Genomic DNA, 72,089 nt, shown 5'->3' on the forward strand with positions numbered 1-72,089 from the left:
AAACCAACACATACCATATCAAGACAATATATATACAAATACGACAGTCGCAAGCGTTATACGCATGAAATGTGTAGTCCACCTGAAAGGGAAGGAAAACAGGCAGTGCGATAATGCTTTAGACTCAGTTCGCCTTCAGCGGCACCTAACTAGATGGAAGTCCGAGCCCTGCGAAGAGTGGAGCCTTGTGCTCAAAGTACCTGCACGCGCTGGTGCCAACGGGCAAAAGGGGAAGCTCTTCGAAGGAAGTCAGGCAGTTCAGATTAGTGCACTAAAGAAGAAGAACAGGTTCCGCGACTCAAGCGCAGCCTCCACAGTGGGCAGAAGCAGAGCGCGAGTACGGACAAAAGGGTGCTGTTTTACACAGCGGGGAAAAGCAATGGGCTACTGCAGGAGGGCGACCAGATCCTAGCTATGCTACTCACCGGTCCCCGATGCAAGCAGACCCAGGCTTCTCCACGTCAGTTTCAGCAGCTGGCAGGTTCAGAAGAGCCGGGAATGCCTCGTCGTCGTGTAGAGCAAAAAGACGTCCCAATCGAAGAAACCTGCACAGTTTGTTGCCGCAGCAGGACAACGGAGCGGCCGTGTGTATCTGAGCCAAATGTACACTCCTCCCTTCCGACCTGGGAACGCCAAGTGTACGAAGCGTGGGAGAGTGACAAGGACTCGAGATACTACACAACCTGGCGGCGGTTACAGAGCAGGACTCCCGTGTAAGCTGGTCAGTCAACTGGATGGCCCAGAGACGCTTCCGAAGGCTTACTGGCAGGAGATGATGAAGTTGCCGAGAATAGCTGTTCCTGCTATTCCAAAGGTCGAAGCACCAGTACAGGCCTTCTGGTTCGATCAAAGGAGGAAAGGGTTTCACAGGACGACAGCAGTGCAAAGGAGGAGTCCTTCAGCGGGTCACCAGCGATTCCTCGGTCCAGCCTCTTGGTTGCAGGATACTTGGCTCCTGTATTCCTTCGTTCGTGAGAACTCAGGAGATCGACATGGTAGTGGTGTTTCCAGCCCCCTCTTATCCACGGTTCCCTTCGCGCCAAAACGGAGGGGACCCAATGGGAGATCCGCACATCAAACACGCACACCATTCGTGGACCAATCACGGACCACGGTGGTCCCAGGCATTCACACCACCCTAGACTCTCTGGCACCCAGGATGTGTATTGGGACCAGACATCCCAGCCCACACCCTGGAGGCACACATACGACATGTAGAAGCCCGCGAAAGCATCCGTGTTTCGCGGGAAAGTACATGACCAAAAAAAGGAAGGCCCCGGGTCGGCTCGACCTGGGGAAGGTGAAGGGAGCAAGACGGTCAGTGGACAAGACAAAGGAGCCTCGTGGTCTGGCCATTTTGGGAGCCAGGCCACCATTTTGGGTTCAGCGCGAAAAACGCACTTAGAACGCCAAAAGGAGCTCAAAATACACAAAACGATCGCTGCCACCATTCCAGTCCCTGAATGACTTGCACCGATCAAATACCATCCTAAATGAGTATCTAGGGCCTGTAGAAGGCTAGAGACCCAAGAGAGCTGTAACTTAGCTTACAGTGCCCTCTTGTGTCATGTTGCACTAAAGCCGCAACATGGTAAAAGAAACTACGGGAAACAGCGTTCCCCGGTACTGACTGTCTTAAGGGCATGTCAGTTTCCCCGTAAGAAAGGAGCGAAAGCAAAGAGGAGTGCGGCAGAAGGCTGCACTTCTCTGGCAAAGTCAAGAACAAGGTGAAAAACAACAGCAAAAAGTTTAGGGGTTGCCACATGGAAGGAAAATTACCTACAATTTACGAAATCTTTCCTAACACATTCCAATCCTGAGACCCTTCTGATAGCATGAGATGTGATATCTCAATGCCTCTAATACCAAACCTGAGATCCTACCTCTAACATGAAATGTGATATCCAACTCCTTCCCCTTCCAAACCTGAGAGCCTTCCTATAGCATGAAATGTGATATCCAAGTCCTTCCCATTCCAATCCTGAGACCCTTCCTATAACATGAGATGTGATATCCAACTCCTTCCCATTCCAACCTGAGACCCTTCCTATAGCATGACATGGGATATCCAACTCCTTCCAAATCCAATCCTGATACCCTTCCGATAGCATGAGATGTGATATCACAATGCTTCTACAAAACCTGAGACCCATACAAGGCATGAGATGTGATATCAAACTCCTTCCCATTCCAATCCTGAGACACTTCCTATAGCATCAGATGTGATATCTCAATGCTTCTAATACCAAACCTGAGACTCTTCCTATAACATGAGATGGGATATCCAACTCCTTCCCATTCCAATCCTGAGACCCTTCCGATAGCAGAGATGTGATATCTCAATGCTTATACCAAACCTGAGACCCTTCCTATGGCATGAGTTGTCATATACAACTCCTTCCCATTCCAATCCTGAGACCCTTCCTATAGCATGAGATGTGATATCTCAATGCTTCTAATACCAAACCTGAGATCCTTCCTATAACATGAGATGTGATATCCAACTCCTTCCCATTCCAATCCTGAGGCCCTTCCTATAGCATGAGATGTGACATCTCAATGTTTATACCAAACCTGAGAACCTTCCTATAGCATGAGATGTGATATCCAACTCCTTCCCATTCCAATCCTGAGACCCTTCCTATAGCATGAGATGTGCTATCTCAATGCCTCTAATACCAAACCTGAGATCCTTCCTCTAACATGAAATGTGATATCCAACTCCTTCCCTTTCCAAACCTGAGAGCCTACCTATAGCATGAGATGTGATATTCAAGTCCTTCCCATTCCAATCCTTAGACCCTTCCTACAGCATGCAATATGATATCTCAATGATTCTAATAACAAACCTGAGACCCGTCCTATAAAATGAGATGGGTATCCAACTCCTTCCCATTCCAATCCTGAGACACTTTCGATAGCAGAGATGTGATACCTCAATGCTTATACCAAACCTGAGAACCTTCCTATAGCATGAGATGTAATATCCAACTCCTTCCCATTCCAATCCTGAGACCCTTCCTACAGCATGCGATGTGATATCTCAATGCTTCTAATACCAAACCTGAGACCCATCCTATAACATGAGATGGGATATCCAACTCCTTCCCGTTCCAAACCTGAGACCCTTCCTATAGCATGAGATGTGATATCCAACTCCTTCCCATCCCAATCCTGAGACACTTCCGATTGCAGAGATGTGATATCTCAATGCTTATACCAAACCTGAGACTCTTCCTATAACATGAGATGTGATATCCAACTCCTTCCCGTTCCAAACCTGAGACCCTTCCTATAGCATGAGATGTGATATCCAACTCCTTCCCATTCCAATCCTGAGACCCTTCCGATAGCATGAGATGTGATAGCTCAATGCTTCTAATACCAAACCTGAGATCCTTCTTATAACATGTGATGTGATATCCAAATCCTTCCCCTTCCAAACCTGAGACCCTCCCTTTAGCATGAGAAGTGATATCCAACTCCTTCCCATTCCAATCCTGAGACCCTTATGATAGCATGAGATGTGATATCTCAATGCCTCTAATACCAAACCTGAGATACTTCCGATAGCATGAGATGTGATATGTCAATGATTCTAATACCAAACCTGAGATCCTTCCTATAACACGCGATGTGATATCCAAATCCTTCCCCTTCCAAACCTGAGACCCTCCCTTTAGCATGAGATGTGATATCCAACTCCTTCCCATTCCAATCCTGAGACCCTTCTGATAGCATGAGATGTGATACCTCAATGCCTCTAATACCAAACCTGAGATCCTACCTCTAACATGAAATGTGATATCCAACTCCTTCCCTTACCAAACCTGAGATCCTTCCTATAACATGCGATGTGATATCCAAATCCTTCCCCTTCCAAACCTGAGACCCTCCCTATAGCATGAGATGTGATATCCAAGTCCGTCCCATTCCAATCCTGAGACCCTTCCTATAGCATGAGATGTGATATCTCAATGCTTATTCCAAACCTGAGACCCTTCCTATGGCATGAGATGTCATATACAACTCCTTCCCATTCCAATCCTGAGACCCTTCCTATAGCATGAGATGTGATATCTTAATGCTTATACCAAACCTGAGACCCTTCCTATAGCATGAGATGTGATAGCCAACTTCTTCCCATTCCAATCCTGAGACCCTTCCTATAACATGAGATGTGATGTTGCAATGCTTCTAATACCAAACCTGAGATCTTTCCTATAACATGAGATGTGATATCCAACACCTTCCCATTCCAATCCTGAGACCCTTCCTATAGCATGAGATGTGATATCTCAATGCTTATACCAAACGTGAGACCCTTCCTATAGCTTGAGATGTGATATACAACTCCTTCCCATTCCAATCCTGAGACCCTTCCTATAGCATGAGATGTGATATCTCAATGCTTGTACCAAACGTGAGACCCTTCCTATAACAAGAGGTGATATCTCAATGCCTCTAATACCAAACCTGAGATCCTTCCTCTAACATGAAATGTGATATCCAACTCCTTCCCCTTCCAAACCTGAGAGCCTTCCTATAGCATGAGATATGATATCCAAGTCCTTCCCATTCCAATCCTGGGACCCTTCCTATAACATGAGATGTGATATCCAACTCCTTCCCATTCCAACCTGAGACCCTTCCTATAGCATGAGATGGGATATCCAACTCCTTCCAAATCAAATCCTGATACCCTTCCGATAGCATGAGATGTGATATCCCAATGTTTCTACCAAACCTGAGACCCATACTATGGCATGAGTTGTGCTATCAAACCCCTTCCCATTCCAAACCTGAGACCCTTCCTATAGCTTGAGATATCCAACTCCTTCCCATTCCAATTCTGAGACCCTTCCTATACCATGAGACTTGATATCTCAATGCTTCTAATACCAAACCTGAGACCCTTCCTATAGCATGAGATGTGATATCTCAATGCTTCTAATACCAAACCTGAAATCCTTCCGATAACATGAGATGTGATATCCAAATCCTACCCCTTCCAAACCTGAGACCCTCCCTTTAGCATGGGATGTGATATCCAACTCCTTCCCATTCCCATCCTGAGACCCTTCTGATAGCATGAGATGTGATATCTCAATGCCTCCAATACCAAACCTGAGATCCTACCTCTAACATGAAATGTGATATCCACATCCTTCCCCTTCCAAACCTGAGACCCTCCCTTTAGCATGAGATGTGATATCCAACTCCGTCCCATTCCAATCCTGAGACCCTTCCGATAGCATGAGATGTGATATCTCAATGCTTCTAATACCAAACCTGTGATCCTTCCTATAACAAGAGATGTGATATCCAAATCCTTCCCCTTACAAACCTGAGACCCTCCCTTTAGCATGAGATGTGATATCTCAATGCCTCTAATACCAAACCTGAGATCCTTCCGATAGCATGAGATGTGATATCTCAATGCTTCTAATACCAAACCTGAGATCCTTCCTATAACATGAGACGTGATATCCAAATCCTTCCCCTTCCAAACCTGAGACCCTCCCTTTAGCATGAGATGTGATATCCAACTCCTTCCCATTCTAATCCTGAGACCCTTCTGATAGCATGAGATGTGATATCTCAATGCCTCTAATACCAAACCTGAGATCCTACCTCTAACATGAAATGTGATATCCAACTCTTTCCCCTTCCAAACCTGAGAGCCTTCCTATAGCATGAGATGTGATATCCGACTCCTTCCCATTCCAATCCTGAGACCCTTCCGATAGCATGAGATGTGATATCCCAATGCTTCTAATACCAAACCTGACATCCTTCTTATAACATGTGATGTGATATCCAAATCCTTCCCCTTCCAAACCTGAGACCCTCCCTTTAGCATGAGATGTGATATCCAACTCCTTCCCATTCCAATCCTGAGACCCTTATGATAGATAGCATGAGATGTGATATCTCAATGCCTCTAATACCAAACCTGAGATACTTCCGATAGCATGAGATGTGATATCTCAATGCTTCTAATACCAAACCTGAGATCCTTCCTGTAACATGAGATGTGATATCCAAATCCTTCCCCTTCCAAACCTGAGACCCTCCCTTTAGCATGAGATGTGTTATCCAACTCCTTCCCATTCCAATCCTGAGACCCTTCCGATAGCATGAGATGTGATATCTCAATGCTTCTAATACCAAACCTGTGATCCTTCCTATAACAAGAGATGTGATATCCAAATCCTTCCCCTTCCAAACCTGAGACCCTCCCTTTAGCATGAGATGTGATATCTCAATGCCTCTAATACCAAACCTGAGATCCTTCCGATAGCATGAGATGTGATATCTCAATGCTTCTAATACCAAACCTGAGATCCTTCCTATAACATGAGACGTGATATCCAAATCCTTACCCTTCCAAACCTGAGACCCTCCCTTTAGCATGAGATGTGATATCCAACTCCTTCCCATTCCAATCCTGAGACCCTTCTGATAGCATGAGATGTGATATCTCAATGCCTCTAATACCAAACCTGAGATCCTACCTCTAACATGAAATGTGATATCCAACTCTTTCCCCTTCCAAACCTGAGGGCCTTCCTATAGCATGAGATGTGATATCCGACTCCTTCCCATTCCAATCCTGAGACCCTTCCGATAGCATGAGATGTGATATCTCAATGCTTCTAATACCAAACCTGAAATCCTTCTTATAACATGTGATGTGATATCCAAATCCTTCCCCTTCCAAACCTGAGACCCTCCCTTTAGCATGAGATGTGATATCCAACTCCTTCCCATTCCAATCCTGAGACCCTTATGATAGATAGCATGAGATGTGATATCTCAATGCCTCTAATACCAAACCTGAGATACTTCCGATAGCATGAGATGTGATATCTCAATGCTTCTAATACCAAACCTGAGATCCTTCCTATAACATGAGATGTGATATCCAAATCCTTCCCCTTCCAAACCTGAGACCCTCCCTTTAGCATGAGATGTGATATCCAACTCCTTCCCATTCCAATTCTGAGCCCCTTCCTATACCATGAGACTTGATATCCAACTCCTTCCCATTCCAATTCTGAGCCCCTTCCTATACCATGAGACTTGATATCTCAATGCTTCTAATTCCAAACCTGAGACCCGTCCTATAACATGAGATGTGATATCCAAATCCTTCCCCTTCCAAACCTTAGACCCTTCCTTTATCATGAGATGTGATATCCAACTCCTTCCCATTCCAATCCTGAGACCCTTCCGATATCATGAGATGTGATATCTCAATGCTTCTAATATCAAACTTGAGACCCTCCCTATAGCATGAGATGTGATATCCAAGTCCTTCCCATTCCAATCCTGAGACCCTTCCTATAGCTTGAGTTGTGACATCCAACTCCTTCCCATTCCAATTCTGATCCCCTTTCTATACCATGAGACTTGATATCTCAATGCTTCTAATACCAAACCTGAGACCCGTCCTATAACATGAGATGTGATATCCAAATCCTTCCCCTTCCAAACCTTAGACCCTTCCTTTATCATGAGATGTGATATCCAACTCCTTCCCATTCCAATCCTGAGACCCTTCCGATATCATGAGATGTAATATCTCAATGCTTCTAATATCAAACTTGAGACCCTCCCTATAGCATGAGATGTGATATCCAAGTCCTTCCCATTCCAATCCTGAGACCCTTCCTATAGCATGAGATGTGATATCTCAATGCTTCTAATACCAAACCTGAGACCCTTCCTATAACATGAGATTGGAATATCCAACTCCTTCCCATTCCAATCCTGAGACCCTTCCGATAGCAGAGATGTGATATCTCAATTCTTATACCAAACCTGAGATCCTTCCTATAACATGAGATGTGATATCCAACTCCTTCCCATTCCAATCCTGAGACACTTCCTATAGCATGAGATGTGATATCTCACTGCTTATACCAAACCTGAGACCCTTCCAATAGCATGAGATGTGATATCCAACTCCTTCCCATTCCAATCCTGGTCCCTTCCTATAGCATGAGATGTGATATCTCAATGCTTCTAATATCAAACTTGAGAGCCTCCCTATAGCATGAGATGTGATATCCAAGTCCTTCCCATTCCAATCCTGAGACACTTCCTATAGCATGAGATGTGATATCTCAATGCTTCTAATACCAAACCTGAGACTCTTCCTATAACATGAGATGGGATATCCAACTCCTTCCCATTCCAATCCTGAGACCCTTCCGATAGCAGAGATGTGATATCTCAATGCTTATACCAAGCCTGAGACCCTTCCTACGGCATGAGATGTCATATACAACTCCTTCCCATTCCAATCCTGACACCCTTCCTATAGCATGAGATGTGATATCTCAATGCTTATACCAAACCTGAGACCCTTCCTATAGCATGAGATGGGATATCCAACTCCTTCCCATTCCAATCCTGAGACCCTTCCTATAGCATGAGATGTGATATCTCAATGCTTATACCAAACCTGAGACCCTTCCTACGGCATGAGATGTCATATACAACTCCTTCCCATTCCAATCCTGAGACCCTTCCTATAGCATGAGATGTGATATCTCAATGCTTATACCAAACCTGAGACCCTTCCTATAGCATGAGATGTGATATCCAACTCCTTCCCATTCCAATCCTGAGACCCTTCCTATAGCATGATGTTAAGACGGATTTCTGAACTCTGTCCTGGTGGCGCAGAGGTTCAGAAGGCCAACCTAATTACTTGGAACAGGGTAACCTCTGGACAAGCCAGACCAATCAAGGTAGCGATCGCGGCGGTCAAGACTAGGTCTCAAGAGGGGTGAGGGTGACTGAAAGCCCGCAATGAGCACACAAAGCAAGAGCGCTTACAAACTACTCCAAACAGTTGTTTATATCAAAAATAGATACACATTTATTATAAGGCCTTGAAACTAATAACTACAGTAAAAGCAGCAATATACAACGATATTAAACCAACACATACACTATCCACCCAATATATATACAGAATACACAGTTTCACAGCATTAGCAGCACGAAATATGTTATCCACCTGCAGGGGAAGGAAAACAGGCAGTGCGAACCAATGCGAGTGATATGTCCGCCTTCTGAGGCCCCTAACTGGATGGTAGTCCAATCCCTACGAAGAGTGGAGCCTAGCGCTCAAAAGTACCTGCACACGCCGGTGCCAATGGGCAGAAGGTGAAGCTCTTCGGAGGACGTTGAACAGCTCTGTAGGGAGCTCTAATGAAGGAGAACACGGTCCGCGACTCTAGCGCAGCCTCCACTGTGAGGCAGAAGCAGGGCGCGAGTACGGACAAGGGGTGCTGTATTCACAGCGGGGAAAAGCAAGGGGCACTGCAGGAGGGCGACCAGATCCTAGCTAATCTACTCACCGGTCCCCGAAGCAAGCAGGCCCGAGCTTCTCCTCGATAGATGCAGCTTCTGGCAGGTTCTGAAGAGCAGGGAACGTCTCGTCGTCGTGCAGAGTAAAAAGACGTCCCGATCGAAGAAACAAGCACAGTTTTGTCGCCACAGCAGGGCAACGGAACGGCCGGGTGTATTCAAGCCAAACGAGCACTGCTCACCTCTAGCTTAGGGTTGCTAAGCAAACGAAGCGTGTGAGCGTGCCCCGGACTCAGAATACCACCCAACCTGTCGGCGATTACAGAGCAGGCCTCCTTAGTAAGCTGGTCAGTCAACTGGATGGCCCAGAGACACTTCCGAAGGCTTACAGCAGGAGTTGATGAAGGTGCCGGGAATAGCTGGTCCTGCTATTCCAATAGGTCGAAGCGCCAGTACAGGCCTTCTTGTTCGATCTTAGGTGGAAAGGGCTTCACCGGACGACAGCAATGAGGAGCAGAAGTTCTTCAGGGGGTCACCAGCGATTCCTCGGTCCAGCCTCGTGTTCGCAGGATACTTGGCTCCTGTATCCCTGGGTTCGTAAGAACTCAGGAGATCGACATGGTAGTGGTGTTTCCAGCCCCCTCTTATCCACGGTTCCCTTCGCGCCAAAACGGAGGGGAGCCAATGGGAGATCCGCTCATCAACACACATACCATACGTGGACCAATCACGGACCACAGTGGTCCCAGGCATTCACACCACCCTAGACTCTCTGGCACCCAGGATGTGTATTGGGACCAGACAGCCCAGCCCACATCCTGGGGGCACTCAAACGACATGTAGAAGCCCGCGAAAGCAACCGTGTTTCGCGGGAAACTACATGCCCAAATAAGGAAGGCCCCGGGTCGCCTGACCCGGGGGAAGGTAAAGGGAGCAAGACGGACAGTGGACGAGACAAAGGAGCCTCGTGGTCCGGCCATTTTGGGTAGCCGGGCCACCCTTTTGTGTTCGCGGCAAAAAGGTGCTCAGAACGGCAAAAGGAGCTCAAAATAAACCAAATGATCGCTGCCACCAGCCCAGTCCCTGAATGACTTGCACCGATCCAAAAACCATCCTATAAGAGTGTCTAGGGTCTGTAGAAGGCTAGAGACCCAAGAGAGCTGTAACTTAGCTTACAGTGCCCTCTTGTGTCGTGTTGCACTAAAATGGCGACACGATAAAAGAAACTACGGGAAACAGCGTTCCCCGGTACTGACTGTCTTAAGGGCATGTCAGTTTCCCCGTAAGAAAGGAGCGAAAGCCCAGAGGAGTACAGCAGAAGGCTGCACTTCTCTGGCAAAGTCAAGAAAACAGGTTGAAAACAATAGCAAAAAGTTTAGGGGTTGCCACATGGAAGGAAAGTTCCCTACAATAACGAAATCTTTCCTAACACTCGCCCCTCCCAGACTATGGACAGGGGGAACTAATCCACCCCTGGATGAGTCTCTTGTTCAGGTCGGTAAAACATTCTGGACAACCCATCAGCATTGCTATGTTGGACACCTGGCCTATGCTCAATAGTGAAGTCGAAGCCTTGTAGACTTATGGACCACCTAAGCAACTTTGGATTCTCCCCCTTCATGTTCATTAGCCACTTTAACGGCTTATGGTCAGTCTGCACAGTGAAGTGGGTCCCATAGAGGTAGGGCCGCAGCTTCCTTAGGGCCCACACAACAGAGAAACATTCTTTCTCTACCGTGGACCATCTGAGCTCTCTGTCCTTAAGCTGGCGACTAATAAAACCGATAGGGTGTTCCTTACCCTTCTCATCTACTTGTGATAGTACAGCTCCTATCCCAGTGTCAGAGGCATCCGTCTGCACGATAAAAGGTCTTTGATAATCAGGGGCCCTGAGCACAGGGGCCTGGCACAAGGAGTCTTTCAAGCCATTGAAGGCCTTCTCACACTCGTCAGTCCAAGTTACCTTCTTGGGTTTCTTCGGAGTTGTGAGGGCAGTCAGAGGAGCAGCTATGGTGCCATAGTCTGCCATAAAATTGCGGTAATAACCCGTGAGTCCTAAGAAGGCTCTCACTTGGGTTTGTGTAGTGGGGGTAGGCCAGTCTTGTACTGCTTGTACTTTACTGGGGAGAGGCTGTATCCTTCCTCCACCTACTTCATGCCCAAGGTAAACCACTGAGCCTTGTCCAATCTGGCATTTACTCGCCTTTATGGTCAAGTGGGCTTTCTGAAGAGCCTGGAGCACAATCCCGAGGTGTTTCACATGGTCTTCCCAGGTGGCACTGAAAACTGCTATATCGTCCAGATATGCAAGACAGAATTCGTCCAACCCATTCAACACATGATTCACAAGCCTCTGGAAAGTGGCAGGTGCATTCTTCAATCCGAACGGCATTACCCGGAATTGGTAAAGCCCGTCGGGAGTTGAAAATGCTGTCTTCTCCTTGGCATGTTCTGCTAAAGCTATTTGCCAATAGCCCGCAGTCAGGTCAAACGTGCTGAGGTACTTGGAGGCACCCAAGGTATCCACCAGCTCGTCAGTTCGAGGCAAGGGGTGAGCGTCTGTCTTGGTGACAGCATTCAGAGCCCTGTAATCCACGCAGAACCTCAATTCAGAAGTGCCTGCTTTTGGAACCAGAACCACAGGACTGGACCAAGGACTACTAGAGGGTTCAATCACCCCAAGGTCTAACATCTTGTTGACCTCGGTCTTAATATAAGACCGTACTTTATCCGACATCCTGTATCCCCTACTTTTGGTAGGTACACTGTCTCCTGTGTCAATGTTATGTTTGCACCAAGGTGTCAAACCAGGCGACTGTGAAAACAGGGGGGAAAACTGCCTAAGCAAACTTTTCACCTCAGCCTGCTGATCAGAAGTCAGGTGAGGGGCCACTCGGACACCCTCAACGGAGCTATCTGAAGGACCGCTTTGGAACAGGTCGGGAAGAGGTTCTGACTCCTCTTCCTCAACGTCTGACGCCAGTAGCAGTGCTGCGATTTCGACTCTTGGGACGAAAGCCTTCAGCCTATTTACGTGGAACACTTTTGGAGCCTGTCCAGGCCTTCCAAGGTCCACTAAATAGTTCACCTCACCCAGGGGCTCCACCACTGTGTAAGGGCCTGACCATTTGTCCTGTAAAGCGCGAGGCCTTATGGGGTTCATGATCAGGACTTGCTGACCAGGTGTAAAGTGAATTAAGGAAGCTTTCTGGTCGTACCAATGTTTCACCAGCGCTTGTCCTGCTTTCAACTTTTCACTAGCCAAGCCCATCAGGAGTACCATCCGTTTTCTGAGCCCTAGCACATAGTCAACTACATTGGTAGTAACAGGGGGAGTGGGCATCTCCCATCCCTCTTTGACGATGGCTAAGGGTCCCCGTACGGGATGACCGAACAGAAGTTCGAAGGGGCTGAAGCCAACACCCTCCTGTGGTACCTCTCTGTAGGCAAACAACAAGCATGGTAAAAGAAGGTCCCATTTCCTCCTCTGGGGCTCCTCCAGAGCCCCAATCATGCTCTTTAGCGTTCTGTTGAAACGCTCCACCAGACCATTGGTCTGGGGGTGGTATGCAGAAGAGAACTTGTAGGTGACCCCACATTCTTTCCACATAGCCTGCATATACTTCGACATAAAGTTGCTGCCACGATCTGACACAACTTCTTTAGGGAAGCCAACCCTAGTAAATATGCCGAGTAACGCTTTTGCAACTGACTTGGCAGTTACAGTCTTTAATGGGATGGCCTCAGGATACCTGGTTGCATGGTCGACCAGCACCAGGATAAACCTATTGCCTGAGGATGTTTGCGGGTCAAGGGGACCAACGATGTCGATCCCTACCCTTTCAAATGGTACCCCCACAACTGGGAGCGGTACCAACGGAGCTTGGATTGTCGCGCCAACCTTACCAGACAACTGGCAGGAGGCACAACTCCTGCAGTGACTTTCTACTTGCACCCCCATCTTGGGCCAGTAGAAGTGCATAGATAACCTCTGCTTGGTCCTCTTCATTCCAAGGTGACCAGCAAGGGGAACTTCATGCGCCAACTGCAGGAGGAAGGGTCTAACAGAAAGGGGAACCACCAACCTCCTATGGTCTCCTTCTGTAGACTCTGTGGGCTCACTGTACAGGAGTCCACCTTCCCAATAAATCCGATGCTTCCCAGGAGGTTCACCCTCAAGCTGGGAGCAGGCCTGTCTCCTTAGGCCTTCCAGAGATGGGCACTCACGTTGGCCCTTACTGAAGTCGTCCCTATCAGGACCTCCTTCAACTAACAAGTCTTTTAGTTCAGGATGGTCGTTGGGGTCGAACACTTCAGGCATCGCCACCTCCTCGTCAGGCTCGGGCGATTGACCAACTCCCTCCACCGCAGTGGTAGGCGAGTTCGGGGGAATATTCTCTTTCCCCCGTCGGGACTTGTTGACTCCTTTCGCCTTGGGTTTCCCCTTCGGCTGGGGCGGCGTATTGGACTTGGCCAATGCTGCCCGTGCTTGAGACCGTGTGTAGGGTCTTTCGGCAGTGTCTCCTACGAGCCCTAGAGCTCTGAGATCATTGCCCAACAAGACCTTTCCCGGGACGTTTCTCTGAATGCTCACTGGAATCCTAACTGCTGTACCATTTAAAGTTAGATTAACAGGGATCACGGGAAACATACGGAGGGGGCCGTCAGCCAACTTAGTGGGCATCAGAGTAGCTCTGGCAACTTCCTCTGAGTCTACCAAGGTAGAATCCACTACAGTTCGACTGCACCCACTATCCCTAAGAGCTGGAGTATCCACTCCATTGATCAGCACACTGTCTTTAAAGTAGTGCTTGGTATTATCCGGAATCCTAGCATACGCCTCTGCGACTTTAGGCTCCCAGGAACCCAGGGACACTAAAACTACCTCAGCCTCTATTCCGCTGGGAAATGAGTCTGAGGAGAAGGATGCTCCTGTAATCTCTTCTTCCTCGTAGGAGGAGAAGGCCAGATTAGCGGAGTGGACCCCCAAAGGTCTAACCTTACAACGGGGATCCCCCTTCACATGGTCAGTTGCTCCACAAGAAAAACAAGCCCCATTGGGTCTGTTTACGTAGGGAGGCTTATTATAACCAGAGTTCTGTTTCGGAGGCGAACCTCCACTACCCTGTGAGTTCTCGGATGGCTTACCCTTATTTTTCTTTTTGTGGCCCTTATGGGAAGAAGATTTAGCAGATTCCCCACCCTCCACATCTTTGGACTTTTTCCCTTCCTCCTGCTTACCAGGATGAGTTTTGTCCTTATGGGACACTCGATGTGACACCCATAAATCTGCTGCAATGGCCAGCTTCTTAGGATCTATCTCCTTCGAATCGGCCAAATGCTGCTTAAGCTCCGGGGAAGAAGAAGCAAAAATGTGTTCCAGCATGACCAGATTGATCATGCCTTCGAAGGTAGAAACCTTATAACCTTCAACCCAGCCAGTCAAGTTTTTCAGGGACTCAGCTACATACGACACCCAAGTACCACCTTCCTTTTTCTTATACTCTCTAAACCTTTTCAAATATTGGGTCGGAGTCTTCCCAAACTTTAAAATGAGAGTCTGCTTCAACATTGCAAAATCAGCGCGCTCAGCCTTCGACATTTCCATAATGGCACTGCAACCAGAATGGGGCAGTCTGCTGAGTAACCATGCAATCTTATCCGCATTATCAACCTCTTGAACCTCGCATGCATACTCAAACGCATTTAACCAGTCCATAATGTCATTTCGTTCCTCATACACACTGAGCAGATCTTTTGGAAACCGTGGATGAGAGGAAGCCCCAGAACCATGTCCAGGACCCTTGGACCCATTTGCGAACCGAAGCTTGGCCAGTTCCAACTGGTGATCCCTGTCTTTTTGTTTTTCTGCCTGGTCGATTTTCAGTTTGGCTATGCTGAATTCAAGCTCCTGCTGCCTAAACCGCAGCTCTTGCTTCTTGAATTCAAGCATAGCCTCCCCATCAACACTGGCAGAGGAAACGTTAGACATTACATCCTCCCTGTCCTCGTGGTCGTGATGGATCAGTGCAGCGGCAGAACCGTCGGTTCTGCCAGTGAGAGCAGCCCCACCACCTTCTGCACTGTCCTCGGAAGTTATAGCGTCAAGCTGCGCTTCTTGCCACGCCACGATTCTCTGGATCATTTCCAATTTAGTGCCTTGAGAGGAAACCCCTCTCTCCGCACACATCTTCTTCAATGTTTCAGATTTCGAAGCATTTAAGGTTAATAAAGTATTCGTTTCCATACTGTTGATAGGACTATGGCCTTTTTAACGTTATATTCAATACTTTACTGCGTGTCCTGGTTGGAATAACCTGAAAACGCCTTAGCTCGTGCGCAACACTGGATACCTTCAGTCGTATCCCACCGCTGTACACCAATTTGTTAAGACGGATTTCTGAACTCTGTCCTGGTGGCGCAGTGGTTCAGAAGGCCAACCTAATTACTTGGAACAGGGTAACCTCTGGACAAGCCAGACCAATCAAGGTAGCGATCGCGGCGGTCAAGACTAGGTCTCAAGAGGGGTGAGGGTGACTGAAAGCCCGCAATGAGCACACAAAGCAAGAGCGCTTACAAACTACTCCAAACAGTTGTTTATATCAAAAATAGATACACATTTATTATAAGGCCTTGAAACTAATAACTACAGTAAAAGCAGCAATATACAACGATATTAAACCAACACATACACTATCCACCCAATATATATACAGAATACACAGTTTCACAGCATTAGCAGCACGAAATATGTTATCCACCTGCAGGGGAAGGAAAACAGGCAGTGCGAACCAATGCGAGTGATATGTCCGCCTTCTGAGGCCCCTAACTGGATGGTAGTCCAATCCCTACGAAGAGTGGAGCCTAGCGCTCAAAAGTACCTGCACACGCCGGTGCCAATGGGCAGAAGGTGAAGCTCTTCGGAGGACGTTGAACAGCTCTGTAGGGAGCTCTAATGAAGGAGAACACGGTCCGCGACTCTAGCGCAGCCTCCACTGTGAGGCAGAAGCAGGGCGCGAGTACGGACAAGGGGTGCTGTATTCACAGCGGGGAAAAGCAAGGGGCACTGCAGGAGGGCGACCAGATCCTAGCTAATCTACTCACCGGTCCCCGAAGCAAGCAGGCCCGAGCTTCTCCTCGATAGATGCAGCTTCTGGCAGGTTCTGAAGAGCAGGGAACGTCTCGTCGTCGTGCAGAGTAAAAAGACGTCCCGATCGAAGAAACAAGCACAGTTTTGTCGCCACAGCAGGGCAACGGAACGGCCGGGTGTATTCAAGCCAAACGAGCACTGCTCACCTCTAGCTTAGGGTTGCTAAGCAAACGAAGCGTGTGAGCGTGCCCCGGACTCAGAATACCACCCAACCTGTCGGCGATTACAGAGCAGGCCTCCTTAGTAAGCTGGTCAGTCAACTGGATGGCCCAGAGACACTTCCGAAGGCTTACAGCAGGAGTTGATGAAGGTGCCGGGAATAGCTGGTCCTGCTATTCCAATAGGTCGAAGCGCCAGTACAGGCCTTCTTGTTCGATCTTAGGTGGAAAGGGCTTCACCGGACGACAGCAATGAGGAGCAGAAGTTCTTCAGGGGGTCACCAGCGATTCCTCGGTCCAGCCTCGTGTTCGCAGGATACTTGGCTCCTGTATCCCTGGGTTCGTAAGAACTCAGGAGATCGACATGGTAGTGGTGTTTCCAGCCCCCTCTTATCCACGGTTCCCTTCGCGCCAAAACGGAGGGGAGCCAATGGGAGATCCGCTCATCAACACACATACCATACGTGGACCAATCACGGACCACAGTGGTCCCAGGCATTCACACCACCCTAGACTCTCTGGCACCCAGGATGTGTATTGGGACCAGACAGCCCAGCCCACATCCTGGGGGCACTCAAACGACATGTAGAAGCCCGCGAAAGCAACCGTGTTTCGCGGGAAACTACATGCCCAAATAAGGAAGGCCCCGGGTCGCCTGACCCGGGGGAAGGTAAAGGGAGCAAGACGGACAGTGGACGAGACAAAGGAGCCTCGTGGTCCGGCCATTTTGGGTAGCCGGGCCACCCTTTTGTGTTCGCGGCAAAAAGGTGCTCAGAACGGCAAAAGGAGCTCAAAATAAACCAAATGATCGCTGCCACCAGCCCAGTCCCTGAATGACTTGCACCGATCCAAAAACCATCCTATAAGAGTGTCTAGGGTCTGTAGAAGGCTAGAGACCCAAGAGAGCTGTAACTTAGCTTACAGTGCCCTCTTGTGTCGTGTTGCACTAAAATGGCGACACGATAAAAGAAACTACGGGAAACAGCGTTCCCCGGTACTGACTGTCTTAAGGGCATGTCAGTTTCCCCGTAAGAAAGGAGCGAAAGCCCAGAGGAGTACAGCAGAAGGCTGCACTTCTCTGGCAAAGTCAAGAAAACAGGTTGAAAACAATAGCAAAAAGTTTAGGGGTTGCCACATGGAAGGAAAGTTCCCTACAATAACGAAATCTTTCCTAACACATGAGATGTGATATCTCAATGCTTATACCAAACCTGAGACCCTTCCTATAACATGAGATGGGATATCCAACTCCTTCCCATTCCAATCCTGAGACACTTCCGATAGCAGAGATGTGATATCTCAATGCTTATACCAGACCTTAGACCCTTCCTATAACATGAGATCGGATATCCAACTCCTTCCCGTTCCAAACCTGAGACCCTTCCTTTAGCATGAGATGTGATATCCAGCTCCTTCCCATTCCAATCCTGAGACACTTCCGATAGCATGAGATGTGATATCTCAATGCTTCTAATATCAAAACGGAAACCCTCCCTATAGCATGATATGTGATATCTAAGTCCTTCCCATTCCAATCCTGAGACCCTTCCTATAGCATGAGATGTGATATCTCAATGCTTCTACCAAACCTGAGACCCTTCCTTTAGCATGAGATGTGATATCCAACTCCTTCCCATTCCAATCCTGAGACCCTTCCTATAGCATGAGATGTGATATCTCAATACTTCTAATACCAAACCTGAGATCCTTCCGATAACATGAGATGTGATATCCAAATCCTTCCCCTTCCAAACCTGAGACCCTCCCTTTAGCATGAGATGTGATATCCATCTCCTTCCCATTCCAATCCTGAGACCCTTCTGATAGCATGAGATGTGATATCTCAATGCTTCTAATACCAAACCTGAGATCCTTCCGATAGCATGAGATGTGATATCTCAATGCTTCTAATACCAAACCTGAGACCCGTCCTATAACATGAGATGTGATATCCAAATCCTTCCCCTTCCAAACCTTAGACCCTTCCTTTATCATGAGATGTGATATCCAACTCCTTCCCATTCCAATCCTGAGACCCTTCCGATATCATGAGATGTAATATCTCAATGCTTCTAATATCAAACTTGAGACCCTCCCTATAGCATGAGATGTGATATCCAAGTCCTTCCCATTCCAATCCTGAGACCCTTCCTATAGCATGAGATGTGATATCTCAATGCTTCTAATACCAAACCTGAGACCCTTCCTATAACATGAGATTGGAATATCCAACTCCTTCCCATTCCAATCCTGAGACCCTTCCGATAGCAGAGATGTGATATCTCAATTCTTATACCAAACCTGAGATCCTTCCTATAACATGAGATGTGATATCCAACTCCTTCCCATTCCAATCCTGAGACACTTCCTATAGCATGAGATGTGATATCTCACTGCTTATACCAAACCTGAGACCCTTCCAATAGCATGAGATGTGATATCCAACTCCTTCCCATTCCAATCCTGAGACCCTTCCTATAGCATGAGATGTGATATCTCAATGCTTCTAATATCAAACTTGAGAGCCTCCCTATAGCATGAGATGTGATATCCAAGTCCTTCCCATTCCAATCCTGAGACACTTCCTATAGCATGAGATGTGATATCTCAATGCTTCTAATACCAAACCTGAGACTCTTCCTATAACATGAGATGGGATATCCAACTCCTTCCCATTCCAATCCTGAGACCCTTCCGATAGCAGAGATGTGATATCTCAATGCTTATACCAAGCCTGAGACCCTTCCTACGGCATGAGATGTCATATACAACTCCTTCCCATTCCAATCCTGACACCCTTCCTATAGCATGAGATGTGATATCTCAATGCTTATACCAAACCTGAGACCCTTCCTATAGCCTGAGATGGGATATCCAACTCCTTCCCATTCCAATCCTGAGACCCTTCCTATAGCATGAGATGTGATATCTCAAAGCTTATACCAAACCTGAGACCCTTCCTACGGCATGAGATGTCATATACAACTCCTTCCCATTCCAATCCTGAGACCCTTCCTATAGCATGAGATGTGATATCTCAATGCTTATACCAAACCTGAGACCCTTCCTATAGCATGAGATGTGATATCCAACTCCTTCCCATTCCAATCCTGAGACCCTTCCTATAGCATGAGATGTGATATCTCAATGCTTATACCAAACCTGAGACCCTTCCTATAACATGAGATGGGATATCCAACTCCTTCCCATTCCAATCCTGAGACACTTCCGATAGCAGAGATGTGATATCTCAATGCTTATACCAGACCTTAGACCCTTCCTATAACATGAGATCGGATATCCAACTCCTTCCCGTTCCAAACCTGAGACCCTTCCTTTAGCATGAGATGTGATATCCAGCTCCTTCCCATTCCAATCCTGAGACACTTCCGATAGCATGAGATGTGATATCTCAATGCTTCTAATATCAAAACGGAAACCCTCCCTATAGCATGATATGTGATATCTAAGTCCTTCCCATTCCAATCCTGAGACCCTTCCTATAGCATGAGATGTGATATCTCAATGCTTCTACCAAACCTGAGACCCTTCCTTTAGCATGAGATGTGATATCCAACTCCTTCCCATTCCAATCCTGAGACCCTTCCTATAGCATGAGATGTGATATCTCAATACTTCTAATACCAAACCTGAGATCCTTCCGATAACATGAGATGTGATATCCAAATCCTTCCCCTTCCAAACCTGAGACCCTCCCTTTAGCATGAGATGTGATATCCATCTCCTTCCCATTCCAATCCTGAGACCCTTCTGATAGCATGAGATGTGATATCTCAATGCTTCTAATACCAAACCTGAGATCCTTCCGATAGCATGAGATGTGATATCTCAATGCTTCTAATACCAAACCTGAGACCCTTCCTATAACATGAGATTGGAATATCCAACTCCTTCCCATTCCAATCCTGAGACCCTTCCGATAGCAGAGATGTGATATCTCAATTCTTATACCAAACCTGAGATCCTTCCTATAACATGAGATGTGATATCCAACTCCTTCCCATTCCAATCCTGAGACACTTCCTATAGCATGAGATGTGATATCTCACTGCTTATACCAAACCTGAGACCCTTCCTATAGCATGAGATGTGATATCTAACTCCTTCCCATTCCAATCCTGAGACCCTTCCTATAGCATGAGATGTGATATCTCAATGCTTCTAATACCAAACCTGAGACTCTTCCTATAACATGAGATGGGATATCCAACTCCTTCCCATTCCAATCCTGAGACCCTTCCGATAGCAGAGATGTGATATCTCAATGCTTATACCAAACCTGAGACCCTTCCTATAGCATGAGATGTGATATCCAACTCCTTCCCATTCCAATCCTGAGACCCTTCCTATAGCATGAGATGTGATATCTCAATGCTTATACCAAACCTGAGACCCTTCCTACGGCATGAGATGTCATATACAACTCCTTCCCATTCCAATCCTGAGACCCTTCCTATAGCATGAGATGTGATATCTCAATGCTTATACCAAACCTGAGACCCTTCCTATAGCATGAGATGTGATATCCAACTCCTTCCCATTCCAATCCTGAGACCCTTCCTATAGCATGAGATGTGATATCTCAATACTTCTAATACCAAACCTGAGATCCTTCCGATAACATGAGATGTGATATCCAAATCCTTCCCCTTCCAATCCTGAGACCCTTCCTATAGCATGAGATGTGATATCTCAATGCTTATACCAAACCTGAGACCCTTCCTACGGCATGAGATGTCATATACAACTCCTTCCCATTCCAATCCTGAGACCCTTCCTATAGCATGAGATGTGATATCTCAATGCTTATACCAAACCTGAGACCCTCCCTTTAGCATGAGATGTGATATCCATCTCCTTCCCATTCCAATCCTGAGACCCTTCTGATAGCATGAGATGTGATATCTCAATGCTTCTAATACCAAACCTGAGATCCTTCCGATAGCATGAGATGTGATATCTCAATGCTTCTAATACCAAACCTGAGACCCTTCCTATAACATGAGATTGGAATATCCAACTCCTTCCCATTCCAATCCTGAGACCCTTCCGATAGCAGAGATGTGATATCTCAATTCTTATACCAAACCTGAGATCCTTCCTATAACATGAGATGTGATATCCAACTCCTTCCCATTCCAATCCTGAGACACTTCCTATAGCATGAGATGTGATATCTTACTGCTTATACCAAACCTGAGACCCTTCCTATAGCATGAGATGTGATATCTAACTCCTTCCCATTCCAATCCTGAGACCCTTCCTATAGCATGAGATGTGATATCTCAATGCTTCTAATATCAAACTTGAGAGCCTCCCTATAGCATGAGATGTGATATCCAAGTCCTTCCCATTCCAATCCTGAGACACTTCCTATAGCATGAGATGTGATATCTCAATGCTTCTAATACCAAACCTGAGACTCTTCCTATAGCATGAGATGTGATATCCAACTCCTTCCCATTCCAATCCTGAGACCCTTAGTATAGCATGAGATGTGATATCTCAATGCTTATACCAAACCTGAGACCCTTCCTACGGCATGAGATGTCATATACAACTCCTTCCCATTCCAATCCTGAGACCCTTCCTATAGCATGAGATGTGATATCTCAATGCTTATACCAAACCTGAGACCCTTCCTATAGCATGAGATGTGATATCCAACTCCTTCCCATTCCAATCCTGAGACCCTTCCTATAGCATGAGATGTGATATCTCAATGCTTATACCAAACCTGAGACCCTTCCTATAACATGAGATGGGATATCCAACTCCTTCCCATTCCAATCCTGAGACACTTCCGATAGCAGAGATGTGATATCTCAATGCTTATACCAGACCTTAGACCCTTCCTATAACATGAGATCGGATATCCAACTCCTTCCCGTTCCAAACCTGAGACCCTTCCTTTAGCATGAGATGTGATATCCAGCTCCTTCCCATTCCAATCCTGAGACACTTCCGATAGCATGAGATGTGATATCTCAATGCTTCTAATATCAAAACGGAAACCCTCCCTATCGCATGATATGTGATATCTAAGTCCTTCCCATTCCAATCCTGAGACCCTTCCTATAGCATGAGATGTGATATCTCAATGCTTCTAATACCAAACCTGAGATCCTTCCGATAGCATGAGATCGGATATCCAACTCCTTCCCATTCCAATCCTGAGACACTTCCGATAGCAGAGATGTGATATCTCAATGCTTATACCAGACCTTAGACCCTTCCTATAACATGAGATCGGATATCCAACTCCTTCCCGTTCCAAACCTGAGACCCTTCCTTTAGCATGAGATGTGATATCCAGCTCCTTCCCATTCCAATCCTGAGACACTTCCTATAGCATGAGATGTGATATCTCAATGCTTCTACCAAACCTGAGACCCTTCCTTTAGCATGAGATGTGATATCCAAATCCTTCCCATTCCAATCCTGAGACCCTTCCTATAGCATGAGATGTGATATCTCAATACTTCTAATACCAAACCTGAGATCCTTTCCGATAACATGAGATGTGATATCCAAATCCTTCCCCTTCCAAACCTGAGACCCTCCCTTTAGCATGAGATGTGATATCCATCTCCTTCCCATTCCAATCCTGAGACCCTTCTGATAGCATGAGATGTGATATCTCAATGCTTCTAATACCAAACCTGAGATCCTTCCGATAGCATGAGATGTGATATCTCAATGCTTCTAATACCAAACCTGAGATCCTTCCTATAACATGAGATGTGATATCCAAATCCTTCCCCTTCCAATTCTGAGACCCTCCCTTTAACATGAGATGTGATATCCAAGTCCTTCCCATTCCAATCCTTAGACCCTTCCTACAGCATGCAATATGATATCTCAATGCCTCTAATACCAAACCTGAGATCCTTCCTCTAACATGAAATGTGATATCCAACTCCTTCCCTTTCCAAACCTGAGAGCCTATCTATAGCATGAGATGTGATATCCAAGTCCTTTCCATTCCAATCCTTAGACCCTTCCTACAGCATGCAATATGATATCTCAATGATTCTAATAACAAACCTGAGACCCGTCCTATAACATGAGATGGGATATCCAACTCCTTCCATTTCCAATCCTGAGACACTTCCGATAGCAGAGATGTGATATCTCAATGCTTATACCAAACCTGAGACCCTTCCTATAACATGAGATGTGATATCCAACTCCTTCCCGTTCCAATCCTGAGACTCTTCCTTTAGCATGAGATGTGATATCCAGCTCCTTCCCATTCCAATCGTGAGACACTTCCGATAGCATGAGATGTGATATCTCAATGCTTCTAATATCAAAACTGAGACCCTCCCTATAGCATGATATGTGATATCTAAGTCCTTCCCATTCCAATCCTGAGACCCTTCCTATAGCATGAGATGTGATATCTCAATGCTTCTACCAAACCTGAGACCCTTCCTTTAGCATGAGATGTGATATCCAACTCCTTCCCATTCCAATCCTGAGACCCTTCCTATAGCATGAGATGTGATATCTCAATACTTCTAATACCAAACCTGAGATCCTTCCTATAGCATGAGATGTGATATCTCAATGCTTCTAATACCAAACCTGAGACCCTTCCTACAGCATGCGATGTGATATCTCACTGCTTATACCAAACCTGAGACCCTTCCTATAGCATGAGATGTGATATCCAACTCCTTCCCATTCCAATCCTGAGACCCTTCCTATAGCATGAGATGTGATATCTCAATGCTTCTAATATCAAACTTGAGAGCCTCCCTATAGCATGAGATGTGATATCCAAGTCCTTCCCATTCCAATCCTGAGACACTTCCTATAGCATGAGATGTGATATCTCAATGCTTCTAATACCAAACCTGAGACTCTTCCTATAACATGAGATGGGATATCCAACTCCTTCCCATTCCAATCCTGAGACCCTTCCGATAGCAGAGATGTGATATCTCAATGCTTATACCAAACCTGAGACCCTTCCTACGGCATGAGATGTCATATACAACTCCTTCCCATTCCAATCCTGAGACCCTTCCTATAGCATGAGATGTGATATCTCAATGCTTATACCAAACCTGAGACCCTTCCTATAGCATGAGATGTGATATCCAACTCCTTCCCATTCCAATCCTGAGACCCTTCCTATAGCATGAGATGTGATATCTCAATGCTTATACCAAACCTGAGACCCTTCCTACGGCATGAGATGTCATATACAACTCCTTCCCATTCCAATCCTGAGACCCTTCCTATAGCATGAGATGTGATATCTCAATGCTTATACCAAACCTGAGACCCTTCCTATAGCATGAGATGTGATATCCAACTCCTTCCCATTCCAATCCTGAGACCCTTCCTATAGCATGAGATGTGATATCTCAATGCTTATACCAAACCTGAGACCCTTCCTATAACATGAGATGGGATATCCAACTCCTTCCCATTCCAACCCTGAGACACTTCCGATAGCAGAGATGTGATATCTCAATGCTTATACCAGACATTAGACCCTTCCTATAACATGAGATCGGATATCCAACTCCTTCCCGTTCCAAACCTGAGACCCTTCGTTTAGCATGAGATGTGATATCCAGCTCCTTCCCATTCCAATCCTGAGACCCTCCCTTTAGCATGAGATGTGATATCTCAATGCTTCTAATATCAAAACAGAAACCCTCCCTATAGCATGATATGTGATATCTAAGTCCTTCCCATTCCAATCCTGAGACCCTTCCTATAGCATGAGATGTGATATCTCAATGCTTCTACCAAACCTGAGACCCTTCCTTTAGCATGAGATGTGATATCCAACTCCTTCCCATTCCAATCCTGAGACCCTTCCTATAGCATGAGATGTGATATCTCAATACTTCTAATACCAAACCTGAAATCCTTCCGATAACATGAGATGTGATATCCAAATCCTTCCCCTTCCAAACCTGAGACCCTCCCTTTAACATGAGATGTGATATCCAACTCCTTCCCATTCCAATCCTGAGACACTTCCCATAGCAGAGATGTGATATCTCAATGCTTATACCAGACCTTAGACCCTTCCTATAACATGAGATCGGATATCCAACTCCTTCCCGTTCCAAACCTGAGACCCTTCCTTTAGCATGAGATGTGATATCCAGCTCCTTCCCATTCCAATCCTGAGACACTTCGGATAGCATGAGATGTGATATCTCAATGCTTCTAATATCAAAACGGAAACCCTCCCTATAGCATGATATGTGATATCTAAGTCCTTCCCATTCCAATCCTGAGACCCTTCCTATAGCATGAGATGTGATATCTCAATGCTTCTAATACCAAACCTGAGATCCTTCCGATAGCATGAGATCGGATATCCAACTCCTTCCCATTCCAATCCTGAGACACTTCCGATAGCAGAGATGTGATATCTCAATGCTTATACCAGACCTTAGACCCTTCCTATAACATGAGATCGGATATCCAACTCCTTCCCGTTCCAAACCTGAGACCCTTCCTTTAGCATGAGATGTGATATCCAGCTCCTTCCCATTCCAATCCTGAGACACTTCCTATAGCATGAGATGTGATATCTCAATGCTTCTACCAAACCTGAGACCCTTCCTTTAGCATGGGATGTGATATCCAACTCCTTCCCATTCCAATCCTGAGACCCTTCCTATAGCATGAGATGTGATATCTCAATACTTCTAATACCAAACCTGAGATCCTTCCGATAACATGAGATGTGATATCCAAATCCTTCCCCTTCCAAACCTGAGACCCTCCCTTTAGCATGAGATGTGATATCCATCTCCTTCCCATTCCAATCCTGAGACCCTTCTGATAGCATGAGATGTGATATCTCAATGCTTCTAATACCAAACCTGAGATCCTTCCGATAGCATGAGATGTGATATCTCAATGCTTCTAATACCAAACCTGAGATCCTTCCTATAACATGAGATGTGATATCCAAATCCTTCCCCTTCCAATTCTGAGACCCTCCCTTTAACATGAGATGTGATATCCAACTCCTTCCCATTCCAACCTGAGACCCTTCCTATAGCATGAGATGTGATATCCAAGTCCTTCCCATTCCAATCCTTAGACCCTTCCTACAGCATGCAATATGATATCTCAATGCCTCTAATACCAAACCTGAGATCCTTCCTCTAACATGAAATGTGATATCCAACTCCTTCCCTTTCCAAACCTGAGAGCCTATCTATAGCATGAGATGTGATATCCAAGTCCTTTCCATTCCAATCCTTAGACCCTTCCTACAGCATGCAATATGATATCTCAATGATTCTAATAACAAACCTGAGACCCGTCCTATAACATGAGATGGGATATCCAACTCCTTCCATTTCCAATCCTGAGACACTTCCGATAGCAGAGATGTGATATCTCAATGCTTATACCAAACCTGAGACTCTTCCTTTAGCATGAGATGTGATATCCAGCTCCTTCCCATTCCAATCGTGAGACACTTCCGATAGCATGAGATGTGATATCTCAATGCTTCTAATATCAAAACTGAGACCCTCCCTATAGCATGATATGTGATATCTAAGTCCTTCCCATTCCAATCCTGAGACCCTTCCTATAGCATGAGATGTGATTTCTCAATGCTTCTACCAAACCTGAGACCCTTCCTTTAGCATGAGATGTGATATCCAACTCCTTCCCATTCCAATCCTGAGACCCTTCCTATAGCATGAGATGTGATATCTCAATACTTCTAATACCAAACCTGAGATCCTTCCTATAGCATGAGATGTGATATCTCAATGCTTCTAATACCAAACCTGAGACCCTTCCTACAGCATGCGATGTGATATCTCACTGCTTATACCAAACCTGAGACCCTTCCTATAGCATGAGTTGTGATATCCAACTCCTTCCCATTCCAATCCTGAGACCCTTCCTATAGCATGAGATGTGATATCTCAATGCTTCTAATATCAAACTTGAGAGCCTCCCTATAGCATGAGATGTGATATCCAAGTCCTTCCCATTCCAATCCTGAGACACTTCCTATAGCATGAGATGTGATATCTCAATGCTTCTAATACCAAACCTGAGACTCTTCCTATAACATGAGATGGGATATCCAACTCCTTCCCATTCCAATCCTGAGACCCTTCCTATAGCATGAGATGTGATATCTCAATGCTTATACCAAACCTGAGACCCTTCCTACGGCATGAGATGTCATATACAACTCCTTCCCATTCCAATCCTGAGACCCTTCCTATAGCATGAGATGTGATATCTCAATGCTTATACCAAACCTGAGACCCTTCCTATAGCATGAGATGTGATATCCAACTCCTTCCCATTCCAATCCTGAGACCCTTCCTATAGCATGAGATGTGATATCTCAATGCTTATACCAAACCTGAGACCCTTCCTACGGCATGAGATGTCATATACAACTCCTTCCCATTCCAATCCTGAGACCCTTCCTATAGCATGAGATGTTATATCTCAGTGCTTATACCAAACCTGAGACCCTTCCTATAGCATGAGATGTGATATCCAGCTCCTTCCCATTCCAATCCTGAGACCCTCCCTTTAGCATGAGATGTGATATCTCAATGCTTCTAATATCAAAACAGAAACCCTCCCTATAGCATGATATGTGATATCTAAGTCCTTCCCATTCCAATCCTGAGACCCTTCCTATAGCATGAGATGTGATATCTCAATGCTTCTACCAAACCTGAGACCCTTCCTTTAGCATGAGATGTGATATCCAACTCCTTCCCATTCCAATCCTGAGACCCTTCCTATAGCATGAGATGTGATATCTCAATACTTCTAATACCAAACCTGAAATCCTTCCGATAACATGAGATGTGATATCCAAATCCTTCCACTTCCAAACCTGAGACCCTCCCTTTAGCATGAGATGTGATATCCAACTCCTTCCCATTCCAATCCTGAGACCCTTCTGATAGCATGAGATGTGATATCTCAATGCTTCTAATACCAAACCTGAGATCCTTCCGATAGCATGAGATGTGATATCTCAATGCTTCTAATACCAAACCTGAGATCCTTCCTATAACATGAGATGTGATATCCAAATCCTTCCCCTTCCAATTCTGAGACCCTCCCTTTAACATGAGATGTGATATCCAACTCCTTCCCATTCCAACCTGAGACCCTTCCTATAGCATGAGATGTGATATCTCAATGCTTATACCAAACCTGAGACCCTTCCTATAACATGAGATGGGATATCCAACTCCTTCCCATTCCAATCCTGAGACACTTCCCATAGCAGAGATGTGATATCTCAATGCTTATACCAGACCTTAGACCCTTCCTATAACATGAGATCGGATATCCAACTCCTTCCCGTTCCAAACCTGAGACCCTTCCTTTAGCATGAGATGTGATATCCAGCTCCTTCCCATTCCAATCCTGAGACACTTCCGATCGCATGAGATATGATATCTCAATGCTTCTAATATCAAATCGGAAACCCTCCCTATAGCATGATATGTGATATCTAAGTCCTTCCCATTCCAATCCTGAGACCCTTCCTATAGCATGAGATGTGATATCTCAATGCTTCTAATACCAAACCTGAGATCCTTCCGATAGCATGAGATCGGATATCCAACTCCTTCCCATTCCAATCCTGAGACACTTCCGATAGCAGAGATGTGATATCTCAATGCTTATACCAGACCTTAGACCCTTCCTATAACATGAGATCGGATATCCAACTCCTTCCCGTTCCAAACCTGAGACCCTTCCTTTAGCATGAGATGTGATATCCAGCTCCTTCCCATTCCAATCCTGAGACACTTCCTATAGCATGAGATGTGATATCTCAATGCTTCTACCAAACCTGAGACCCTTCCTTTAGCATGAGATGTGATATCCAACTCCTTCCCATTCCAATCCTGAGACCCTTCCTATAGCATGAGATGTGATATCTCAATACTTCTAATACCAAACCTGAGATCCTTCCGATAACATGAGATGTGATATCCAAATCCTTCCCCTTCCAAACCTGAGACCCTCCCTTTAGCATGAGATGTGATATCCATCTCCTTCCCATTCCAATCCTGAGACCCTTCTGATAGCATGAGATGTGATATCTCAATGCTTCTGATACCAAACCTGAGATCCTTCCGATAGCATGAGATGTGATATCTCAATGCTTCTAATACCAAACCTGAGATCCTTCCTATAACATGAGATGTGATATCCAAATCCTTCCCCTTCCAATTCTGAGACCCTCCCTTTAACATGAGATGTGATATCCAACTCCTTCCCATTCCAACCTGAGACCCTTCCTATAGCATGAGATGTGATATCTCAATGCCTCTAATACCAAACCTGAGATCCTTCCTCTAACATGAAATGTGATATCCAACTCCTTCCCTTTCCAAACCTGAGAGCCTATCTATAGCATGAGATGTGATATCCAAGTCCTTCCCATTCCAATCCTTAGACCCTTCCTACAGCATGCAATATGATATCTCAATGATTCTAATAACAAACCTGAGACCCGTCCTATAACATGAGATGGGATATCCAACTCCTTCCATTTCCAATCCTGAGACACTTCCGATAGCAGAGATGTGATATCTCAATGCTTATACCAAACCTGAGACCCTTCCTATAACATAAGATGTGATATCCAACTCCTTCCCGTTCCAAACCTGAGACTCTTCCTTTAGCATGAGATGTGATATCCAGCTCCTTCCCATTCCAATCCTGAGACACTTCCGATAGCATGAGATGTGATATCTCAATGCTTCTAATATCAAAACTGAGACCCTCCCTATAGCATGATATGTGATATCTAAGTCCTTCCCATTCCAATCCTGAGACCCTTCCTATAGCATGAGATGTGATATCTCAATGCTTCTACCAAACCTGAGACCCTTCCTTTAGCATGATATGTGATATCCAACTCCTTCCCATTCCAATCCTGAGACCCTTCCTATAGCATGAGATGTGATATCTCAATACTTCTAAAACCAAACCTGAGATCCTTGCTATAGCATGAGATGTGATATCTCAATGCTTCTAATACCAAACCTGAGACCCTTCCTACAGCATGCGATGTGATATCTCACTGCTTATACCAAACCTGAGACCCTTCCTATAGCATGAGATGTGATATCCAACTCCTTCCCATTCCAATCCTGAGACCCTTCCTATAGCATGAGATGTGATATCTCAATGCTTCTAATATCAAACTTGAGAGCCTCCCTATAGCATGAGATGTGATATCCAAGTCCTTCCCATTCCAATCCTGAGACACTTCCTATAGCATGAGATGTGATATCTCAATGCTTCTAATACCAAACCTGAGACTCTTCCTATAACATGAGATGGGATATCCAACTCCTTCCCATTCAAATCCAGAGACCCTTGCGATAGCAGAGATGTGATATCTCAATGCTTATACCAAACCTGAGACCCTTCCTACGGCATGAGATGTCATATACAACTCCTTCCCATTCCAATCCTGAGACCCTTCCTATAGCATGAGATGTGATATCTCGATGCTTATACCAAACCTGAGACCCTTCCTATAGCATGAGATGTGATATCCAACTCCTTCCCATTCCAATCCTGAGACCCTTCCTATAGCATGAGATGTGATATCTCAATGCTTATACCAAACCTGAGACCCTTCCTACGGCATGAGATGTCATATACAACTCCTTCCCATTCCAATCCTGAGACCCTTCCTATAGCATGAGATGTGATATCTCAATGCTTATACCAAACCTGAGACCCTTCCTATAGCATGAGATGTGATATCCAACTACTTCCCATTCCAATCCTGAGACCCTTCCTATAGCATGAGATGTGATATCTCAATGCTTATACCAAACCTGAGACCCTTCCTATAACATGAGATGGGATATCCAACTCCTTCCCATTCCAATCCTGAGACACTTCCGATAGCAGAGATGTGATATCTCAATGCTTATACCAGACCTTAGACCCTTCCTATAACATGAGATCGGATATCCAACTCCTTCCCGTTCCAAACCTGAGACCCTTCCTTTAGCATGAGATGTGATATCCAGCTCCTTCCCATTCCAATCCTGAGACACTTCCGATAGCATGGGATGTGATATCTCAATGCTTCTAATATCAAAACGGAAACCCTCCCTATAGCATGATATGTGATATCTAAGTCCTTCCCATTCCAATCCTGAGACCCTTCCTATAGCATGAGATGTGATATCTCAATGCTTCTACCAAACCTGAGACCCTTCCTTTAGCATGAGATGTGATATCCAACTCCTTCCCATTCTAATCCTGAGACCCTTCCTATAGCATGAGATGTGATATCTCAATACTTCTAATACCAAACCTGAGATCCTTCCGATAACATGAGATGTGATATCCAAATCCTTCCCCTTCCAAACCTGAGACCCTCCATTTTAGCATGAGATGTGCTATCCAACTCCTTCCCATTCCAATCCTGAGACCCTTCTGATAGCATGAGATGTGATATCTCAATGCTTCTAATACCAAACCTGAGATCCTTCCGATAGCATGAGATGTGATATCTCAATGCTTCTAATACCAAACCTGAGATCCTTCCTATAACATGAGATGTGATATCCAAATCCTTCCCCTTCCAATTCTGAGACCTTCCCTTTAACATGAGATGTGATATCCAACTCCTTCCCATTCCAACCTGAGACCCTTCCTATAGCATGAGATGTGATATCTCAATGCCTCTAATACCAAACCTGAGATCCTTCCTCTAACATGAAATGTGATATCCAACTCCTTCCCTTTCCAAACCTGAGAGCCTATCTATAGCATGAGATGTGATATCCAAGTCCTTCCCATTCCAATCCTTAGACCCTTCCTACAGCATGCAATATGATATCTCAATGATTCTAATAACAAACCTGAGACCCGTCCAATAACATGAGATGGGATATCCAACTCCTTCCCATTCCAATCCTGAGACACTTCCGATAGCAGAGATGTGATATCTCAATGCTTATACCAAACCTGAGACCCTTCCTATAACATGTGATGTGATATCCAACTCCTTCCCGTTCCAAACCTGAGACTCTTCATTTAGCATGAGATGTGATATCCAGCTCCTTCCCATTCCAATCCTGAGACACTTCCGATAGCATGAGATGTGATATCTCAATGCTTCTAATATCAAAACCGAGACCCTCCCTATAGCATGATATGTGATATCTAAGTCCTTCCCATTCCAATCCTGAGACCCTTCTGATAGCATGAGATGTGATATCTCAATGTCTCTAATACCAAACCTGAGATCCTACCTCTAACATGAAATGTGATATCCAACTCTCTCCCCTTCCAAACCTGAGAGCCTTCCTATAGCATGAGATGTGATATCCAAGTCCTTCCCATTCCAATCCTGAGACCCTTCCTATAACATGAGATGTGATATCCAACTCCTTCCCATTCCAACCTGAGACCCTTCCTATAGCATGAGATGGGATATCCAACTCCTTCCAAATCCAATCCTGATACCATTCCGATAGCATGAGATGTGATATCCCAATGCTTCTACCAAACCTGAGACCCATACTATGGCATGAGATGTGATATCAAACTCCTTCCCATTCCAATTCTGAGACCCTTCCTATACCATGAGACTTGCTATCTCAATGCTTCTAATACCAAACCTGAGACCCGTCCTATAACATGAGATGTGATATCCAAATCCTTCCCCTTCCAAACCTTAGACCCTTCCTTTATCATGAGATGTGATATCCAACTCCTTCCCATTCCAATCCTGAGACCCTTCCGATATCATGAGATGTGATATCTCAATGCTTCTAATATCAAACTTGAGACCCTCCCTATAGCATGAGATGTGATATCCAAGTCCTTCCCATTCCAATCCTGAGACCCTTCCTATAGCATGAGATGTGATATTTCAATGCTTCTAATACCAAACCTGAGACCCTTCCTATAACATGAGATGGGAATATCCAACTCCTTACATTCCAATCCTGAGACCCTTCCGATAGCAGAGATGTGATATCTCAATGTTTATACCAAACCTGAGATCCTTCCTATAACATGAGATGTGATATCCAACTCCTTCCCATTCCAATACTGAGACACTGCCTATAGCATGAGATGTGATATCTCACTGCTTATACCAAACCTGAGACCCTTCCTATAGCATGAGATGTGATATCCAACTCCTTCCCATTCCAATCCTGAGACCCTTCCTATAGCATGAGATGTGATATCTCAATGCTTCTAATATCAAACTTGAGAGCCTCCCTATAGCATGAGATGTGATATCCAAGTCCTTCCCATTCCAATCCTGAGACACTTCCTATAGCATGAGATGTGATATCTCAATGCTTCTAATACCAAACCTGAGACTCTTCCTATAACATGAGATGGGATATCCAACTCCTTCCCATTCCAATCCTGAGACCCTTCCGATAGCAGAGATGTGATATCTCAATGCTTATACCAAACCTGAGACCCTTCCTACGGCATGAGATGTCATATACAACTCCTTCCCATTCCAATCCTGAGACCCTTCCTATAGCATGAGATGTGATATCTCAATGCTTATACCAAACCTGAGACCCTTCCTATAGTATGAGATGTGATATCCAACTCCTTCCCATTCCAATCCTGAGACCCTTCCTATAGCATGAGGTGTGATGTCTCAATGCTTCTAATACCAAACCTGAGATCCTTCCTATAACATGAGATGTGATATCCAACTCCTTCCATTCCAATCCTGAGACCCTTCCTATAGCATGAGATTTGATATCTCAATGCTTATACCAAACCTGAGACCCTTCCTATAGCATGAGATGTGATATCCAAGTCCTTCCCATTCCAATCCTTAGACCCTTCCTACAGCATGCAATATGATATCTCAATGATTCTAATAACAATCCTGAGACCCGTCCTATAACATGAGATGGGATATCCAATTCCTTCCCATTCCAATCCTGAGACACTTCCGATAGCGGAGATGTGATATCTCAATGCTTATACCAAACCTGAGACCCTTCCTATAACATGAGATCGGATATCCAACTCCTTTTCGTTCCAAACCTGAGACCCTTCCTTTAGCATGAGATGTGATATCCAGCTCCTTCGCATTCCAATCCTGAGACCCTTCCGATAGCATGAGATGTGATATCTCAATGCTTCTAATACCAAACCTGTGATCCTTCCTATAACAAGAGATGTGATATCCAAATCCTTCCCCTTACAAACCTGAGACCCTCCCTTTAGCATGAGATGTGATATCTCAATGCCTCTAATACCAAACCTGAGATCCTTCCGATAGCATGAGATGTGATATCTCAATGCTTCTAATACCAAACCTGAGATCCTTCCTATAACATGAGACGTGATATCCAAATCATTCCCCTTCCAAACCTGAGACCCTCCCTTTAGCATGAGATGTGATATCCAACTCCTTCCCATTCTAATCCTGAGACCCTTCTGATAGCATGAGATGTGATATCTCAATGCCTCTAATACCAAACCTGAGATCCTACCTCTAACATGAAATGTGATATCCAACTCTTTCCCCTTCCAAACCTGAGAGCCTTCCTATAGCATGAGATGTGATATCCGACTCCTTCCCATTCCAATCCTGAGACCCTTCCGATAGCATGAGATGTGATATCCCAATGCTTCTTAATACCAAACCTGAGATCCTTCTTATAACATGTGATGTGATATCCAAATCCTTCCCCTTCCAAACCTGAGACCCTCCCTTTAGCATGAGATGTGATATCCAACTCCTTCCCATTCCAATCCTGAGACCCTTATGATAGATAGCATGAGATGTGATATCTCAATGCCTCTAATACCAAACCTGAGATACTTCCGATAGCATGAGATGTGATATCTCAATGCTTCTAATACCAAACCTGAGATCCTTCCTGTAACATGAGATGTGATATCCAAATCCTTCCCCTTCCAAACCTGAGACCCTCCCTTTAGCATGAGATGTGTTATCCAACTCCTTCCCATTCCAATCCTGAGACCCTTCCGATAGCATGAGATGTGATATCTCAATGCTTCTAATACCAAACCTGTGATCCTTCCTATAACAAGAGATGTGATATCCAAATCCTTCCCCTTCCAAACCTGAGACCCTCCCTTTAGCATGAGATGTGATATCTCAATGCCTCTAATACCAAACCTGAGATCCTTCCGATAGCATGAGATGTGATATCTCAATGCTTCTAATACCAAACCTGAGATCCTTCCTATAACATGAGACGTGATATCCAAATCCTTCCCCTTCCAAACCTGAGACCCTCCCTTTAGCATGAGATGTGATATCCAACTCCTTCCCATTCCAATCCTGAGACCCTTCTGATAGCATGAGATGTGATATCTCAATGCCTCTAATACCAAACCTGAGATCCTACCTCTAACATGAAATGTGATATCCAACTCTTTCCCCTTCCAAACCTGAGGGCCTTCCTATAGCATGAGATGTGATATCAGACTCCTTCCCATTCCAATCCTGAGACCCTTCCGATAGCATGAGATGTGATATCTCAATGCTTCTAATACCAAACCTGAGATCCTTCTTATAACATGTGATGTGATATCCAAATCCTTCCCCTTCCAACCCTGAGACCCTCCCTTTAGCATGAGATGTGATATCCAACTCCTTCCCATTCCAATCCTGAGACCCTTATGATAGATAGCATGAGATGTGATATCTCAATGCCTCTAATACCAAACCTGAGATACTTCCGATAGCATGAGATGTGATATCTCAATGCTTCTAATACCAAACCTGAGATCCTTCCTATAACATGAGATGTGATATCCAAATCCTTCCCCTTCCAAACCTGAGACCCTCCCTTTAGCATGAGATGTGATATCCAACTCCTTCCCATTCCAATTCTGAGCCCCTTCCTATACCATGAGACTTGATATCCAACTCCTTCCCATTCCAATTCTGAGCCCCTTCCTATACCATGAGACTTGATATCTCAATGCTTCTAATACCAAACCTGAGACCCGTCCTATAACATGAGATGTGATATCCAAATCCTTCCCCTTCCAAACCTTAGACCCTTCCTTTATCATGAGATGTGATATCCAACTCCTTCCCATTCCAATCCTGTGACCCTTCCGATATCATGAGATGTGATATCTCAATGCATCTAATATCAAACTTGAGACCCTCCCTATAGCATGAGATGTGATATCCAAGTCCTTCCCATTCCAATCCTGAGACCCTTCCTATAGCTTGAGTTGTGACATCCAACTCCTTCCCATTCCAATTCTGATCCCCTTTCTATACCATGAGACTTGATATCTCAATGCTTCTAATACCAAACCTGAGACCCGTCCTATAACATGAGATGTGATATCCAAATCCTTCCCCTTCCAAACCTTAGACCCTTCCTTTATCATGAGATGTGATATCCAAGTCCTTCCCATTCCAATCCTGAGACCCTTCCTATAGCATGAGATGTGATATCTCAATGCTTCTAATACCAAACCTGAGACCCTTCCTATAACATGAGATTGGAATATCCAACTCCTTCCCATTCCAATCCTGAGACCCTTCCGATAGCAGAGATGTGATATCTCAATTCTTATACCAAACCTGAGATCCTTCCTATAACATGAGATGTGATATCCAACTCCTTCCCATTCCAATCCTGAGACACTTCCTATAGCATGAGATGTGATATCTCACTGCTTATACCAATCCTGAGACCCTTCCTATAGCATGAGATGTGATATCTCAATGCTTCTAATATCAAACTTGAGAGCCTCCCTATAGCATGAGATGTGATATCCAAGTCCTTCCCATTCCAATCCTGAGACACTTCCTATAGCATGAGATGTGATATCTCAATGCTTCTAATACCAAACCTGAGACTCTTCCTATAACATGAGATGGGATATCCAACTCCTTCCCATTCCAATGATGAGACCCTTCCGATAGCAGAGATGTGATATCTCAATGCTTAAACCAAACCTGAGACCCTTCCTACGGCATGAGATGTCATATACAACTCCTTCCCATTCCAATCCTGAGACCCTTCCTATAGCATGAGATGTGATATCTCAATGCTTATACCAAACCTGAGACCCTCCCTTTAGCATGAGATGTGATATCCATCTCCTTCCCATTCCAATCCTGAGACCCTTCTGATAGCATGAGATGTGATATCTCAATGCTTCTAATACCAAACCTGAGATCCTTCCGATAGCATGAGATGTGATATCTCAATGCTTCTAATACCAAACCTGAGACCCTTCCTATAACATGAGATTGGAATATCCAACTCCTTCCCATTCCAATCCTGAGACCCTTCCGATAGCAGAGATGTGATATCTCAATTCTTATACCAAACCTGAGATCCTTCCTATAACATGAGATGTGATATCCAACTCCTTCCCATTCCAATCCTGAGACACTTCCTATAGCATGAGATGTGATATCTCACTGCTTATACCAATCCTGAGACCCTTCCTATAGCATGAGATGTGATATCTCAATGCTTCTAATATCAAACTTGAGAGCCTCCCTATAGCATGAGATGTGATATCCAAGTCCTTCCCATTCCAATCCTGAGACACCTCCTATAGCATGAGATGTGATATCTCAATGCTTCTAATACCAAACCTGAGACTCTTCCTATAACATGAGATGGGATATCCAACTCCTTCCCATTCCAATGATGAGACCCTTCCGATAGCAGAGATGTGATATCTCAATGCTTAAACCAAACCTGAGACCCTTCCTACGGCATGAGATGTCATATACAACTCCTTCCCATTCCAATCCTGAGACCCTTCCTATAGCATGAGATGTGATATCTCAATGCTTATACCAAACCTGAGACCCTTCCTATAGCATGAGATGTGATATCCAACTCCTTCCCATTCCAATCCTGAGACCCTTCCTATAGCATGAGATGTGATATCTCAATGCTTATACCAAACCTGAGACCCTTCCTACGGCATGAGATGTCATATACAACTCCTTCCCATTCCAATCCTGAGACCCTTCCTATAGCATGAGATGTGATATCTCAATGCTTATACCAAACCTGAGACCCTTCCTATAGCATGAGATGTGATATCCAACTCCTTCCCATTCCAATCCTGAGACCCTTCCTATAGCATGAGATGTGATATCTCAATGCTTATACCAAACCTGAGACCCTTCCTATAACATGAGATGGGATATCCAACTCCTTCCCATTCCAATCCTGAGACACTTCCGATAGCAGAGATGTGATATCTCAATGCTTATACCAGACCTTAGACCCTTCCTATAACATGAGATCGGATATCCAACTCCTTCCCGTTCCAAACCTGAGACCCTTCCTTTAGCATGAGATGTGATTTCCAGCTCCTTCCCATTCCAATCCTGAGACACTTCCGATAGCATGAGATGTGATATCTCAATGCTTCTAATATCAAAACGGAAACCCTCCCTATAGCATGATATGTGATATCTAAGTCCTTCCCATTCCAATCCTGAGACCCTTCCTATAGCATGAGATGTGATATCTCAATGCTTCTACCAAACCTGAGACCCTTCCTTTAGCATGAGATGTGATATCCAACTCCTTCCCATTCCAATCCTGAGACCCTTCCTATAGCATGAGATGTGATATCTCAATACTTCTAATACCAAACCTGAGATCTTTCCGATAACATGAGATGTGATATCCAAATCCTTCCCCTTCCAAACCTGAGACCCTCCCTTTAGCATGAGATGTGATATCCATCTCCTTCCCATTCCAATCCTGAGACCCTTCCGATAGCAGAGATGTGATATCTCAATTCTTATACCAAACCTGAGATCCTTCCTATAACATGAGATGTGATATCCAACTCCTTCCCTTCCAATCCTGAGACACTTCCTATAGCATGAGATGTGATATCTCACTGCTTATACCAAACCTGAGACCCTTCCTATAGCATGAGATGTGATATCTAACTCCTTCCCATTCCAATCCTGAGACCCTTCCTATAGCATGAGATGTGATATCTCAATGCTTCTAATACCAAACCTGAGACTCTTCCTATAACATGAGATGGGATATCAAACTCCTTCCCATTCCAATCCTGAGACCCTTCCGATAGCAGAGATGTGATATCTCAATGCTTATACCAAACCTGAGACCCTTCCTACGGCATGAGATGTCATATACAACTCCTTCCCATTCCAATCCTGAGACCCTTCCTATAGCATGAGATGTGATATCTCAATGCTTATACCAAACCTGAGACCCTTCCTATAGCATGAGATGTGATATCCAACTCCTTCCCATTCCAATCCTGAGACCCTTCCTATAGCATGAGATGTGATATCTCAATGCTTATACCAAACCTGAGACCCTTCCTACGGCATGAGATGTCATATACAACTCCTTCCCATTCCAATCCTGAGACCCTTCCTATAGCATGAGATGTGATATCTCAATGCTTATACCAAACCTGAGACCCTTCCTATAGCATGAGATGTGATATCCAACTCCTTCCCATTCCAATCCTGAGACCCTTCCTATAGCATGAGATGTGATATCTCAATGCTTATACCAAACCTGAGACCCTTCCTATAACATGAGATGGGATATCCAACTCCTTCCCATTCCAATCCTGAGACACTTCCGATAGCAGAGATGTGATATCTCAATGCTTATACCAGACCTTAGACCCTTCCTATAACATGAGATCGGATATCCAACTCCTTCCAGTTCCAAACCTGAGACCCTTCCTTTAGCATGAGATGTGATATCCAGCTCCTTCCCATTCCAATCCTGAGACACTTCCGATAGCATGAGATGTGATATCTCAATGCTTCTAATATCAAAACAGAAACCCTCCCTATAGCATGATATGTGATATCTAAGTCCTTCCCATTCCAATCCTGAGACCCTTCCTATAGCATGAGATGTGATATCTCAATGCTTCTACCAAACCTGAGACCCTTCCTTTAGCATGAGATGTGATATCCAACTCCTTCCCATTCCAATCCTGAGACCCTTCCTATAGCATGAGATGTGATATCTCAATGCTTCTAATACCAAACCTGAGACTCTTCCTATAACATGAGATGGGATATCCAACTCCTTCCCATTCCAATCCTGAGACCCTTCCGATAGCAGAGATGTGATATTTCAATGCTTATACCAAACCTGAGACCCTTCCTACGGCATGAGATGTCATATACAACTCCTTCCCATTCCAATCCTGAGACCCTTCCTATAGCATGAGATGTGATATCTCAATGCTTATACCAAACCTGAGACCCTTCCTATAGCATGAGATGTGATATCCAACTCCTTCCCATTCCAATCCTGAGACCCTTAGTATAGCATGAGATGTGATATCTCAATGCTTATACCAAACCTGAGACCCTTCCTACGGCATGAGATGTCATATACAACTCCTTCCCATTCCAATCCTGAGACCCTTCCTATAGCATGAGATGTGATATCTCAATGCTTATACCAAACCCGAGACCCTTCCTATAGCATGAGATGTGATATCCAACTCCTTCCCATTCCAATCCTGAGACCCTTCCTATAGCATGAGATGTGATATCTCAATGCTTATACCAAACCTGAGACCCTTCCTATAACATGAGATGGGATATCCAACTCCTTCCCATTCCAATCCTGAGACACTTCCGATAGCAGAGATGTGATATCTCAATGCTTATACCAGACCTTAGACCCTTTCTATAACATGAGATTGGATATCCAACTCCTTCCCGTTCCAAACCTGAGACCCTTCCTTTAGCATGAGATGTGATATCCAGCTCCTTCCCATTCCAATCCTGAGACACTTCCGATAGCATGAGATGTGATATCTCAATGCTTCTAATATCAAAACGGAAACCCTCCCTATCGCATGATATGTGATATCTAAGTCCTTCCCATTCCAATCCTGAGACCCTTCCTATAGCATGAGATGTGATATCTCAATGCTTCTAATACCAAACCTGAGATCCTTCCGATAGCATGAGATCGGATATCCAACTCCTTCCCATTCCAATCCTGAGACACTTCCGATAGCAGAGATGTGATATCTCAATGCTTATACCAGACCTTAGACCCTTCCTATAACATGAGATCGGATATCCAACTCCTTCCCGTTCCAAACCTGAGACCCTTCCTTTAGCATGAGATGTGATATCCAGCTCCTTCCCATTCCAATCCTGAGACACTTCCTATAGCATGAGATGTGATATCTCAATGCTTCTACCAAACCTGAGACCCTTCCTTTAGCATGAGATGTGATATCCAACTCCTTCCCATTCCAATCCTGAGACCCTTCCTATAGCATGAGATGTGATATCTCAATACTTCTAATACCAAACCTGAGATCCTTTCCGATAACATGAGATGTGATATCCAAATCCTTCCCCTTCCAATTCTGAGACCCTCCCTTTAACATGAGATGTGATATCCAACTCCTTCCCATTCCAACCTGAGACCCTTCCTATAGCATGAGATGTGATATCCAAGTCCTTACCATTCCAATCCTTAGACCCTTCCTACAGCATGCAATATGATATCTCAATGCCTCTAATACCAAACCTGAGATCCTTCCTCTAACATGAAATGTGATATCCAACTCCTTCCCTTTCCAAACCTGAGAGCCTATCTATAGCATGAGATGTGATATCCAAGTCCTTTCCATTCCAATCCTTAGACCCTTCCTACAGCATGCAATATGATATCTCAATGATTCTAATAACAAACCTGAGACCCGTCCTATAACATGAGATGGGATATCCAACTCCTTCCATTTCCAATCCTGAGACACTTCCGATAGCAGAGATGTGATATCTCAATGCTTATACCAAACCTGAGACCCTTCCTATAATATGAGATGTGATATCCAACTCCTTCCCGTTCCAATCCTGAGACTCTTCCTTTAGCATGAGATGTGATATCCAGCTCCTTCCCATTCCAATCGTGAGACACTTCCGATAGCATGAGATGTGATATCTCAATGCTTCTAATATCAAAACTGAGACCCTCCCTATAGCATGATATGTGATATCTAAGTCCTTCCCATTCCAATCCTGAGACCCTTCCTATAGCATGAGATGTGATATCGCAATGCTTCTACCAAACCTGAGACCCTTCCTTTAGCATGAGATGTGATATCCAACTCCTTCCCATTCCAATCCTGAGACCCTTCCTATAGCATGAGATGTGATATCTCAATACTTCTAATACCAAACCTGAGATCCTTCCTATAGCATGAGATGTGATATCTCAATGCTTCTAATACCAAACCTGAGACCCTTCCTACAGCATGCGATGTGATATCTCACTGCTTATACCAAACCTGAGACCCTTCCTAAAGCATGAGATGTGATATCCAACTCCTTCCCATTCCAATCCTGAGACCCTTCCTATAGCATGAGATGTGATATCTCAATGCTTCTAATATCAAACTTGAGAGCCTCCCTATAGCATGAGATGTGATATCCAAGTCCTTCCCATTCCAATCCTGAGACACTTCCTATAGCATGAGATGTGATATCTCAATGCTTCTAATACCAAACCTGAGACTCTTCCTATAACATGAGATGGGATATCCAACTCCTTCCCATTCCAATCCTGAGACCCTTCCGATAGCAGAGATGTGATATCTCAATGCTTATACCAAACCTGAGACCCTTCCTACGGCATGAGATGTCATATACAACTCCTTCCCATTCCAATCCTGAGACCCTTCCTATAGCATGAGATGTGATATCTCAATGCTTATACCAAACCTGAGACCCTTCCTATAGCATGAGATGTGATATCCAACTCCTTCCCATTCCAATCCTGAGACCCTTCCTATAGCATGAGATGTGATATCTCAATGCTTATACCAAACCTGAGACCCTTCCTACGGCATGAGATGTCATATACAACTCCTTCCCATTCCAATCCTGAGACCCTTCCTATAGCATGAGATGTGATATCTCAATGCTTATACCAAACCTGAGACCCTTCCTATAGCATGAGATGTGATATCCAACTCCTTCCCATTCCAATCCTGAGACCCTTCCTATAGCATGAGATGTGATATCTCAATGCTTATACCAAACCTGAGACCCTTCCTATAACATGAGATGGGATATCCAACTCCTTCCCATTCCAATCCTGAGACACTTCCGATAGCAGAGATGTGATATCTCAATGCTTATACCAGACCTTAGACCCTTCCTATAACATGAGATCGGATATCCAACTCCTTCCCGTTCCAAACCTGAGACCCTTCCTTTAGCATGAGATGTGATATCCAGCTCCTTCCCATTCCAATCCTGAGACCCTCCCTTTAGCATGAGATGTGATATCTCAATGCTTCTAATATCAAAACAGAAACCCTCCCTATAGCATGATATGTGATATCTAAGCCCTTCCCATTCCAATCCTGAGACCCTTCCTATAGCATGAGATGTGATATCTCAATGCTTCTACCAAACCTGAGACCCTTCCTTTAGCATGAGATGTGATATCCAACTCCTTCCCATTCCAATCCTGAGACCCTTCCTATAGCATGAGATGTGATATCTCAATACTTCTAATACCAAACCTGAAATCCTTCCGATAACATGAGATGTGATATCCAAATCCTTCCCCTTCCAAACCTGAGACCCTCCCTTTAGCATGAGATGTGATATCCAACTCCTTCCCATTCCAATCCTGAGACCCTTCTGATAGCATGAGATGTGATATCTCAATGCTTCTAATACCAAACCTGAGATCCTTCCGATAGCATGAGATGTGATATCTCAATGCTTCTAATATCAAAACGGAAACCCTCCCTATAGCATGAGATGTGATATCCAACTCCTTCCCATTCCAATCCTGAGACCCTTCCTATAGCATGAGATGTGATATCTCAATACTTCTAATACCAAACCTGAGATCCTTCCTATAGCATGAGATGTGATATCTCAATGCTTCTAATACCAAACCTGAGACCCTTCCTACAGCATGCGATGTGATATCTCACTGCTTATACCAAACCTGAGACCCTTCCTAAAGCATGAGATGTGATATCCAACTCCTTCCCATTCCAATCCTGAGACCCTTCCTATAGCATGAGATGTGATATCTCAATGCTTCTAATATCAAACTTGAGAGCCTCCCTATAGCATGAGATGTGATATCCAAGTCCTTCCCATTCCAATCCTGAGACACTTCCTATAGCATGAGATGTGATATCTCAATGCTTCTAATACCAAACCTGAGACTCTTCCTATAACATGAGATGGGATATCCAACTCCTTCCCATTCCAATCCTGAGACCCTTCCGATAGCAGAGATGTGATATCTCAATGCTTATACCAAACCTGAGACCCTTCCTACGGCATGAGATGTCATATACAACTCCTTCCCATTCCAATCCTGAGACCCTTCCTATAGCATGAGATGTGATATCTCAATGCTTATACCAAACCTGAGACCCTTCCTATAGCATGAGATGTGATATCCAACTCCTTCCCATTCCAATCCTGAGACCCTTCCTATAGCATGAGATGTGATATCTCAATGCTTATACCAAACCTGAGACCCTTCCTACGGCATGAGATGTCATATACAACTCCTTCCCATTCCAATCCTGAGACCCTTCCTATAGCATGAGATGTGATATCTCAATGCTTATACCAAACCTGAGACCCTTCCTATAGCATGAGATGTGATATCCAACTCCTTCCCATTCCAATCCTGAGACCCTTCCTATAGCATGAGATGTGATATCTCAATGCTTATACCAAACCTGAGACCCTTCCTATAACATGAGATGGGATATCCAACTCCTTCCCATTCCAATCCTGAGACACTTCCGATAGCAGAGATGTGATATCTCAATGCTTATACCAGACCTTAGACCCTTCCTATAACATGAGATCGGATATCCAACTCCTTCCCGTTCCAAACCTGAGACCCTTCCTTTAGCATGAGATGTGATATCCAGCTCCTTCCCATTCCAATCCTGAGACCCTCCCTTTAGCATGAGATGTGATATCTCAATGCTTCTAATATCAAAACAGAAACCCTCCCTATAGCATGATATGTGATATCTAAGCCCTTCCCATTCCAATCCTGAGACCCTTCCTATAGCATGAGATGTGATATCTCAATGCTTCTACCAAACCTGAGACCCTTCCTTTAGCATGAGATGTGATATCCAACTCCTTCCCATTCCAATCCTGAGACCCTTCCTATAGCATGAGATGTGATATCTCAATACTTCTAATACCAAACCTGAAATCCTTCCGATAACATGAGATGTGATATCCAAATCCTTCCCCTTCCAAACCTGAGACCCTCCCTTTAGCATGAGATGTGATATCCAACTCCTTCCCATTCCAATCCTGAGACCCTTCTGATAGCATGAGATGTGATATCTCAATGCTTCTAATACCAAACCTGAGATCCTTCCGATAGCATGAGATGTGATATCTCAATGCTTCTAATATCAAAACGGAAACCCTCCCTATAGCATGATATGTGATATCTAAGTCCTTCCCATTCCAATCCTGAGACCCTTCCTATAGCATGAGATGTGATATCTCAATGCTTCTAATACCAAACCTGAGATCCTTCCGATAGCATGAGATCGGATATCCAACTCCTTCCCATTCCAATCCTGAGACACTTCCGATAGCAGAGATGTGATATCTCAATGCTTATACCAGACCTTAGACCCTTCCTATAACATGAGATCGGATATCCAACTCCTTCCCGTTCCAAACCTGAGACCCTTCCTTTAGCATGAGATGTGATATCCAGCTCCTTCCCATTCCAATCCTGAGACACTTCCTATAGCATGAGATGTGATATCTCAATGCTTCTACCAAACCTGAGACCCTTCCTTTAGCATGAGATGTGATATCCAACTCCTTCCCATTCCAATCCTGAGACCCTTCCTATAGCATGAGATGTGATATCTCAATACTTCTAATACCAAACCTGAGATCCTTCCGATAACATGAGATGTGATATCCAAATCCTTCCCCTTCCAAACCTGAGACCCTCCCTTTAGCATGAGATGTGATATCCATCTCCTTCCCATTCCAATCCTGAGACCCTTCTGATAGCATGAGATGTGATATCTCAATGCTTCTAATACCAAACCTGAGATCCTTCCGATAGCATGAGATGTGATATCTCAATGCTTCTAATACCAAACCTGAGATCCTTCCTATAACATGAGATGTGATATCCAAATCCTTCCCCTTCCAATTCTGAGACCCTCCCTTTAACATGAGATGTGATATCCAAGTCCTTCCCATTCCAATCCTTAGACCCTTCCTACAGCATGCAATATGATATCTCAATGCCTCTAATACCAAACCTGAGATCCTTCCTCTAACATGAAATGTGATATCCAACTCCTTCCCTTTCCAAACCTGAGAGCCTATCTATAGCATGAGATGTGATATCCAAGTCCTTTCCATTCCAATCCTTAGACCCTTCCTACAGCATGCAATATGATATCTCAATGATTCTAATAACAAACCTGAGACCCGTCCTATAACATGAGATGGGATATCCAACTCCTTCCATTTCCAATCCTGAGACACTTCCGATAGCAGAGATGTGATATCTCAATGCTTATACCAAACCTGAGACCCTTCCTATAACATGAGATGTGATATCCAACTCCTTCCCGTTCCAATCCTGAGACTCTTCCTTTAGCATGAGATGTGATATCCAGCTCCTTCCCATTCCAATCGTGAGACACTTCCGATAGCATGAGATGTGATATCTCAATGCTTCTAATATCAAAACTGAGACCCTCCCTATAGCATGATATGTGATATCTAAGTCCTTCCCATTCCAATCCTGAGACCCTTCCTATAGCATGAGATGTGATATCTCAATGCTTCTACCAAACCTGAGACCCTTCCTTTAGCATGAGATGTGATATCCAACTCCTTCCCATTCCAATCCTGAGACCCTTCCTATAGCATGAGATGTGATATCTCAATACTTCTAATACCAAACCTGAGATCCTTCCTATAGCATGAGATGTGATATCTCAATGCTTCTAATACCAAACTTGAGAGCCTCCCTATAGCATGAGATGTGATATCCAAGTCCTTCCCATTCCAATCCTTAGACCCTTCCTACAGCATGCAATGTGATATCTCAATGCTTCTAATACCAAACTTGAGAGCCTCCCTATAGCATGAGATGTGATATCTAAGTCCTTCCCATTCCAATCCTGAGACCCTTCCTACAGCATGCGATGTGATATCTCACTGCTTATACCAAACCTGAGACCCTTCCTATAGCATGAGATGTGAAATCCAACTCCTTCCCATTCCAATCCTGAGACCCTTCCTATAGCATGAGATGTGATATCTCAATGCTTCTAATATCAAACTTGAGAGCCTCCCTATAGCATGAGATGTGATATCCAAGTCCTTCCCATTCCAATCCTGAGACACTTCCTATAGCATGAGATGTGATATCTCAATGCTTCTAATACCAAACCTGAGACTCTTCCTATAACATGAGATGGGATATCCAACTCCTTCCCATTCCAATCCTGAGACCCTTCCGATAGCAGAGATGTGATATCTCAATGCTTATACCAAACCTGAGACCCTTCCTACGGCATGAGATGTCATATACAACTCCTTCCCATTCCAATCCTGAGACCCTTCCTATAGCATGAGATGTGATATCTCAATGCTTATACCAAACCTGAGACCCTTCCTATAGCATGAGATGTGATATCCAACTCCTTCCCATTCCAATCCTGAGACCCTTCCTATAGCATGAGATGTGATATCTCAATGCTTATACCAAACCTGAGACCCTTCCTACGGCATGAGATGTCATATACAACTCCTTCCAATTCCAATCCTGAGACCCTTCCTATAGCATGAGATGTGATATCTCAATGCTTATACCAAACCTGAGACCCTTCCTATAGCATGAGATGTGATATCCAACTCCTTCCCATTCCAATCCTGAGACCCTTCCTATAGCATGAGATGTGATATCTCAATGCTTATACCAGACCTTAGACCCTTCCTATAACATGAGATCGGATATCCAACTCCTTCCCGTTCCAAACCTGAGACCCTTCCTTTAGCATGAGATGTGATATCCAGCTCCTTCCCATTCCAATCCTGAGACCCTCCCTTTAGCATGAGATGTGATATCTCAATGCTTCTAATATCAAAACAGAAACCCTCCCTATAGCATGATATGTGATATCTAAGTCCTTCCCATTCCAATCCTGAGACCCTTCCTATAGCATGAGATGTGATATCTCAATGCTTCTACCAAACCTGAGACCCTTCCTTTAGCATGAGAAGTGATATCCAACTCCTTCCCATTCCAATCCTGAGACCCTTCCTATAGCATGAGATGTGATATCTCAATACTTCTAATACCAAACCTGAAATCCTTCCGATAACATGAGATGTGATATCCAAATCCTTCCCCTTCCAAACCTGAGACCCTCCCTTTAGCATGAGATGTGATATCCAACTCCTTCCCATTCCAATCCTGAGACCCTTCTGATAGCATGAGATGTGATATCGTCAATGCTTCTAATACCAAACCTGAGATCCTTCCGATAGCATGAGATGTGATATCTCAATGCTTCTAATACCAAACCTGAGATCCTTCCTATAACATGAGATGTGATATCCAAATCCTTCCCCTTCCAATTCTGAGACCCTCCCTTTAACATGAGATGTGATATCCAACTCCTTCCCATTCCAACCTGAGACCCTTCCTATAGCATGAGATGTGATATCTCAATGCTTATACCAAACCTGAGACCCTTCCTATAACATGAGATGGGATATCCAACTCCTTCCCATTCCAATCCTGAGACACTTCCCATAGCAGAGATGTGATATCTCAATGCTTATACCAGACCTTAGACCCTTCCTATAACATGAGATCGGATATCCAACTCCTTCCCGTTCCAAACCTGAGACCCTTCCTTTAGCATGAGATGTGATATCCAGCTCCTTCCCATTCCAATCCTGAGACACTTCCGATAGCATGAGATGTGATATCTCAATGCTTCTAATATCAAAACGGAAACCCTCCCTATAGCATGATATGTGATATCTAAGTCCTTCCCATTCCAATCCTGAGACCCTTCCTATAGCATGAGATGTGATATCTCAATGCTTCTAATACCAAACCTGAGATCCTTCCGATAGCATGAGATCGGATATCCAACTCCTTCCCATTCCAATCCTGAGACACTTCCGATAGCAGAGATGTGATATCTCAATGCTTATACCAGACCTTAGACCCTTCCTATAACATGAGATCGGATATCCAACTCCTTCCCGTTCCAAACCTGAGACCCTTCCTTCAGCATGAGATGTGATATCCAGCTCCTTCCCATTCCAATCCTGAGACACTTCCTATAGCATGAGATGTGATATCTCAATGCTTCTACCAAACCTGAGACCCTTCCTTTAGCATGAGATGTGATATCCAACTCCTTCCCATTCCAATCCTGAGACCCTTCCTATAGCATGAGATGTGATATCTCAATACTTCTAATACCAAACCTGAGATCCTTCCGATAACATGAGATGTGATATCCAAATCCTTCCCCTTCCAAACCTGAGACCCTCCCTTTAGCATGAGATGTGATATCCATCTCCTTCCCATTCCAATCCTGAGACCCTTCTGATAGCATGAGATGTGATATCTCAATGCTTCTAATACCAAACCTGAGATCCTTCCGATAGCATGAGATGTGATATCTCAATGCTTCTAATACCAAACCTGAGATCCTTCCTATAACATGAGATGTGATATCCAAATCCTTCCCCTTCCAATTCTGAGACCCTCCCTTTAACATGAGATGTGATATCCAACTCCTTCCCATTCCAACCTGAGACCCTTCCTATAGCATGAGATGTGATATCTCAATGCCTCTAATACCAAACCTGAGATCCTTCCTCTAACATGAAATGTGATATCCAACTCCTTCCCTTTCCAATCCTGAGAGCCTATCTATAGCATGAGATGTGATATCCAAGTCCTTCCCATTCCAATCCTTAGACCCTTCCTACAGCATGCAATATGATATCTCAATGATTCTAATAAATAACCTGAGACCCGTCCTATAACATGAGATGGGATATCCAACTCCTTCCATTTCCAATCCTGAGACACTTCCGATAGCAGAGATGTGATATCTCAATGCTTATACCAAACCTGAGACCCTTCCTATAACATAAGATGTGATATCCAACTCCTTCCCGTTCCAAACCTGAGACTCTTCCTTTAGCATGAGATGTGATATCCAGCTCCTTCCCATTCCAATCCTGAGACACTTCCGATAGCATGAGATGTGATATCTCAATGCTTCTAATATCAAAACTGAGACCCTCCCTATAGCATGATATGTGATATCTAAGTCCTTCCCATTCCAATCCTGAGACCCTTCCTATAGCATGAGATGTGATATCTCAATGCTTCTACCAAACCTGAGACCCTTCCTTTAGCATGATATGTGATATCCAACTCCTTCCCATTCCAATCCTGAGACCCTTCCTATAGCATGAGATGTGATATCTCAATACTTCTAATACCAAACCTGAGATCCTTCCTATAGCATGAGATGTGATATCTCAATGCTTCTAATACCAAACCTGAGACCCTTCCTACAGCATGCGATGTGATATCTCACTGCTTATACCAAACCTGAGACCCTTCCTATAGCATGAGATGTGATATCCAACTCCTTCCCATTCCAATCCTGAGACCCTTCCTATAGCATGAGATGTGATATCTCAATGCTTCTAATATCAAACTTGAGAGCCTCCCTATAGCATGAGATGTGATATCCAAGTCCTTCCCATTCCAATCCTGAGACACTTCCTATAGCATGAGATGTGATATCTCAATGCTTCTAATACCAAACCTGAGACTCTTCCTATAACATGAGATGGGATATCCAACTCCTTCCCATTCAAATCCAGAGACCCTTGCGATAGCAGAGATGTGATATCTCAATGCTTATACCAAACCTGAGACCCTTCCTACGGCATGAGATGTCATATACAACTCCTTCCCATTCCAATCCTGAGACCCTTCCTATAGCATGAGATGTGATATCTCAATGCTTATACCAAACCTGAGACCCTTCCTATAGCATGAGATGTGATATCCAACTCCTTCCCATTCCAATCCTGAGACCCTTCCTATAGCATGAGATTTGATATCTCAATGCTTATACCAAACCTGAGACCCTTCCTACGGCATGAGATGTCATATACAACTCCTTCCCATTTTAATCCTGAGACCCTTCCTATAGCATGAGATGTGATATCTCAATGCTTATACCAAACCTGAGACCCTTCCTATAGCATGAGATGTGATATCCAACTACTTCCCATTCCAATCCTGAGACCCTTCCTATAGCATGAGATGTGATATCTCAATGCTTATACCAAACCTGAGACCCTTCCTATAACATGAGATGGGATATCCAACTCCTTCCCATTCCAATCCTGAGACACTTCCGATAGCAGAGATGTGATATTTCAATGCTTATACCAGACCTTAGACCCTTCCTATAACATGAGATCGGATATCCAACTCCTTCCCGTTCCAAACCTGAGACCCTTCCTTTAGCATGAGATGTGATATCCAGCTCCTTCCCATTCCAATCCTGAGACACTTCCGATAGCATGAGATGTGATATCTCAATGCTTCTAATATCAAAACGGAAACCCTCCCTTTAGCATGATATGTGATATCTAAGTCCTTCCCATTCCAATCCTGAGACCCTTCCTATAGCATGAGATGTGATATCTCAATGCTTCTAACAAACCTGAGACCCTTCCTTTAGCATGAGATGTGATATCCAACTCCTTCCCATTCTAATCCTGAGACCCTTCCTATAGCATGAGATGTGATATCTCAATACTTCTAATACCAAACCTGAGATCCTTCCGATAACATGAGATGTGATATCCAATTCCTTCCCCTTCCAAACCTGAGACCCTCCATTTTAGCATGAGATGTGATATCCAACTCCTTCCCATTCCAATCCTGAGACCCTTCTGATAGCATGAGATGTGATATCTCAATGCTTCTAATACCAAACCTGAGATCCTTCCGATAGCATGAGATGTGATATCTCAATGCTTCTAATACCAAACCTGAGATCCTTCCTATAACATGAGATGTGATATCCAAATCCTTCCCCTTCCAATTCTGAGACCCTCCCTTTAACATGAGATGTGATATCCAACTCCTTCCCATTCCAACCTGAGACCCTTCCTATAGCATGAGATGTGATATCTCAATGCCTCTAATACCAAACCTGAGATCCTTCCTCTAACATGAAATGTGATATCCAACTCCTTCCCTTTCCAATCCTGAGAGCCTATCTATAGCATGAGATGTGATATCCAAGTCCTTCCCATTCCAATCCTTAGACCCTTCCTACAGCATGCAATATGATATCTCAATGATTCTAATAAATAACCTGAGACCCGTCCTATAACATGAGATGGGATATCCAACTCCTTCCATTTCCAATCCTGAGACACTTCCGATAGCAGAGATGTGATATCTCAATGCTTATACCAAACCTGAGACCCTTCCTATAACATGAGATGTGATATCCAGCTCCTTCCCATTCCAATCCTGAGACACTTCCGATAGCATGAGATGTGATATCTCAATGCTTCTAATATCAAAACTGAGACCCTCCCTATAGCATGATATGTGATATCTAAGTCCTTCCCATTCCAATCCTGAGACCCTTCCTATAGCATGAGATGTGATATCTCAATGCTTCTACCAAACCTGAGACCCTTCCTTTAGCATGATATGTGATATCCAACTCCTTCCCATTCCAATCCTGAGACCCTTCCTATAGCATGAGATGTGATATCTCAATACTTCTACCAAACCTGAGACCCTTCCTCTAACATGAAATGTGATATCCAACTCCTTCCCTTTCCAAACCTGAGAGCCTATCTATAGCATGAGATGTGATATCCAAGTCCTTCCCCTTCCAATCCTTAGACCCTTCCTACAGCATGCAATATGATATCTCAATGATTCTAATAACAAACCTGAGACCCGTCCTATAACATGAGATGGGATATCCAACTCCTTCCCATTCCAATCCTGAGACACTTCCGATAGCAGAGATGTGATATCTCAATGCTTATACCAAACCTGAGACCCTTCCTATAACATGAGATGTGATATCCAGCTCCTTCCCATTCCAATCCTGAGACACTTCCGATAGCATGAGATGTGATATCTCAATGCCTCTAATACCAAACCTGAGATCCTACCTCTAACATGAAATGTGATATCCAACTCTCTCCCCTTCCAAACCTGAGAGCCTTCCTATAGCATGAGATGTGATATCCAAGTCCTTCCCATTCCAATCCTGAGACCCTTCCTATAACATGAGATGTGATATCCAACTCCTTCCCATTCCAACCTGAGACCCTTCCTATAGCATGAGATGGGATATCCAACTCCTTCCAAATCCAATCCTGATACCATTCCGATAGCATGAGATGTGATATCCCAATGCTTCTACCAAACCTGAGACCCATACTATGGCATGAGATGTGATATCAAACTCCTTCCCATTCCAATTCTGAGACCCTTCCTATACCATGAGACTTGCTATCTCAATGCTTCTAATACCAAACCTGAGACCCGTCCTATAACATGAGATGTGATATCCAAATCCTTCCCCTTCCAAACCTTAGACCCTTCCTTTATCATGAGATGTGATATCCAACTCCTTCCCATTCCAATCCTGAGACCCTTCCGATATCATGAGATGTGATATCTCAATGCTTCTAATATCAAACTTGAGACCCTCCCTATAGCATGAGATGTGATATCCAAGTCCTTCCCATTCCAATCCTGAGACCCTTCCTATAGCATGAGATGTGATATCTCAATGCTTCTAATACCAAACCTGAGACCCTTCCTATAACATGAGATGGGAATATCCAACTCCTTACATTCCAATCCTGAGACCCTTCCGATAGCAGAGATGTGATATCTCAATGTTTATACCAAACCTGAGATCCTTCCTATAACATGAGATGTGATATCCAACTCCTTCCCATTCCAATACTGAGACACTGCCTATAGCATGAGATGTGATATCTCACTGCTTATACCAAACCTGAGACCCTTCCAATAGCATGAGATGTGATATCCAACTCCTTTCCATTCCAATCCTGAGACCCTTCCTATAGCATGAGATGTGATATCTCAATGCTTCTAATATCAAACTTGAGAGCCTCCCTATAGCATGAGATGTGATATCCAAGTCCTTCCCATTCCAATCCTGAGACACTTCCTACAGCATGGGATGTGATATCTCAATGCCTCTAATACCAAACCTGAGACTCTTCCTATAACATGAGATGGGATATCCAACTCCTTCCCATTCCAATCCTGAGACCCTTCCGATAGCAGAGATGTGATATCTCAATGCTTATACCAAACCTGAGACCCTTCCTACGGCATGAGATGTCATATACAACTCCATCCCATTCCAATCCTGAGACCCTTCCTATAGCATGAGATGTGATATCTCAATGCTTCTAATATCAAACTTGAGACCCTCCCTATAGCATGAGATGTGATATCCAAGTCCTTCCCATTCCAATCCTGAGACTCTTCCTATAACATGAGATGGGATATCCAACTCCTTCCCATTCCAATCCTGAGACCCTTCCGATAGCAGAGATGTGATATCTCAATGCTTATACCAAACCTGAGACCCTTCCTACGGCATGAGATGTCATATACAACTCCATCCCATTCCAATCCTGAGACCCTTCCTACGGCATGAGATGTCATATACAACTCCATCCCATTCCAATCCTGAGACCCTTCCTATAGCATGAGATGTGATATCTCAATGCTTCTAATACCAAACCTGAGACTCTTCCTATAACATGAGATGGAATATCCAACTCCTTCCCATTCCAATCCTGAGACCCTTCCGATAGCAGAGATGTGATATCTCAATGCTTATACCAAACCTGAGACCCTTCCTACGGCATGAGATGTCATATACAACTCCTTCCCATTCCAATCCTGAGACCCTTCCTATAGCATGAGATGTGATATCTCAATGCTTATACCAAACCTGAGACCCTTCCTATAGTATGAGATGTGATATCCAACTCCTTCCCATTCCAATCCTGAGAACCTTCCTATAGCATGAGATGTGATGTCTCAATGCTTCTAATACCAAACCTGAGATCCTTCCTATAACATGAGATGTGATATCCAACTCCTTCCATTCCAATCCTGAGACCCTTCCTATAGCATGAGATTTGATATCTCAATGCTTATACCAAACCTGAGACCCTTCCTATAGCATGAGATGTGATATCCAAGTCCTTCCCATTCCAATCCTTAGACCCTTCCTACAGCATGCAATATGATATCTCAATGATTCTAATAACAATCCTGAGACCCGTCCTATAACATGAGATGGGATATCCAATTCCTTCCCATTCCAATCCTGAGACACTTCCGATAGCAGAGATGTGATATCTCAATGCTTCTAATATCAAAACTGAAACCCTCCCTATAGCATGATATGTGATATCTAAGTCCTTCCCATTCCAATCCTGAGACCCTTCCTATAGCATGAGATGTGATATCTCAATGCTTCTACCAAACCTGAGACCCTTCCTATGGCATGAGATGTGATATCCAACTCCTTCCCAATACAATCCTGAGACCCTTCCGATAGCAGAGATGTGATATCTCAATGCTTATACCAAACCTGAGACCCTTCCTATGGCATGAGATGTGATATCCAACTCCTTGCCATTCAAATCCTGAGACCCTCCCTATAACAAGAGATGTCATATCCAACTCCTTCCCATTCCAAACCTGAGACCCTTCCTTTAGCATGAGATATGATATCCAAATCCTTCACATTCCAATCCGGAGACCCTTCCTATAACATGAGATGTGATATCCAACTCCTTCCCAATCCAATCCTGAGACCCTTCCGATAGCAGAGATGTGATATCTCAATGCTTATACCAAACCTGAGACCCTTCCTACGGCATGAGATGTGATATCCAACCCCTTGCAATTCAAATCCTGAGACCCTCCCTATAACAAGAGATGTCATATCCAACTCCTTCCCATTCCAAACCTGAGACCCTTCCTTTAGCATGAGATGTGATTTCCAAATCCTTCACATTCCAATCTGGAGCCCAATCCTATAGCATGAGATGTGATATCTCAATGCTTCTAATACCAAATCTGAGACCCTACCGATAGCATGAGATGTGATATCTCAATGCTTCAAAAACCAAACATGAGAACCATCCTATAACATGAGATGTGAAATCCAAATCCTTCCCTTCCCAAACCTGAGACTCTTCCTATAGCATGAGATGTGATATCTCAATGCTTCTACCAAACCTGAAACCCTTCCTATAGCATGAGATGTGATATCCAAATCCTTCCCCTTCCAAACCTGAGACCCTTGCTTTAGCATGAGATGTGATATCCAGCTCCTCCCATTCCAACCCTGAGACCCTTCCGATAGCATGAGATGTGATATCTCAATGCTTCTAATATCAAAACTGAGACCCTCCCTATAGCATGAGATGTGATATCTAAGTCCTCCCCATTCCAATCCTCAGACCCTTCCTATAGCATGAGATGTGATATCGCAATGCTTCTACCAAAACTGAGACCCTTCCTTTAGCATGAGATGTGATATCCAACTCCTTCCCATTCCAATCCTGAGACCCGTCCTATAGCATGAGATGTGATATCTCAATGCTTCTAATACCAAACCTGAGATCCTTCCGATAGCATGAGATGTGATATCTCAATGCTTCTAATACCAAACCTGAGATCCTTCCTATAACATGAGATGTGATATCCAAATCCTTTCCCTTCCAAACCTGAGACCCTCCCTTTAGCATGAGATGTGATATCCAACTCCTTCCCATTCCAATCCTGATACCCTTCTGATAGCATGAGATGTGATATCTCAATGCCTCTAATACCAAACCTGAGATCCTACCTCTAACATGAAATGTGATATCCAACTCCTTCCCTTTCCAAACCTGAGAGCATTCCTACAGCATGAGATGTGATATCCAAGTCCTTCCCATTCCAATCCTGAGACCCTTCCTATAACATGAGATGTGATATCCAACTCTTTCCCATTCCAACCTGAGACCCTTCCTATAGCATGAGATGGGATATCCAACTCCTTCCAAATCCAATCCTGATACCCTTCCGATAGCATGAGATGTGATATCCCAATGCTTCTACAAAACCTGAGACCCATACCATGGCATGATGTGATATAAAACTCCCGTCCTATACCATGAGACTTGATATCTCAATGCTTCTAATACCAAACCTGAGACCGGTCCAATAACATGAGATGTGATATCCAAATCCTTCCCCTTCCAAACCTTAGACCCTTCCTTTATCATGAGATGCGATATCCAAGTCCTTCCTATTCCATTCCTGAGACCCTTCTTATAGCATGAGATGTGATATCTCAATGCTTCTAATACCAAACCTGAGACCCTTCCTATAACATGAGATGTGATATCCAAGTCCTTCCCATTCCAATCCTGAGACCCTTCCTATAGCATGAGATGTGATATCTCAATGCTTATACCAAACCTGAGACCCTTCCTATGGCATGAGATGTGATATCCAACTCCTTCCCATTCCAATCCTGAGACCCTTCTGATAGCATGAGATGTGATATCTCAATGCCTCTAATACCAAAACTGAGATCCTACCTCTACATGAAATGTGATATCCAACTCCTTCCCCTTCCAACCCTGAGAGCCTTCCTATAGAATGAGATGTGATATCCAAGTCCTTCCCATTCCAATCCTGAGACCCTTCCTATAACATGAGATGTGATATCCAACTCCTTCACATTCCAACCTTAGACCCTTCCTATAGCATGAGATGGGATATCCAACTCCTTCCAAATCCAATCCTGATACCCTTCTGATAGCATGAGATGTGATATCCCAATGCTTCTACAAAACCTGAAACCCATACCATGGCATGAGATGTGATATCAAACTCCTTCCCATTCCAATCCTGAGACCCTTCCTATAGCTTGAGATGTGATATCCAACTCCTTCCCATTCCAATTCTGAGACCCGTCCTATACCATGAGACTTGATATCTCAATGCTTCTAATACCAAACCTGAGACCGGTCCTATAACATGAGATGTGATACCCAAATCCTTCCCCTTCCAAACCTTAGACCCTTCCTATAGCATGAGATGTGATATCTCAATGCTTCTAATACCAAACCTGAGACCCTTCCTATAACGAGATGGGATATCCAACTCCTTCCCATTCCAATCCTGAGACCCTTCCGATAGCAGAGATGTGATATCTCAATGCTTATACCAAACCTGAGACCCTTCATATGGCATGAGATGTCATATACAACTCCTTCCGATTCCAATCCTGAGACCCTTCCTATAGCATGAGATGGGATATCCCAATGCTTATACCAAACCTGAGACCCTTCCTATAGCATGAGATGTGATATCCAACTCCTTCCCATTCCAATCCTGAGACCCTTCCTATAGCATGAGATGTGATATCTAAATGCTTCTAAAACCAAACATGAGAACCATCCTATAACATGAGATGTGAAATCCAAATCATTCCCTTTCCAAACCTGAGACCCTTCCTATAGCTTGAGATGTGATATCAAACTCCTTCCCATTCAATGTGATATCCAATTCCTTCCCATTCCAATCCTGAGACCCTTCCTATACCATGAGATGTGATATTTCAATGCTTCTAATACCAAACCTGAGACCGTCCTAAAACATGAGATGTGAGATCCAAATCCTTCCCCTTCCAAACCTGAGACCTTTCCTTTAGCATGAGATGTGATATCTAACTCCTTCCCATTCCAAACCTGAGACCGTTCCTATAGCTTGAGATGTTATATCTTAATGCTTCTAAAACCAAACCTGAGAACCATCCTATAACATGAGATGTGAAATCCAAATCCTTCCCTTTCCAAACCTGAGACCCTTCCTATAGCTTGAGATGTGATATCAAAATCTTTCCCATTGCAGTCCTGAGATAGCTTGAGATGTGACAGCCAACTCCTTCCCATTCCAATCCTGAGACCCTTCCTATACCATGAGATGTGATATCTCAATGCTTCTAATATCAAAACTGAGCCCCTCCCTGTAGCATGAGATGTGATATCTAAATCCTTCCCATTCCAATCCTGAGACCCTTCCGATAGCAGAGATGTGATATTTCAATGCTTATACCAAACCTGAGACCCTTCCTATAGCATGAGATGTGATATCCAACTCCTTCCGATTCCAATCCTGAGACCCTTCCTATAGCATGAGATGTGATATCGCAATGCTTCTATCAAAACTGAGACCCTTCCTTTAGCATGAGATGTGATATCCAACTCCTTCCCATTCCAATCCTGAGACCTTTCCTATAGCATGAGATGTGATATCTCAATGCTTCTAATACCAAACCTGAGATCCTTCCTATAACATGAGATGTGATATCCAAATCCTTCCCCTTCCAAACCTGAGACCCTCCCTTTAGCATGAGATGTGATATCCAATTCCTTCCCATTACAATCCTGATACCCTTCTGATAGCATGAGATGTGATATCTCAATGCCTCTAATACCAAACCTGAGATCCTACCTCTAACATGAAAAGTGATATCCAACTCCTTCCCTTTCCAAACCTGAGAGCCTTCCTAAAGCATGAGATGTGATATCCAAGTCCTTCCCATTCCAATCCTGAGACCCTTCCTATAACATGAGATGTGACATCCAACTCTTTCCCATTCCAACTTGAGACCCTTCCTATAGCATGAGATGGGATATCCAACTCCTTCCAAATCCAATCCGGATACCCTTCCGATAGCATGAGATGTGATATCCCAATGCTTCTACAAAACCTGAGACCCATACCATGGCATGATGTGATATCAAACTCCCGTCCTATATCATGAGACTTGATATCTCAATGCTTCTAATACCAAACCTGAGACCGGTCCAATAACATGAGATGTGATATCCAAATCCTTCCCCTTCCAAACCTGAGACCCTTCCTTTAGCATGAGATGTGATATCCAAATCCTTCCCATTCCAACCCTGAGATCCTTCCTATAACATGAGATGTGATATCCAATTCCTTCCCATTCCAAACCTGAGACCCTTCCTATTGGATGAGATGTGATATCCAACTCCTTCCCATTCCAATCCTGAGACCCTTCCTATAACATAAGATGTGATATCTCAATGCTTCTAATACCAAACCTGGGACCCGTCCTATAACATGAGATATGATATCCAAATCCTTCCCCTTCCAAACCTGAGAGCCTTCCTTTAGCATGAGATGTGATATCTAAATCCTTCCCATTCCAATCCTGAAACCCTTCCTATAGCATGAGATGTGATATCTCAATGTTTCTAATAAAAAACCTGAGACCCTTCCTATAGCAAGAGATGTGATATCCAAATCCTTCCCATTTCAATCTTGAGACCCTTCCTATGACATGAGATGTGATATCCAACTCCTTCCCATTCCAACCTGAGACCTTTCCTATAGCATGAGAAGGGATATCCAACTCCTTCCCAATCCAATCCTGAGACCCTTCCGATAGCAGAGATGTGATATCTCAATGCTTATACCAAACCTGAGACCCTTCCTTTAGCATGAGATGTGATATCCAAATCCTTCACATTCCAATCCTGAGACCCTTCCTATAGCATGAGATGTGATATCTCAATGCTTCTAATACCAAACCTGAGATGCTTCCTATAACATGAGATGTGATATCCAACTCCTTCCCATTCCAAACCTGAGACCCTTCCGATAGCATGAGATGTGATATCTCAATGCTTCTAAAACCAAACATGAGAACCATCCTATAACATGAGATGTGAAATCCCAATCCTTCCCTTCCCAAACCTGAGACCCTTCCTATAGCTTGAGATGTGATATCAAACTCCTTCCCATTCCAATCCTGAAATAGCTTGAGATGTGATATCCAACTCCTTCCCATTCCAATCCTGAGACCCTTATTATACCATGAGATGTGATATCTCAAGGCTTCTAATACCAAACCTGAGACCCGTCCTAAAACATGAGATGTGAGATCCAAATCCTTCCCCTTCCAAACCTGAGACCTTTCCTTTAGCATATGTGATATCCAACTACTTCCCATTCCAATCCTGAGACCCTTCCGATAGCATGAGATGTGATATCTCAATGCTTCTAATATCAAACCTGAGAACCTCCCTATAGCACGAGATGTGCTATCCAACTCCTTCCAATTCCAATACTGAGACCCTTCCAATAGCATATGTGATATCTCAATGCTTCTAATATCAAAACTGAGACCCTCCCTATAGCATGAGATGTGATATCCAACTCCTTCCCATTCCAATCGAGACCCTTCCTATAACATGAGATGTGATATCTCTATGCTTCTAATACCAAACCTGAGCCCCTTCCCGTAGTATATGTGATATCCAACTCCTTCCCATTCCAAACTTGTGACCCTTCCTGTAGCATGAAATGTGATTTCTCACCCCTTCCAATACCAAACCCGAGACCCTTCCCACAGCATGAGATTTGAAATCTCATTTCTTCCAATACCAAACCCGATACCCTTCCGATAGGATGAGATTTACTATCTCACTCCTTAAAATACCAAACTCGAGTCCCTTCCGAAAGGATGTGATTTGATATCTCAGTGCTTCTAATACCAAACCTGAGACCCTCCCTATAACAAGAGATGTCATATCCAACTCCTTCCCATTCCATTCCTGAGACTCTTCCTATAGCATGACATGTGATATCGAACTTCCCATTCCAATCCTGAGACTCAGACCTCCCCGTCTAACCTTCTCACCACTCCTAGCTCCCGGATTGATCATGCAGTCCTGCTGTCTCTTCTCTCCCTTCTTTTGCTTTCTTTCCTCTCTCCGTCCTCATCTGCCCTAGGTCAAGCTCCTTCTACACCTCAGCAGGGATTACTGATTTGTACCCCTCCCCACTCTCAACTCTCACTCAGTTTCAAACACTCATCTGACATCTACCATTTCCTGGAAGAACCCGACCTTGATGTCCTTGGTCTAACCGAGACATGGTTGACGGCCAGCGCTGTCTCGAGCTTTGACACTTTCCTCCCTGATGACAAGTTCCTCTCCATGCCCAGATTTCTTGAGGGGGAGTATCCTTGATTCCTGTAGTAAATTGCTTTCCTTTGCAGGCCGACTCCTCTCACGAATGCCTTGTCTGCATGCATTCTCTCTTTCCTGGTCATTCTCTCACCGTGGCTATTTGCCTAACCCCTTCCTCTCTCAGTGGATGGACTTCTCCATCCTAGCCTCCTACCACTCAACTCAGCCTACTTGGAGAATTCAACATGAACCTGTATACTTCCTGACCTGGACTTTTACGAGCTCTGCAACTCTACATGTCGCTGGCCCTACACACTGCAGGGAATACTCAGGATTTTCTGATCTCAGACCTCCCCCTCTGTAACCCTCTCAACAATCCTCTCCTGTGGTGATCAAGTTCTCATCTCCAAAGAAGGCTAACTACCAGCTGTTCCTCCTCAGTGGAGTTCTCCCTTTCTGTCCCTGCTCCCTGCACCGTTTCGCGTTGCAAACACTCGCTTCCCAGCTCTCTGGTTTAGACGCGTGTTCCCTGCCTTCTCTCATCTTCCCGCTGCCTTCAAATCAACAAATGAGCTTCAAAAGATACACGGTGCTCAGAATGCTTTATAACACCCATTATTCATCATAAAGCCGTAACCCGCTAGACGTATTGAAATGTGCTGTAAACTAGCAAAACCAGCTAGAAAATGTACTGTCCTCGCGTTCTTGTAAATGCGAATTCTGATGGGTTCCCATGTATGTACTGTGTCCGTGCGTTTGTTGTCGAATCCTGAAGTTTTTAGCCACTGTTCTCCCATACAAGGAGGGGGGTCAACATCTACTGCTGTTCACAGGCTGAATGTATACGGCTGAAATCTTCAAGGCATTATCAGGTTTCGTGACTGTTTTGGAATGTGTATTTGCCATCTGTTAATGCAGTCGCCTTGTGGTCATCGTCCCTTTTAGTTTACAGGCTGCATTCCCCTGGTGATCACATTCTCCTCTCCAGAGCAGGCTAACTACCAGCTGCTCCTCAGAGGCGTTCCTTCTTTCTGTCCCTGCTCTCTGCACCGTTTCGCGTTGCATGTACTCGCTTCCCAGCTCTCTGGTTAGATGCGTATTCCCTGCCTTCTCTCCTCTTCCTACAGCCTTCCAATGAGCTCCACAAGATAGTGTTCAGAATGCTTTATAACCCCATTATTCAACATTAGCTGTAACCCGCTAGACGTATTGAAACGTGCTAAAAACTAGCAAAAATAGCTAGAAAATGTACTTCCCTCGCGTTTTTGTAAATGCGAATTCTGGTGGGTTCCCATGTTGTATGTACTGTGTCCATGCGTTTGTTGTCGAATCCTGAAGTTTTTAACCATTGTTCTCCCATACTAAGGGGGGTCAACATCTACTGCTGTTCACAGTCTGAATGTATACGGCTGAAATCTTCAATGCATTATCAGCTTTCCTGACTGTTTTGGAACGTGTATTTGCCATCTGTTAATGCAGTCGCCCTGTGTTCATCGTCCCTTCTACTTTACAGGCTGCACTCCCCTGGTGATCACATTCTCCTCTCCAGAGCAGGCTAACTACCAGCTGCTCCTCCTCATAGGCGTTCATCCTTTCTGTCCCTGATCCCTGCTCCGTTTCGCGTTGCAAACACTCGCTTCCCTGCTCTCTGGTTTAGACGCTGTTCCTCCTCATAGGCGTTCTTCTTTCTGTCCCTGCTCCCTGCACAGTTTCGCGTTGCAAGTACTCGCTTCACAGCTCTCTGGTTTAGACTCTGGGAGAGTCTCAGGTTTGGTATTAGAATCACATCCTTTAGGAAGGGACTCGAGGTTGGTATTTTAAGGAGTGAGATAGTAAATCTCATCCTATCGGAAGGGTCTCGAGTTTGGTATTGGAAGAAATGAGATTTCAAATCTCAGGCTCTGGGAATGGTCTCAGGTTTGGTATTAGAAGCATAGAGATATCACATCTCATGTTATAGGGCGGGTCCCAGGTTTGGTATTAGAAGCATTGAGATATCACATCTCATGCTATAGGGAGGGTCTCAGTTTTGATATTAGAAGCATTGAGATATCACATATGCTATTGGAAGGGTCTCAGTATTGGAATTGGAAGGAGTTGGATATCACATATGCTATAGGGAGGTTCTCAGGTTTGATATTAGAAGCATTGAGATATCACATCTCATGCTATCGGAAGGGTCTCAGGATTGGAATGGGAAGGAGTTGGATATCACATATGCTAAAGGAAAGGTCTCAGGTTTGGAAGGGGAAGGATTTGGATCTCACATCTCATGTTTTAGGACGGGTCTCAGGTTTGGTATTAGAAGCCTTGAGATATCACATCTCATGGTATAATAAGGGTCTCAGGATTGGAATGGGAAGGAGTTGGATATCACATCTAAAGCTATCTCAGGATTGGAATGGGAAGGAGTTTGATATCACATCTCGAGCTATAGGAAGGGTCTCAGGTTTGGGAAGGGAAGGATTGGGATTTCACATCTCATGTTATAGGATGGTTCTCATGTTTAATTTTAGAAGCATTGAGATATCACATCTCATGCTATCGGAAGGGTCTCAGGTTTGGAATGGGAAGGAGTTGGATATCACATCTCATGTTATAGGAAGGATCTCAGGTTTGTTATTAGAAGCATTGAGATATCACATCTCATGCTATCGGAAGGGTCTCAGGATTGGAATGTGAAGGATTTGGATATCACATCATGCTAAAGGTAGGGTCTCAGGTTTGGTATAAGCATTGAGATATCACATCTCTGCTATCGGAAGGGTCTCAGGATTGGATTGGGAAGGAGTTGGATATCCCTTCTCATGCTATAGGAAGGGTCTCAGGTTGGAATGGGAAGGAGTTGGATATCACATCTCATGCTATAGGAAGGGTCTCAAGATTGAAATGGGAAGGATTTGGATATCACATCTCTTGCTATAGGAAGGGTCTCAGGTTTTTTATTAGAAACATTGAGATATCACATCTCATGCTATAGGAAGGGTTTCAGGATTGGAATGGGAAGGATTTGGATATCACATCTCATGCTAAAGGAAGGGTCTCAGGTTTGGAAGGGGAAGGATTTGGATATCAAATCTCATGTTATAGGGCGGGTCCCAGGTTTGGTATTATAAGCATTGAGATATCACATCTCATGGTATAGGAAGGGTCTCAGGATTGGAATGGGAAGGAGTTGGATATCACATCTCATCCAATAGGAAGGGTCTCAGGTTTGGAATGGGAATGAATTGGATATCACATCTCATGTTATAGGAAGGATCTCAGGATTGGAATGGGAAGGATTCGGATATCACATCTCTTGCTATAGGAAGGGTCTCAGGTTTTTTATTAGAAGCATTGAGATATCACATCTCATGGTATAGGAAGGGTCTCAGGATTGGAATGGGAAGGAGTTGGATATCCCTTCTCATGCTATTGGAAGGGTTTCAGGATTGGAATGGGAAGGATTTGGATATCACATCTCATGTTATACGGCGGGTCCCAGGTTTGGTATTCGAAGCATTGAGATATCACATCTCATGGTATAGGAAGGGACTCAGGATTGGAATGGGAAAGAGTTGGATATCACATCTCATCCAATAGGAAGGGTCTCAGGTTTGGAATGGGAATGAATTGGATATCACATCTCATGTTATAGGAAGGATCTCAGGATTGGAATGGGAAGGATTTGGATATCACATCTCTTGCTATATGAAGGGTCTCAGGTTTTTTATTAGAAGCATTGTGATATCACATCTCATGGTATAGGAAGGGTCTCAGGATTGGAATGGGAAGGAGTTGGATATCCCTTCTCATGCTATAGGAAGGGTTTCAGGTTTGGAAGGGGAAGGATTTGGATATCATATCTCATGTTATAGGACGGGTCCCAGGTTTGGTATTAGAAGCATTGAGATATCACATCTCATGGTATAGGAGGGGAGTTTGATATGACATCTCATGCCATGGTATGGGTCTCAGGTTTTGTAGAAGCATTGGGATATCACATCTCATGCTATCGGAAGGGTATCAGGATTGGATTTGGAAGGAGTTGGATATCCCATCTCATGCTATAGGAAGGGTCTCAGGTTGGAATGGGAAGGAGTTGGATATCACATCTCATGTTATAGGAAGGGTCTCAGGATTGGAATGGGAAGGACTTGGATATCACATCTCATGCTGTAGGAAGGCTCTCAGGTTTGGAAAGGGAAGGAGTTGGATATCACATTTCATGTTAGAGGTAGGATCTCAGGTTTGGTATTAGAGGCATTGAGATATCACATCTCATGCTATCAGAAGGGTATCAGGATTGGAATTGGAAGGAGTTGGATATCACATCTCATTCTAAAGGGAGGGTTTCAGGTTTGGAAGGCGAAGGATTTGGATATCACATCTCATGTTATAGGAAGGATCTCAGGTTTGGTATTAGAAGCATTGAGATATCACATCTCATGCTATCGGAAGGATTTCAGGTTTGGTATAAGAAGCATTGAGATATCACATCTCATGCTATAGGAAAGGTCTCAGGTTTGGAAGGGGAAGGATTTGGATCTCACATCTCATGTTTTAGGACGGTTCTCAGGTTTGGTATTAGAAGCATTGAAATATCACATCTCATGGTATAGGAAGGGTCTCAGGATTGGAATGGGAAGGAGTTGGATATCACATTGAATGGGAAGGAGTTTGATATCACATCTCAAGCTATAGGAAGGGTCTCAGGTTTGGAAAGGGAATGATTTGGATTTCACATCTCATGTTATAGGATGGTTCTCATGTTTGGTTTTAGAAGCATTGTGATATCACATATCATGCTATCGGAAGGGTCTCAGGTTTGGAAAGGGAAGGAGTTTGATATCACATCTCATGTTATAGGAAGGATCTCAGGTTTGGTATTAGAAGCATTGAGATATCACATCTCATGCTATAGGAAGGGTCTCAGGATTGGAATCGGAAGGAGTTGTATATGACATCTCATGCCATAGGAAGGGTCTCAGGTTTGGTATAAGCATTGAGATATCACATCTCTGCTATCGGAAGGGTCTCAGGATTGGAATGGGAAGGAGTTGGATATCCCATCTCGTTATAGGAAGGGTCTCAGGTTTGGTATTAGAAGCATTGAGATATCACATCTCATGCTATAGGAAGGGTCTATGGTTTGGAAGGGGAAGGATTTGGGTATCACATCTCATGTTATAGGACCGGTCTCAGGTTTGGTATTAGAAGCATTGAGATATCAAGTCTCATGGTATAGGACGGGTCTCAGAATTGGAATGGGAAGGAGTTGGATATTACTCATGTTATAGGACGGGTCTCAGAATTGGAATGGGAAGGATTTGGATATTATCTCATGTTATAGGAAGGGTCTCAGGTTTGGTAGAAGCATTGAGATATCACATCTCATGCTATAGGAAGAGTCTCAGGATTGGAATGGGAAGGAGTTGGATATCCCGTCTCTTGTTATAGGAAGGATCTCAGGTTTGGTATTAGAAGCATTGAGATATCATATCTCATGCTATAGGAAGGGTCTCAGGATTGGAATGTGAAGGATTTGGATATCACATCTCATGCAGTAGGAAGGCTCTCAGGTTTGGAAAGGGAAGGAGTTGGATATCACATTTCATGTTAGAGGTAGGATCTCAGGTTTGGTATTAGAGGCATTGAGATATCACATCTCATGCTATCAGAAGGGTATCAGGATTGGAATTGGAAGGAGTTGGATATCACATCTCATTCTAAAGGGAGGGTCTCAGGTTTGGAAGGCGAAGGATTTGGATATCACATCTCATGTTATAGGAAGGATCTCAGGTTTGGTATTAGAAGCATTGAGATATCACATCTCATGCTATCGGAAGGATTTCAGGTTTGGTATAAGAAGCATTGAGATATCACATCTCATGCTATAGGAACGGTCTCAGGTTTGGAAGGGGAAGGATTTGGATCTCACATCTCATGTTTTAGGACGGGTCTCAGGTTTGGTATTAGAAGCATTGAAATATCACATCTCATGGTATAGGAAGGGTCTCAGGATTGGAATGGGAAGGAGTTGGATTTCACATCTCATGTTATAGGATGGTTCTCATGTTTGGTTTTAGAAGCATTGTGATATCACATATCATGCTATCGGAAGGGTCTCAGGTTTGGAATGGGAAGGAGTTTGATATCACATCTCATGTTATAGGATGGATCTCAGGTTTGGTATTAGAAGCATTGAGATATCACATCTCATGCTATAGGAAGGGTCTCAGGATTGGAATCGGAAGGAGTTGTATATGACATCTCATGCCATAGGAAGGGTCTCAGGTTTGGTATAAGCATTGAGATATCACATCTCTGCTATCGGAAGGGTCTCAGGATTGGAATGGGAAGGAGTTGGATATCCCATCTCGTTATAGGAAGGGTCCCAGGTTTGGTATTAGAAGCATTGAGATATCACATCTCATGCTATAGGAAGGGTCTATGGTTTGGAAGGGGAAGGATTTGGGTATCACATCTCATGTTATAGACCGGTCTCAGGTTTGGTATTAGAAGCATTGAGATATCAAGTCTCATGGTATAGGACGGGTCTCAGAATTGGAATGGGAAGGAGTTGGATATTACTCATGTTATAGGACGGGTCTCAGAATTGGAATGGGAAGGATTTGGATATTATCTCATGTTATAGGAAGGGTCTCAGGTTTGGTAGAAGCATTGAGATATCACATCTCATGCTATAGGAAGAGTCTCAGGATTGGAATGGGAAGGAGTTGGATATCCCGTCTCATGTTATAGGAAGGATCTCAGGTTTGGTATTAGAAGCATTGAGATATCATATCTCATGCTATAGGAAGGGTCTCAGGATTGGAATGTGAAGGATTTGGATATCACATCTCATGCTAAAGGAAGGGTCTCAGGTTTGGCAGAAGCATTGAGATATCACATCTCATGCAATAGGAAGGGTCTCAGGATTGCTATAAGCATTGAGATATCACATCTCTGCTATCGGAAGGGTCTCAGGATTGGATTGGGAAGGAGTTGGATATCCCTTCTCATGCTATAGGAAGGGTCACAGGTTGGAATGGGAAGGAGTTGGATATCACATATGTTATAGGTAGGGTCTCAGGATTGAAATGGGAAGGATTTGGATATCACATCTCTTGCTATAGGAAGGGTCTCAGTTTTGTATTAGAAACATTGAGATATCACATCTCATGGTATAGGAAGGGTGTCAGGATTGGAATGGGAAGGTGTTGAATATCACATCTCATCCAATAGGAAGGGTCTCAGGTTTGGAATGGGAAATAATTGGGTATCACATCTCATGTTATAGGAAGGATCTCAGGATTGGAATGGGAAGGATTTGGATATCACATCTCTTGCGATAGGAAGGGTCTCAGGATTGGAATGGGAAGGAGTTGGATATCCCTTCTCATGCTATAGGAAGGGTCTCAGGTTGGAATGGGAAGGAGTTGGATATCACATCTCATGTTATAGGAAGGGTCTCAGGATTGGAATGGGAAGGATTTGGATATCACATCTCTTGCTATTGGAAGGGTCTCAGGTTTTTTATTAGAAACATTGAGATATCACATCTCATGCTATAGGAGGGGTTTCAGGATTGGAATGGGAAGGATTTGGATATCACATCTCATGTTATAGGAAGGGTCCCAGGTTTGGTATTAGAAGCATTGAGATATCACATCTCATGGTATAGGAAGGGTGTCAGGATTGGAATGGGAAGGTGTTGGATATCACATCTCATCCAATAGGAAGGGTCTCAGGTTTGGAATGGGAAATAATTGGGTATCACATCTCATGTTATAGGAAGGATCTCAGGATTGGAATGGGAAGGATTTGGATATCACATCTCTTGCTATAGGAAGGGTCTCAGGATTGGAATGGGAAGGAGTTGGATATCCCTTCTCATGCTATAGGAAGGGTCTCAGGTTGGAATGGGAAGGAGTTGGATATCACATCTCATGTTATAGAAAGGGTCTCAGGATTGGAATGGGAAGGATTTGGATATCACATCTCTTGCTATTGGAAGGGTTTCAGGATTGGAATGGGAAGGAGTTGGATATCACATCTAATGTTATAGGAAGGGTCTCAGGATGGGAATGGGAAGGATTTGGATATCACATCTCTTGCTATAGGAAGGGTCTCAGGTTTTTTATTAGAAACATTGAGATATCACATCTCATGCTAAAGGAAGGGTTTCAGGATTGGAATGGGAAGGATTTGGATATCATATCTCATGTTATAGGACAGGTCCCAGGTTTGGTATTAGAAGCATTGAGATATCACTTCTCATGCTATCGGAAGGATCTCAGGTTTAGTATTAGAAGCATTGAGATATCACATCTCATGCTATCAGAAGGGTCTCAGGATTGGAATGGGAAGGAGTTGGATATCACATCTCATGCTAAAGGGAGGGTCTCAGGTTGGAATGGGAAGGAGTTGGATATCACATCTCATGTTATAGGTAGGGTCTCAGGATTGAAATGGGAAGGATTTGGATATCACATCTCTTGCTATAGGAAGGGTCTCAGTTTTTTTATTAGAAACATTGAGATATCAGATCTCATGCTTTAGGAGGGGTTTCAGGATTGAAATGGGAAGGATTTGGATATCACATCTCTTGCTATAGGAAGGGTCTCAGTTTTGTATTAGAAACATTGTGATATCACATCTCATGGTATAGGAAGGGTGTCAGGATTGGAATGGGAAGGTGTTGAATATCACATCTCATCCAATAGGAAGGGTCTCAGGTTTGGAATGGTAAATAATTGGGTATCACATCTCATGTTATACGAAGGATCTCAGGATTGGAATGGGAAGGATTTGGATATCACATCTCTTGCTATAGGAAGGGTTTTAGGATTGGAATGGGAAGGAGTTGGATATCCCTTCTCATGCTATAGGAAGGGTCTCAGGTTGGAATGGGAAGGAGTTGGATATCACATCTCATGTTATAGGAAGGGTCTCAGGATTGGAATGGGAAGGATTTGGATATCACATCTCTTGCTATTGGAAGGGTCTCAGGTTTTTTATTAGAAACATTGAGATATCACATCTCATGCTATAGGAGGGGTTTCAGGATTGGAATGGGAAGGATTTGGATATCACATCTCATGCTAAAGGAAGGGTCTCAGGTTTGGAAGGGGAAGGATTTGGATATCATATCTCATGTTATAGGACGTGTCCCAGGTTTGGTATTAGAAGCATTGAGATATCACATCTCATGGTATAGGAAGGGTGTCAGGATTGGAATGGGAAGGTGTTG

Source organism: Ambystoma mexicanum, chromosome 10 (assembly GCF_040938575.1).
Source record: "Ambystoma mexicanum isolate Mex_15411 chromosome 10, UKY_AmexF1_1, whole genome shotgun sequence".
In the NCBI taxonomy this organism is placed as follows: domain Eukaryota; kingdom Metazoa; phylum Chordata; class Amphibia; order Caudata; family Ambystomatidae; genus Ambystoma; species Ambystoma mexicanum.